This window comes from Rhinoraja longicauda, chromosome 24 (genome assembly GCF_053455715.1).
Source record: "Rhinoraja longicauda isolate Sanriku21f chromosome 24, sRhiLon1.1, whole genome shotgun sequence".
Classification (NCBI taxonomy): Eukaryota; Metazoa; Chordata; class Chondrichthyes; order Rajiformes; family Arhynchobatidae; genus Rhinoraja; species Rhinoraja longicauda.
In genome coordinates this window covers 33,548,950-33,620,696 of record NC_135976.1, presented here as the reverse complement: position 1 = coordinate 33,620,696, position 71,747 = coordinate 33,548,950, and the positions used below count along the sequence as shown (strand labels likewise).

At 47.1% G+C, this 71,747-nt stretch overlaps 3 protein-coding genes across 3 annotated transcripts in view; all 3 read left to right on the top strand.

Annotated features, from left to right (window-relative positions):
• The window catches only part of LOC144605601 (embryonic pepsinogen-like), a 12,863-nt gene extending 12,479 nt beyond the window's left edge, over positions 1–384 (top strand). Inside the window, exon 9 of the mRNA XM_078421040.1 lies at positions 64–384. Coding sequence (XP_078277166.1) covers positions 64–210 — 147 coding nt within the window. The 3' untranslated portion in view covers positions 211–384. The remainder of the gene's footprint in view (positions 1–63) is intronic.
• A 12,663-nt stretch (positions 385–13,047) lies between these two features.
• Positions 13,048–26,002, top strand: LOC144605600 (embryonic pepsinogen-like). The gene is made up of 9 exons (XM_078421039.1): positions 13,048–13,103; positions 15,649–15,811; positions 17,465–17,582; positions 19,884–20,002; positions 21,120–21,319; positions 22,164–22,283; positions 22,860–23,004; positions 24,416–24,514; positions 25,682–26,002. Exons 1-9 carry the CDS (start codon positions 13,048–13,050, stop codon positions 25,826–25,828), a joined length of 1,167 nt encoding a protein of 388 aa, XP_078277165.1. The 3' UTR covers positions 25,829–26,002.
• A 12,529-nt stretch (positions 26,003–38,531) lies between these two features.
• LOC144605241 (uncharacterized) lies at positions 38,532–68,004 on the top strand. Its single transcript, XM_078420337.1, has 17 exons — positions 38,532–38,587; positions 41,133–41,295; positions 42,949–43,066; positions 45,341–45,459; positions 46,797–47,002; positions 48,000–48,119; positions 48,692–48,836; positions 50,359–50,457; positions 51,284–51,424; positions 55,286–55,456; positions 56,511–56,628; positions 58,049–58,167; positions 59,316–59,515; positions 60,885–61,007; positions 65,170–65,314; positions 67,160–67,258; positions 67,837–68,004. The coding sequence occupies exons 1-17, from the start codon at positions 38,532–38,534 to the stop codon at positions 68,002–68,004; spliced, it is 2,310 nt and encodes a 769-aa protein (XP_078276463.1).
• The last annotated feature ends 3,743 nt before the right edge of the window (positions 68,005–71,747 follow it).

The window sequence follows — 71,747 nt, the reverse complement described above, 5'->3', positions numbered from 1 at the left end:
TTCACTCATTCATTCATTCGTTCATTGATTGACTGATTGATTGATTGGTTTATTCTCCCACAGCAAACCTACTACAACCAGGTTACCTGCATGAGCGGATTTAGTGCTTCCGGTAGCAACCTCTGGATTCTGGGCGACGTCTTCATCGGCGAGTACTACTCCATCTTTGACCGTGGAAACAACCGCGTGGGTCTGGCCAAGGCCGTCTAACTCTCCCGTCCACCAACCCATTGAAGATCCAGCCCCATTCAACTTGACTGCAGCCAGATCGCTGATCCCCAGAGCAGCACCACGGGCTCACCATGCCACCCAGTATCAAAGATCACGATGTCACTTTCCGATGTGCGATGCTGAAGATACTCTATTGACAGCTTAGAGTTCAGTGACGATCTTGTCCAAGCTTTAATTGAAGGGAGAAAAGAAAAGAAAATTGGAAGAAATGATGCCGTATAGATGGGATCTGTAAACAGCCATTAATGAATGTTGGGTTGGACTGGCAATGGGATCGTTGATATCCTGTAATTATTTCTGCTCTCTGATTCCATAGCTTTCCTTTCTCATTCCTTGCTTGGTACAGCTGTGACTTTCCATAATTCAATCCAAAACCATGCTCATTGAGCTCATTAATGGTGATCTAGGAATCACGCAGCATGTTATCCTCTCCTGTGAAATGTTCTGTTATTAAATAGTCCTTGAAAATGTTCAATAAAATGGAATAATGAAACGCATATCATCAGACTTTCAGTCCCTTTCTTCATGTCAGTTTGTACGTGTGAGGTCGGGCTCAACTCACCCAAACATTGCACTAAAGTTAGACACAGAGTGCTGGAGTGACTCAGTGGGTCAGGCAGCATCTCTGGAGAACATGGATAGGTGACGTTTCACAGAGTGCTGGAGTGACTGTGGGTCAGGCAGCATCTCTGGAGAATATGGATAGGTGACGTTTCACAGAGTGCTGGAGTAACTCAGTGGGTCAGGCAGCATCTCTGGAGAACATTGATAGACACAAAGTGCTGGAGTAACTCAGCGGGTCAGGCAGCATCTGTGGAGAACATGGATAGGTGACATTTCACAGAGTGCTGGAGTAACTCAGTGGGTCAGGCAGCATCTCTGGAGGACATGGATGGACACAAAGTGCTGGAGTAACTCAGCGGGTCAGGCAGCATCTCTGGAGAGAAGGAATAGGTGACGTTTCAGGTCGAGACCCTTCTTCAGATTCCGACCCGAAACGTCACCCACTCCTTCTCTCCAGAGATGTTCTAATTATCATCGGCTGATGCTTTTAAATATTAAGATCAAAGATTAAGTACCTCTCACTGATATAAAAACCACTAGCACATTTGTAAAAAGATAACATTTAGATGTAGTTTGAACTGGCACACAGTTGGTCAAATACAAGCCAGGCATGTGATGGAGTTTGTTCTTGTGGAAACTTGTTCAGTTTAGAGATTTAGCACGAAAACAGGCCCTTCGGCCCACCGGGTCCATGCCGACCAGAAATCCCCGCATATTAACACAAACGTACACACACTAGGGGCGATTTCTACACTCTCCAAGCCAATTAACCTACAAACCTGCACGTCTTTGGAGTGTGGGAGGAAACCGAAGATCTCGGAGAAAACACCCGCAGATCACGGGGAGAATGTACAAACTCCGTATAGACGGCGCCCGTGGTCGGGATCGAACCCTGATCTCTGGCACTGCATTCGCTGTAAGGCAGCAACTCTACCGCTGCACTACCTTTTAATTGAGATACCTCAAACATTAGTTCTAAAACCTCACAAAAGAATATGGAAGGTTTGGAAGGTGTGATATCATGAGAGGTAGAGTCATAGAGGGGAGATACTTTCCTCCCGGTGGATAGACAATAGACAATAGGAGCAGGAGTAGGCCATCCGGCCCTTCGAGCCAGCACCGCCATTCAATGTGATCATGGCTGATCATTCTCAATCAGTACCCCGTTCCTGCTTTCTCCCCATACCCCCTGACTCCGCTATCCTTAAGAGCTCTATCTAGCTCTCTCTTGAATATATTCAGAGAATTGGCCTCCACTGCCCTCTGAGGCAGAGAATTCCACAGATTCACAACTCTCTGACTAAAAAAGTTTTTCCTCATTTCTGTTCTAAATGGCCTACCCCTTATTCTTAAACTGTGGCCCCTGGTTCTGGACTCCGCCAACATTGGGAACATGTTTCCTGCCTCTAACATGTCCAACCCCTTAATAATCTTATACGTTTCGATAAGATCTCCTCTCATCCTTCTAAATTCCTGTGTATACAAACCTAGTCGCTCCAGTCTTTCAACATATGACAGTCCCGCCATTCCGGGAATTAACTTAGTAAACCTACGCTGCACGCCCTCAATAGCAAGAATATCGTTCCTCAAATTTGGAGACCAAAACTGCACACAGTACTCCAGGTGCGGTCTCACTAGGGCCCTGTACAACTGCAGAAGGACCTCTTTGCTCCTATACTCAACTCCTCTTGTTATGAAGGCCAACATTCCATTGGCTTTCTTCACTGCCTGCTGTACCTGCATGCTTCCTTTCAGTGACTGATGCACTAAGACACCCAGATCACGTTGTACGTCCCCTTTTCCTAACTTGACACCATTCAAATAATAATCTGCCTTCCTATTCTTACCACCAAAGTGGATAACCTCACACTTATCTACATTAAACTGCATCTGCCATGCATCTGCCCACTCACACAACCTGTCCAAGTCACCCTGCAACCTCATAGCATCTTCCTCACAGTTCACACTGCCACCTAGCTTTGTATCATCGGCAAATTTGCTAATGGTACTTTTAATCCCTTCATCCAAGTCATTGATGTATATTGTAAATAGCTGCGGTCCCAACACCGAGCCTTGCGGTACCCCACTAGCCACTGCCTGCCATTCTGAAAGGGACCCATTTATCCCCACTCTTTGCTTTCTGTCTGTCAACCGACTTTCTATCCATGTCAGTACCCTACCTCCAATACCATGTGCTCTAATTTTGCCCACCAATCTCCTATGTGGGACCTTGTCGAAGGCTTTCTGAAAGTCGAGGTACACCACATCCACCGGCTCTTCCCTGTCAATTTTCCTAGTTACATCCTCAAAAAATTCCAGTAGATTAGTCAAGCACGATTTCCCCTTCGTAAATCCATGCTGACTCGGAACGATCCTGTTACTGCGATCCAAATGCTCCACAATTTCGTCTTTTATAATTGACTCCAGCATCTTCCCCACCACTGATGTCAGACTAACTGGTCTATAATTTCCCGTTTTCTCTCTGCCTCCTTTCTTGAAAGGTGGGATAACATTAGCTACCCTTCAATCCACAGGAACTGACCCGGAATCTATAGAACATTGGAAAATAATCACTAATGCGTCCACAATTTCTAGAGCCACCTCCTTAAGCACCCTGGGATGCAGACCATCAGGCCCTGGAGATTTATCAGCCTTGAGTCCCATCAGTCTACCCAAAACTTTTTCCTGCCTAATGTGGATTTCCTCCAGTTCCTCTGTCACCCTAGGATCTCTGGCCACTAGAAGATCTGGGAGATTGTTTGTATCCTTCCCAGTGAAGACAGATCCAAAGTACCGGTTCAACTCGTCTGCCATTTCCTTGTTCCCCATAATAAATTCCCCTGCTTCTGTCTTCAAGGGACCCACATTTGCCTTGACTATTTTTTTCCTCTTCACATACCTAAAAAAGCTTTTACTATCCTCCTTTATATTATTGGCTAGTTTACCCTCGTACCTCATCTTTTCTCCCTGTACTGCCTTTTTAGTTATTTTCTGTTGCTCTTTAAAAGAGTCCCAATCCTCTGGCTTCCCACTCTTCTTTGCTATGTTATACTTCTTCCCTTTTATTTTTATGCTGTCTTTGACTTCCCTTGTCAGCCATGGGTGCCTCTTACTCCCCTTAGAATCTTTCCTCCTCTTTGGGATTAATTGATCCTGCAACTTCTGCATTATTCCCAGGAATACCTGCCATTGCTGTTCCACAGTCTTTCCTGCTAGGGCCTCCTTCCAGTCAAGTTTGGCCAGCTCCTGCCTCATGCCTCTCTAATCCCCTTTGCTATACTGTAATACTGACACTTCGGATTTTCCCTTCTCCCTCTCAATTTGTAGAGTAAAACTTATCATATTGTGGTCACTGCCTCCTAATGGCTCATTAATCTCGAGTCCCCTTATCAGGTCAGGTTCATGAATGCACTTTGGATGCAACAAGGACTACAAACCATCATGGCTGCCAGCAAAAGACTACAAACCCATAGTCAGCAGGGCTGCCTGCTCTGCTGATACTGATTGCTGGTGACACTGATTGCTACTGACACTGATTGCTACTGACACTGATTGCTGCTGATACTGATTGCTGCTGACACTGATTGCTGCTGACACTGATTGCTGCTGACACTGATTGCTGCTGACACTGATTGCTGCTGACACTGATTGCTGCCCAGCTGAACCAGATGAGCTGATTGCCTCAGTGAGAGAGCTAGAAGGGAAGGGAGGCAGTGTATTTAAAAGGAGAGACAACGACTGGAGCAGACAGGGAGAGACAACGACTGGAGCAGACAGGGAGAGACAACGACTGGAGCAGACAGGGAGAGACAACGACTGGAGCAGACAGGGAGAGACAACGACTGGAGCAGACAGGGAGAGACAACGACTGGAGCAGACAGGGAGAGACAACGACTGGAGCAGACAGGGAGAGAAGCAGTGTTTGAGTTATATTTTGTAAGAAGGCAGCAAGCTACAGTTTTGAATTAACTACCTGTTTTGGTTTTGTGTACCCGTCTGCAAACAATTAAGTTTACCTGTTTTTGGAAAAGATTAAATATATGGAATTTAAGTTTGAAAACAAGAACTTTTCTGTCTTCATTTCCGGCCCCCACACCTCCCAACCTTCAAGAGAAAAGCTCCCGACCTCTCAAGACATCACAATGGTGGAGAATGCCAAATAAGGAGGGGTGGGAGAGTATGAATGTCCATCAGTGATTTGACTATCCGCTTGGCACAATTGAGAACCAGTGAGAACGACATGGAGGAAATGTTGAAGAGGCTGGCTCAGAGTAACCAGCTCCAAATAGAGACGAGCCGGGCTCTTTTGGAGGAACAAAGAAAAGCCAATATGTTGAAAGAAGAGGAACTCAGGTTACAGAGGATCCAGTCTCAAGGAGCGGGGTCATCAACCACCAACCCGAGGGTCCGTGCCAGTTATTTTATTCCTAAAATGGGACCCACCGATGATCCAGAGGTCTATCTCCATGCATTCGAGACTACTGCAACCAGAGAAAAGTGGCCTAAAGACCAGTGGGTTGGTATCCTAGCCCCGTTCCTAGCCGGGGAATCACAGAAAGCTTTTCAAGACTTGGACAGTACAATAGCAAATAACTATGACATCTTGAAGCAGGAAATATTGAGCAGAATAGGACTTACAAAGTTTGGAATGGCTCAGCGTTTCCATAATTGGGGTTTTAGGAATGACCAACCCCCCCGGACTCAGATGCATGAACTTATTTGTATTACAAAGAAGTGGCTTGATCCTGATTAAAAACTCTGCAGTAGCCATTGTGGAAGCCATTGTTGTGGATTGATATTTACGTGCTCTACCCTATGAGGCAAAAAGGGTTATCAGCCACAGTGCTCCTGTTGCAGCTAGTGCCTTAGTGGATGCAGTTGAACAGTTTCAGGCTACTAATGAAATGCTCCGCATGGGGAAAAAAGAGCAACCTACCGTTCAAGGACGTCAGGCAAATCCTCGGCCACAGCCACTTGGCAGGGGCCATATGAAATCATCGAAAAGGTGGGAGAGGTAAACTACAAGGTAAAGCAACCGGGAAGGAGAAAACCAGAACAGACTTACCACGTGAACCTGTTGGAAAAATGGCACCCGGCAGAGGTTCTATTAAGTTGTTTACCCCCAAAAGAGTCAGGAGCACCACCAAGAGATGACATAAAGGTGGGCCCAGAGCTGTCACCCCAGCAACGTCAAGAGTGCATGGAGCTGGTTGACCGTACCCAAGATGTGTTCTCGGCCAAGCTGGGCACTACACATCTCGCGGTACATGAAATTCGCACTAAGCCTGGAAAGGTAGTCCATCAGCGGCCCTATAGAGTTCCAGAAGCCCATAAGGAAACAATTAGAGAGGAAGTTAAAAAGATGCTTGAACTAGGAGTTATTGAAGAATCCCATAGTACCTGGGCAAGCCCAATTGTACTGGTCCCCAAACCTGATACGTCGAGTGTCCGAGTTTGACGCTTACCCCATGCCCCTGGTAGATGAACTAATAGTCCGTCTGGGAATGGCTCGCTTCATCACAACCCTTGACCTCACAAAGGGGTACTGGCAAGTTCCGCTTTCCCTAGAATCCCGAGAGAAAACAGCCTTTGCAACAAGTGAAGGGCTTTTCCAGTACACCAAGTTACCATTTGGTCTACACGGAGCGCCTGCCACCTTCCAGCGGCTGATGGACCGGGTCCTGCGGCCCCACAAAGAATATGCTGCAGCCTATTTAGATGACATAGTGATACATAGCACAGATTGGGAAAGTCGTTTGCCCCGAGTACAGAAGGTACTGGATGCTCTTCGTGTAGCAGGTCTCACAGCCAATCCCTGCAAGTGCAGGCTAGCCTATAGTGAAACAGACTACCTTGGTTACACAATAGGGCGTGGCCTTGTTAAACCTCAAGATGCTAAACAAAGGGCCATCCAAGATTGGCCACGACCTGTACCAAAGAGACAAGTAAAATCCTTTATAGGCCTTGCAAACTACTATAGACGCTTTGTTCCGAACTTCTCTGATCTAATTGCCCCCCTAACAGATCTGACAACTAAAAGACAGTCCCGAATGGTGAAATGGTCACAGGAAGCAGAGGAGGCTTTCACCAGCCTGAAGAAGGCCTTGTGTTCCCACTCAGTTCTGGCCATCCCAGACTTCAACAAGGAGTTTGTTGTTCAGGTAGATGCCTCAGAGGTGGGTCTTGGGGCGGTACTCTCTCAGATACAGAAGGGTGAGGAGCACCCAATCCTCTACAGTAGCAGAAAGCTTTTGGCCCATGAGAAAAGATACTCTACACCGGAGAAAGAATGTCTGGCAGTTAAGTGGGCCCTTGAAACCCTTCACTATTACCTTATTGGGCGCAAATTCACTCTACTCACAGACCATGCTCCTTTGCAGTGGATGTCAAGAAATAAAGAAACGAACAGTCGAGTAACAAGATGGTTTCTCAGCCTCCGGGCTTTTAACTTCTCGGTTGTCCACAGGGCAGGTCGGAAACATGGGAATGCAGATGCCCTTTCCCGAAGAGACGTCCTGTGGGCCTCCTTCCCCAGTCCGGAGGCCTCAAGTCAGGGGAGGGGGAAATGTGATATCATGAGAGGTAGAGTCATAGAGGGGAGATACATTTCCTCCCGGTGGATGCAACAAGGACTACAAACCATCATGGCTGCCAGCAAAAGACTACAAAACCCATAGTCAGCAGGGCTGCCTACCCTGCTGACACTGATTGCTGCGGACACTGATTGCTGCTGACACTGATTGTTGCTGACACTGATTGCCGCTGACACTGATTGCCGCTGACACTGATTGCCGCTGACACTGATTGCCGCTGACACTGATTGCCGCTGACACTGATTGCCGCTGACACTGATTGCCGCTGACACTGATTGCCGCTGACACTGATTGCCGCTGACACTGATTGCCGCTGACACTGATTGCCGCTGACTGATTGCCGCTGACTGATTGCCGCTGACACTGATTGCCGCTGGCACTGATTGCCGCTGGCACTGATTGCCGCTGGCACTGATTGCCGCTGGCACTGATTGCCGCTGGCACTGATTGCCGCTGGCACTGATTGCCGCTGGCACTGATTGCCGCTGGCACTGATTGCCGCTGGCACTGATTGCCGCTGACACTGATTGCCGCTGACACTGATTGCTGCTTACACTGATTGCTGCCCAGCTGAACTAGATGAGCTGATTGCCTCAGTGAGAGAGCTAAAAGGGAAGGGAAACAGTATTTAAAAAGGAGAGACAACGACTGGAGCAGACAGACAGGGAGAGAAGCAGTGTTTGAGTTATATTTTGTAAGAAGGCAGCAAGCTACAGTTTTGATTTAACTACCTGTTTTGGTTTTGTGTACCTGTCTGCAAACAATTAAGTTTACCTGTTTTTGGAAAAGACTAAATATATGGAATTTAAGTTTGAAAACAAGAACTTTTCTGTCTGCATATCCGGCACCCACACCTCCCAACCTTCAAGAGAAAAGCTCCCGACCTCTCAAGAAATCACAAAAGATATGACCAAATTCTGGAGCAACATAGCAAGGAGACTGTGCAGGATGAAACTACAGATGCTGGTTTAAACCGAAGACAGGCACAAAAAGCTGGAGTAACTCAGCGGGTCAGGCAGCATCTCTGGAGAAAAGGAATAGGTGATTTTTCGGGTTGGAAACCTTCTTCAGACTGAAAGATAGAGAAGGGTCTCTCTTTACCTGATTGGGAGGGAGAGAGAAAACGGGGAATTCTAGACCTGTTAGCCTAACATCGGTAGTGGGGAAAATGCTAGAGTCAGTTATTAAAGATGTGATAGCATCACATTTGGAAAGTGGTGAAATCATCGGACAAAGTCAGCATGGATTTATGAAAGGCAAATCATGCCTGACGAATCTTATAGAATTTTTCGAGGATGTAACTTGTAGAGTGGATAAGGGAGAACCATTCGATGTGTTGTATCTGGACTTTCAGAAGGCCTTCGACATGGTCCCACATAGGAGATTGGGGTACAAACTTAAAGCACACGGTATTGGGGGTTCAGTATTGAGGTGGATAGAGAATTGGTTGGCGGACAGGAAGCAAAGAGTAGGAATAAACGGGTCCTTTTCGGAATGGCAGGCAGTGACTAGTGGGGTACCGCAAGGCTCAGTGCTGGGACCCCAGTTATTTACAATATATATTAATGATTTGCACAAGGGAATTGAATGCAATATCTCTAAATTTGCGGATGACACGAAGCTGGGTGGCAGTGTTAGCTGCGAGCAGGATGCTAGGAGGCTGCAGAGTGACTTGGATAGATTAGGAGAGTGGGCAAATGCATGGCAGATGCAATATAATGTGGATAAATGTGAGGTTATCCACTTTGGCGGCAAGAACAGGAAAACAGAGTATTACCTGAATGGTGGCCAATTAGGAAAAGGGGAGATGAAACGTGACCTGGGTGTCATGGTGCACCAGTCATTGAAAGCAAGCGTGCAGGTGCAGCAGGCAGTGAAGAAAGCGAATGGTATGTTGGCATTCATAGCAAGAGGATTTGAGTATAGGAGCAGGGAGGTTCTGCTGCAGTTGTACAGGGCCTTGGTGAGACCGCAACTGGAGTATTGTGTACAGTTTTGGTCTCCTAATCTGAGGAAAGACATTCTAGCCGTAGAGGGAGTACAGAGAAGGTTCACCAGATTGATCCCTGGGATGGCAGGACTTTCATATGAAGAAAGACTGGATAGACTAGGCTTATACTCGCTGGAATTTAGAAGACTGAGGGGGGATCTTATTGAAACATATAAAATTCTTAAAGGGTTGGAGAGGCTAGATGCGGGAAGATTGTTCCTGATGTTGGGGAAGTCCAGAACCAGGGGTCACAGCTTAAGGATAAGGGGGAAGTCTTTTAGGAACGAGATGAGAAAACATTTCTTCACACAGAGAGTGGTGAGTCTGTGGAATTCTCTGCCACAGAAGTTAGTTGAGGCCAGTTCATTGTCTATATTTAAGAGGGAGTTAGATGTGGCCCTTGTGGCTAAAGGGATCAGGGGGTATGGAGAGAAGGCAGGTACAGGTTACTGAGCTGGATGATCAGCCATGATCATATTGAATGGCGGTGCAGGCTCGAAGGGCCGAATGGCCTACTCCTGCACCTATTTTCTATGTTTCTATGTTTTCTATGTTTCTATGTTACCTTTCCGTCTGAAGATGAGTTCTGACCCAAAATTCCATTTCTCTAGAAGATTTCCCAGGATGTTGCCAGGACTCGAGGGCCTGAGCTACAGGGAGAGTTTGAGCAGGCTGGGACTCTATTCCTTGGAGCGCAGGAAGATGAGGGGTGATTATCTAGAGGTGTACATCTATATCTCTCATTGCCCTTTCCTCTGACTTTCAGTCTGAAGAAGGGTCTCGACCCAAAACGTCACCCATTCCTTTTCTCCAGAGATGCTGTCTGACCTGCAGAGTTACTCCAGCTTTTTGTGTCGACCTTCAGCATGGAAACAGGCCGTTTGGCCCAACTTGCCCATACCAACCAGAATGACCCCATCTATACTCGTCCCACTTGCCCACGTTTGAAACATATCCCTCTACCCCTTTTTAGTTCAGAGATACAGTGCGGGATAAAAGGACGTACCTTTAGAAAGGAGACGAGGAGGAATTTCTTTAGTCAGAGGGTGGTGAATCTGTGGAATTCATTGCCACAGACGGCTGTGGAGGCCGAGTCAATGGGTATATTTATGCCGGAGGTTGATAGATTCTTGATTAGTGCGGGTGTCAGGGGTTACGGGTAGAAGGCAGGAGAATGGGGATAAGAGGGAGAAATAGATCAGCCATGATTGAATGGCAGAGTAGACACGATGGGCCGAATGGGTTAATTTTGCTCCTATGATTTATGAACTTATGAACTTATGACCAGGCTCCTCAGTCTACCAGTGACCCCAAGCCACTGACCATCATTAGCAGCTCAACCTGACGAAAGTGGTATAATTTTGTTTGTTTTTGTGCCCGAACATTTTAAAGCCAAGTTATGTCCAGCAGCACTCTCCAATCAAGAAAAATCATTGTGATTAGAAACTTACTTCAAAAGATGTTTAAGAAAATAACTGCAGATGCTGGTACTAATCGAAGGTATTTAATCACAAAATGCTGGAGTAACTCAGCAGGTCAGGCAGCATCTCAGGAGAGAAGGAATGGGTGACCCGAAACGTCACCCATTCCTTCTCTCCTGAGATGCTGCCTGACCTGCTGAGTTACTCCAGCATTTTGTGAATAAATACCTTCAAAAGATGTTTATGTCTATAGTTGAAATTTGTAATATTTAGTTCAAAGAGAGTTGAGAGAGTTTAGCACGGGAACAGGCCCTTCAGCCCACCGAGTCCACCATCACCCGTTTACCCTAGTTCCATGCTATCCCACTCTCCCATCCACTCCGTACACACTAGGAAGGGGACATTTTACAGAGGGGCGATCAACCCACAAACCCGCACGTTTTTGGGATACGGGTGAAACCGCAGCACCCGGAGGAAACCCACAAGGTTACAGGGAGAACGTGCAAACTCCACGCAGTCAGCACCCGAGGTCGGGATTGAACCCAGCACTGTGAGGCAGCGGCTCTACCCGCTGCACCACTGTGCCGCCCTAAATTTGATTTGCCGATGTGAAATATGCTGAGAGAGGAGACTGCAGATGCTAGAATCTTGAACAAAGCACAAAGTACTGGAGTAACTCAGCGGGTCAGACAGCATCTGTGGAAGGGAATGGACAGGCAGTTCTGAAGAAGTGTCCCGACCTGAAATGTCATCTGTCCATGCCCTTCCACAGATGCTGCCTGACCCGCTGAGTTCCTCCAGCACTTTGTTTTTTAGTGTAAAACACGCTGGAGGTATCAAGGAAGGTCATTTTTGCTGCCAATTATTTTGTTTCCATTGTCATCTGAGATCAGGTGCAGGGCTATAACACAATACAAAATATGTACTTTTGTGAAGGTCATGCAAAGTTGTACACCTTATCGAATAAATGCGCACTTGGCCTGATTTTCCTTTGTTGACCGATGGAGCTGTTGCAAATGAACTTACAAATTTGATAACCATCCAGTTTGGTTAAGTATTTTCAGAGCGTTTCAATACCCTTGAGAATATTAGAAACAATAGTTCCAAATGGTTCATCCTGCACATAGTTTAGAGTTACAGCGCGTAAAACAGGCCCTTCAGCCCACTGAGTCCGCGCCGACCAGCGATCCCCGCCCACGAACACTATCCTACACACACTAGGGACAATTTACAATTAGACCAAGCCAATTAACCTACAAACCTGAATGTCTTTGAAGTGTAGGAGGAAACCGGAAATCCTGGAGAAAGCCCACGCGGGTCACGGGGAGAACGTACAAACTCTGTACAGATGGCGCCCGTAGTCGGGATCGAACCCGGGTCCCTGGAAAGAGGTACAGAAGTGTGAAAACGCCTGGGCGGCGCCATTGGTGGAGGGGAAAACGCGCCCGCTGGCTGGGTGAGGTCAAGTGGGGCATGGGGCGGTGACGTCCCACCTTGTCCCGTATTTGGGAGTGAGGAAGTTGGCAACCCTACCTACTACACTCATCCTATTCACTAAAGATAGACATAAAAAGCAGGAGTAACTCAACGGGACAGGCAGCATCTCTGGAGAGAAGGAATGGCTGACGTTTCTGGTCAAGACCCTTCTTCAGACTCCATCCGAAACGTCACCCATTCCTTCTCTCCAGAGATGCTGCCTGTCCCGCTGAGTTACTCCAGCTTTTTGTGTCTGTTTATCTTTGGTTTGAACCAGCATCTGTAGTTCCCTCTTACACATCCCATTTACTAGTTCCACGCATTAAGTCTGGAGTGTCTAAGCAGGAGATATGGACATTCACATTGGCCGAAGCATCAAAGATTACCTCCAACATTGTTCATTACCTCCAACATTACATCCAACATTATAGTTCACTTACAGTACCTGTCTATACATATGTAAAAAAAACATTTCATTGTTTTTCACCACTGTTTTCTTAACCCAATTTCTGATTGTGTTATCTTTTATAAAGCTTATCTTTCATTCCACACCACTTAACCTACTTACAAACCAACTTGTATCATTCACATTGAGGACTGTCCTTAATAAGAGAGATTATATGCGAGATAAACTAATCACGAGGACTTTACCATGAACTCTACTCATGTTGAATGATGGAATCTGTGTCCATGTGACCTGGGTTCGTCGGGTATAAATATTGTGGCTCAGAAGCCAGACCTCAGATTCTGCAAAGAGTCCAACTGATTGAACATGAAGTTGTTGATCTTCGCTCTTGTGTGCATTCAGCTCTCCGATGCCTTGTTCAGGTAGGACGATCTTATACCTCGAACGAGATATGGGACTAAATTCAGGTTTATCAGAATGATGCCTGGATTGGTGCGGCTCGGTGGCACAGCGGTAGAGCTGTTGCCTCACAGCGCCAAGACCCGGGTCCAATCTTGACCGCGGTTGTTTGTCTGAATGTTCTCCCCGTGACCTGCGTGGGATTTCTCCGAGATCCTCGGTTTCCTCCAACACTCCAAAGACGTGCAAGTTTTGCAGGTTAATTGGCTTGGGATAAATGTAAAGAATTGTCCCTAGTGTGTGTAGGGTGGTGTTAATGTGCGGGGATCGCCGGTCGGTGCAGACTCGGTGGGCCGAAGGGCCTGTTGCCGCGCTGTACCTCCAAATTAAACTAAATGAGAGGGTGTTAGCGACATGGGGGAGTTGGATAAACTTGGATTGTTTTCTCTGGAACGCTGGAGTTGCAGGGAGACCTGATAGAAGTTTATAAAATGAAGAGAGGCAGAGATAGGGCAGACAGTCAGAACCTATTTTCCAGGGAGGAGACATCAAACACTGGAAGGCATAGTTTTAAGATGAGAGGGGCAAAGTTTAAAGGAGTTCTGCGGGAAAACGTTTTCACACCGAGGGTGGTGGGTGACTGGAACATGCTGCTGGGGTGGTGGTGGATGGCAGATACGATAGTGACATTTAAGAGACCTTTGAATAAGCACAGAGGGTGGCAGCGGTAGAGTTGCTGCCTCACAGCGCCGGAGACCCGGGTTCCATCCTGACTGCGGGTGCTGTCTGTACGGAGTTTGCACGTTCTCCCCGTGACCACGTGGGTTTTCTCCGGCAGCTCCGGTTTCCTCCCGCACTCCAAAGACGTGAAGGTTTGTAGGTTAATTGCTTTGGTAAAATTGTAAATTGTGCCTAATGTGTGGGACAGTGCTAGTGTACGGGGTGATCACTGGTCAGCACGCACTCGGTGGGCCGAAGGGCCTGCTTCCATGTGGCATCTCTAAAAGTCTAAAGTAAATTTGCACGGATATGCAGGGAATGGAAGCATATGGACAATGTACCGGCAGAGAAGAGTTGGTCTTGGCATCATGTTTAGCACGGGCATTGTGGGCCGAAGGGCCTGTTCCTGTGCTGCACTGTGCAATGTTCTATGTTTAAGGAACAATAATGGTTGATGCATTTCAGTTCAGTTTAGTTGTCACGTGTACCGAGGTACAGTGAAAAGCTTTTTGTTGCGTGCTAACCAGTCAGCAGAAAGACAATACGTGATTCCAATCATGTAGCGGTCATAGCCTCGGAACTAAAGGATGTTCTTTTAGGAAGGAGATGAGGAAGAATTTCTTCAGTTAGAGAGAGGGTGGTGAATCTGTGGAATTCTTTGCCACAGAAGGCTGTGGAGGACAAGTCAGTGGATATATTTAAGGCAGGGATAGATAGATTCTTGATTAGTATGGGTGTCAGGGATTATGGGGAGAAGGCAGGAGAATGGGGTTAGGAGGGAGAGATAGATCAGCCATGATTGAATGGCGGAGTAGACTTGATGGGCCGAATGGCCTAATTCTGCTCCTGTCACTTATGAACATTTACAGTGTATGGGATAACAGTATTTTAAATAAAAAGTGTGTGCAAAATCTGCCAAGGAGCATTAAAACAACAGAACTGAGTTAATAGAACAGTTTGTTGTCGGCTTAACTTCAACAGCACAGTATCCCTGGACAATCAGTACCATCAGACATTTAAACATTTAATGCAGTGAGTTTGAATTTCTCGTGGATCAGAAAGGGTTAAAGGCAGCACAGTTTATAAACTCATGGATATCAGGGTTAAGGTGAAAGAGCGATCACAGAATTTTCAGATGCGCACACACAGTTCCCAGTCACGTTAAAAAAAAATCTATTTGCAGATGAATTAGAAATTCAGACCGCTGATTTTGTGAAATGATATAAGAAAATAACTGCAGATGCTGGTACAAATCGAAGGTATTTATTCACAAAATGCTGGAGTAACTCAGCAGGTCAGGCAGCATCTCAGGAGAGAAGGAATGGGCGACGTTTCGGGTCGAGACCCTTCTTCAGGGCTTCAGAGTTAGTTACGGTCACAAGGCAACGGGACCCTATTAACCAGGATGACAAGATATTAATTTGTTAGCAAATGTGCCCTGCATGGATCGCATGTGACCTGATGACTATCGAGCCGTTCGCAGAATACAGATACATGATAAAGGGAATAACGTTTAGATAAGGACTGAGAGGAGGGAAAACCATTTCACCCAGAGAGTCGTGAATCTGTGCAATTCTCTGCCACCGAAGGCAGTGGAGGCCAATTCACTGGATGTTTTCCAGAGAGAGTTAGATAGAGCTCTTCAGGCTAATGGAATCAAGGGATATGGGGAGAAAGCAGGAACGGGGTACTGATTGTGGATGATCAGCCATGATTGAATGGCGGTGCTGGTTCAAAGGGCGGATTGGCCTACACCTGCACCTGTTTTTCTATGTTTCCGTGTTTTCTATAAGGGTATAAAGCTCGGGTGTGGGAATAACCTTCCTAACTTGCTTCCCACATTCACAGGGTTCCCCTGATCAAGGGGCTATCTGGCCGGGAGATTCTTCGGGAGAAGGGATTACTGGAAGACTTCCTGAAGGACAATCCTTCTGATCCCTGCTCAAAGTTTGAAGGTCTCACTGGCGTATCCTCCCTGGCTTCCACTGAACCAATGGCCAACTTCCTGGATGTAAGTTATTCCTGACTTTTATAAATGGAAGTGTGTGGGGAAAGGCACACTTTACTTATGAATATGCTGGTGGTATGAATATTGATCTCTCTAACTGCAAGTAACCCCTGCACTTCCCCTCTCTCCATCCCTCCCCCACCCAAGTCACACCAGCTTCTCGTTCTCACCCAGCAAACAGCTGACAATGGCGTTTCCTTTATCACCGTTACTTTTTTGCATATCTTTCATTCATTTGTTCTACATCTCACCCCTTCACCGTCTATATCCCTCGTTTCCCTTTCCCCTGAGTCTCAGCCTGAAGAAGGGTCTCAGTCAGAAATGTCGCCCATTCCTTTCCTGTCCCGCTGAGTTACTCCAGCATTTTGTCTATCCAGTGTAAACCAGCATCTGCAGTTCCTTCCCACACTTTGCTTCTTTCCTCTCTGCAGAGTTGTGGGCCAGACCATCACGCAAACCAACCTCCCTTCCATTGACTCCATCTACACCTCACGCTGCCTCGGCAAGGCCAGCAGCATAATCAAGGACCAGTCTCACCCCGGTTACTCCCTCTTCTCCCCTCTCCCATCAGGGAAAAGGTACAGAAGTGTGAAAACGCACACCTCCAGATTCAGGGACAGTTTCTTCCCAGCTGTTATCAGGCAACTGAACCGTCCTACCACAACCAGAGAGCGGTCCTGAACTGCTATCTACCTCTTTGGTGACACTCGGACTATCCTTGATCGGACTTTGCCTTGCACTAAACGTTATTTCCTTATCATGTATCTGTACACTGTGAACAGCTCGATTGTAATAATGTATAGTCATAGAGTTATAGAGTCATAGAGTCATGCAGCATGGAAACAGGCCTATAGGCCCAACTTGCCCACGCCGACCAACAAAAGTCTGTTCACTGAAGCTAGACACAAAAGCTGGAGTAACTCAGCGGGACAGGTGCCTTTTTGTGTCGATCTTCGGTTTAAACCAGCATCTGCAGTTACTTCTTTCACAATAGTCATTTCACTGACTGGAAAGCACAAAACTCTTTTCACTGTACCTCGGAACACGTGACAATAATAAATTAAACGTTGGCCTCCGGGTGCTCCGGTTTCCTCCCACTTTCCAAATCTGTGCATGTTTGTAGGTTAATTGGCTTCTGTAAATTGTCCCTGGTGTGCAGGATAGTGCTAGTGTGCGGACTTTGGTGGTGAGAGAGTCCAGTATCCACGCTGCATGCATCCCGAAACTAAACTAAGCTAAACTAAACTAAAAGATGCTGGAGACACTCAGCAGGGCAGGGAGCATGTGTGGAAAGAGAGACGGGCTTCATATTTCAGTTTGATGTGGAAAGCTGCGGATGTTGTCAGACCTGGGTTCCATCCTGACCTCGGATGCTGTCTGTGTGGAGTTTGCACGTTTTCCCAGGTTGCTCCGGTTTCCTCCCACACCCCAAAGATGTGTGTGGGGTTTGTAGATTAATTGGCCCTCTGTGAAATTGGCCCTCCCTAGTGTGCAGGCAGTGGACACAGGGGATGTGCACTGGATCATGTAGGACTGGTGTGAAGGGGTGATCCATCGCTGGTCGGCGCGGACATGGTGGGCTGATGCACAGACTCTGTGCTGACTTTCCATGTTGTGAATCTAAAACTAAATCTCTCGTTTGTTTTTTGCTGCCAGATGTCTTATTATGGAGTTATCAGCATCGGCAGTCCTCCACAAAGCTTCACAGTCATCTTTGACACTGGCTCATCCAATCTCTGGGTTCCTTCCGTCTATTGCAAAGCAGCTGCTTGCAGTAAGTCAATGTTCCCTGCTGCCAGATGTATTTAAAGTTTTACTCGTGCCCTGTGATTCCTCACGGCGGCACGGTGGCGCAGTGGTGGAGTTGCTGCTTTACAGCGCTCACAGCGCCCAGAGACCCGGGTTCAATCCCGACTAAGGGTTCTTAGTTCTTGGTTCTTGGTGCTTGTCTGTACGGAGTTTGTACGTTCTCCCCGTGACCCGCGTGGGGTTTTCTTCAAGATAACCATTTAACCATATAACAACTACAGCAGGGAAACAGGCCCGTCCGGCCCTACCAGTCCACGCCGACCACTCTCCCTGACCTAGTCTCATCTACCTGCACTCAGACCATAACCCTCCAATCCCCTCCCATCCATATACCTATCCAATTTACTCTTAAATAATAAAATCGAGCCAGCCTCCACCACTTCCACCGGAAGCCCATTCCATACAGCCACCACCCTCTGAGTAAAGAAGTTACCCCTCATGTTACCCCTAAACTTTTGTCCCTCAATTCTGAAGCTATGTCCCCTTGTTGGAATCTTCCCCACTCTCAAAGGGAAAAGCCTACCCACGTCAACTCTGTCCGTCCCTCTCAAAATTTTAAAAACCTCTATCAAGTCCCCCCTCAACCTTCTACGCTCCAAAGAATAAAGACCCAACCTGTTCAACCTCTCTCTGTAGCTTAAGTGCTGAAACCCAGGCAACATTCTAGTAAATCTCCTCTGTACCCTCTCCATTTTGTCGACATCCTTCCTATAATTTGGCGACCAGAACTGCACACCATACTCCAGATTCGGCCTCACCAATGCCCTGTACAATTTTAACATTACATCCCAACTTCTATACTCGATGCTCTGATTTATAAAGGCAAGCATACCAAACGCCTTCTTCACCACCCTATCCACATGAGATTCCACCTTCAGGGAACAATGCACAGTTATTCCCAGATCCCTCTGTTCCACTGCATTCCTCAATTCCCTACCATTTACCCTGTACGTCCTATTTTGATTTGTCCTACCAAAATGCAGCACCTCACACTTATCAGCATTAAACTCCATCTACCATCTTTCAGCCCACCCTTCCAAAAGGCCCAAGTCTCTCTGTAGACTTTGAAAATCTACCTCACTATCAACTACTCCACCTATCTTAGTATCATCTGCATATTTACTAATCCAATTTGCCACACCATCATCCAGATCATTAATGTAAATGACAAACAACAGTGGACCCAACACAGATCCTTGGGGTACTCCACTAGACACTGGCCTCCAACCTGACATACAATTGTCAACCATTACCCTCTGGTATCTCCCATTCAGCCATTGTTGAATCCATCTTGCAACCTCACTATTAATACCCAACGATTTAACCTTCTTAATCAACCTTCCATGTGGAACCTTGTCAAATGCCTTACTGAAGTCCATATAGACAACATCCACAGCCTTGCCCTTATCAATTTCCCTGGTAACCTCTTCAAAAAATTCAAGAAGATTAGTCAAACATGACCTTCCAGGCACAAATCCATGTTGACTGTTTCTAATCAGGCCTTGTTTATCCAAATAATTATATATATTGTCCCTAAATATCTTTTCCATTAATTTTCCCACCACAGACGTCAAACTAACTGGTCTATAATTGCTAGGTTTACTTTTAGAATTGCTCGGTTTCCTCCCACACTCCAAAGGCGTACAGGTTTGTAGGTTAATTGGCTTGGTATAAATGTAAATTGTCCCTAGTGGGTGTAGGATGGTGTTAGTGTGCGGGGATCGCTGGTCGGCACGGACCTGATGGGCCGAAGGGCCTGTTTCTACGCTGTGTCTCTAAACAAAACTAATTCCTGATTAAATCCGTACGTAATTCCTTACACTCCGTCTGCCAAGGCCTGCCTGCAGGATCTCCTGGTGGCTAAACATTCTAAATCCCCTTCCCATTCCCACACTCACCTTTCTATCCTGGGTCTCCTCCACTGTCAGAGTGAGCCCCCACACAAGCTGGTGGAACAGCTTGGGCAGCTTACACCCCAGCCAAGATAGACACAAAACGCTGGAGTAACCGAGCGGGTCAGGCAGCATCTCTGGAGAAAAAGGATAAGTGATGTTTTGGGTCAGGACCCTTCTTCAGAATCTCCCGACCTGAAACGTTACCTATCCATGTCCTCCAGAGATGCTGCCTGACCTGCTGAGTTACTCCAGCACTTTGTGTCTACCGACCAAGAGGTCCTATCTACGCTCGTCCCTCCTGCCCGCGTGATGTTACGTTATGCTGAAACCTTTTTTACATTTAAACGGAAGAAACTGATGTCTCTTTTCAGTGAACCACCGCAGATTCGACCCGTCCGACTCGTACACCTACCGTTCCTACAACCAGCGAGTGTCCATCCAATACGGAACTGGCAGCATGACTGGAATACTAGGATACGACACACTGAAAGTAAGTCGATTTCAATCCTCACCATGTCACTCCGAGTTCAGTCAAGAGTGTTTAATTATGGACAATAGTCAATAGACAATAGGTGCAGGAGTAGGCCATTCGGCCCTTCGAGCCATTCAATGTGATCATGGCTGATAATTCTCAATCAGTACCCCGTTCCTGCCTTCTCCCCATACCCCCTGACTCCGCTATCCTTAAGAGCTCTATCTAGCTCTCTCTTGAATGCATTCAGAGAACTGGCCTCCACTGCCTTCTGAGGCAGAGAATTCCACAGATTCACAACTCTCTGACTGAAAAAGTTTTTCCTCATCTCCGTTCTAAATGGCCTACCCCCTATTCTTAAACTGTGGCCCCTTGTTCTGGACTCCCCCAACATTGGGAACATGTCTGGTTTGGCTCAGCCACCAAGCACGACATCCGGAGGCTGCAACGGATCGTTCGTTCAGCCGAGAAGGTTGTTGGCTGCAACCTTCCCCCCATTGACAAACTGTACACTGCAAGGGCCAGGAAGCGAGTGGGCAAGATCACCTCTGACCCCTCTCACCCTGGTCATAAATTCTTCGAAGCACTTCCCTCTGGAAGGCGACTCCGGACTGTCAAAGCAGCCACAGCCAGACATAAAAACAGTTTTTATCCACGAGCAGCAGCTCTACTCAACAACCAAAGGTCTGTCCCCTCCTTTTGCTCTGGTATTTTATTTCACTCGCACGTTTAAACTATAATGTTGTATTCTTAATGATTTAATGTTTTATGCTTTATTCGTAATTGTTTACTGTGTGTTCGTGCTGTTACTTGCGAGCAGAGCACCAAGGCACATTCCTTGTATGTGTACATACTTGGCCAATAAACTTGTTCAATTCAATTCAATTCAATGTACTGGCAATGGTTTATCTTAGATAGACACAAAAAGCTGGAGTAACTTCAGCGGGACAGGCAGCATCTTGGGAGAGAAGGAATGGGTGACGTTTCGGGTCGAGACCCTCCTCCAGACATGCTGCCTACCTTTGTCTCTTTGTGTCTACCTTCGGTGTAAACCGGCACCTGCAGTTCCTTCCTACGCAGTGATAGGTGGATACAGGATAACTCCAATTAAATTCTCTCGATCTTGACCCTTTAGGTTTCAGACATCACCATCCAAGGCCAGGAATTGGGTTTGAGCTTAACTGAACCAGGCGGATTCTTTACCCATTGCAAATTTGATGGCATCTTGGGCATGGGCTACCAGTCTCTTGCTGCTGAGGGCGCCACAACTGTGCTACACAACATGATCTCTCAGCATGTGCTCGAGGAGCCCCTCTTCTCCGTCTACTTGACCAGGTCAGTGTCTTCCCGCGTAAATACGGTCGCGTCTTCGATGACTGAGCGTACCTTTAGAACGGAGATGAGGAGGAATTTCCTTAGTCAGAGGGTGGTGAATCTGTGGAATTCGTTGCCACAGACGGCCGTGGAGGCCAAGTCATTGGGTATTTTTAAGGTGGAGATGAACAGGTTCTTGATCAGTGCGGGTGTCAGGGTCATGAGGAGAAGGCAGGAGAATGGGGTTGAGAGGGAAAGATAGATCAGCCACGATTGAATGATGGAGCAGACCTGATGGGACCAAATGGCCTAATTCTGCTCCTACCACTAATGGTCCGATGAATTTATGAACAAAGTTTCATAAGAGTGCAGTGTTGTCCTGACTTTAGAAGCCGCTTGTCCTGACATACCAATCCTCTCCTCCATCCACCGCCATCTTATAGTTTCACTTGGAGGTCTGAACATTGTATGAATGGGGTTAGGAGGGAGGGAGAGATAGATCAGCCATGATTGAATGGTGGAGTGTACTTGATGGGCCGAATGGCCCAATTCTGCCCCTATTACTTATGGCCTTTTGCCATAGAAGATAGTTCAATTGGGGGGGGGGGGGAAGAAGAAAGGTGGAACTGGAGCAAGGGGGGGGGGGGGGGAGAAGAAAGAAGAACCTAGCACGGGATACTTTGAACCTTTGTCCGCGCCCGTTATGTGGTACCTCTTTGCATACCTTGGGCATGGAAGCAAAGAACCTGTGATTTGTGATTTGTCACATATGATAATAAAGTATTCATTCATTAATTCATAAATTGATTCTTTGGGTGTCCTTAGATGATGCTGAGCTATTATTATTCCAAACATTGTTTTACAGAGAGGTTGGTGAGTCTGGAAGTGAAATTATCTTTGGTGGAGTCGACCCCAGCCACTACCAAGGCCCAATTAACTGGGTGCCTGTCACACATCAAGCTTACTGGCAAATCGAGATCCAAAGGTATGTGCTCGCAAATCTCCAACTAGCACAATGTTGAGAGCAGCTCATCGCCCATTGGCCTTCAAAGATTAACTACATTAACAGGCGGCTCGGTGGCACAGCATTAGAGTTGCTGCCTCACAGCGCCAGAGACCTGGGTTCCATCCTGACCACGGGTGCTGTCGGTACGGAGTTTGTACGTTCTTCCCGTGACCCGCGTGGGTTTTCTCCAGGTGCTCCGGTTTCCTCCCACACTCCAAAGACGTGCAGGTTTGTAGGTTCATTGGCCTCTGCAAATTGCCCCCAGTGTGTAGGATAGAACTAGTGTACGGCTGATCACTGGTCTGCATGGATTCAGTGGGCCGAAGGGCCTGTTTCCCCGTTGCATCTCTGAACTAAATCTAACGTTCTATAATTAGGTTGATGGATAGGAAAGATTTAGAGGGATATGGACCAAAAAAGGGTAAGTGGAACTAGCGTAGATGGGGCACCTTGGTCAGCATGGACCAGTTGGGTCAAGGGCCCTGTATCTCATGACTCCATAACCTGGTAGGTTTGGCCAGTTTTTGACTAAATCAATGTGTGTTTCTCCCTCAGTGTGACCATCAATGGGCAGGTTGTGGCTTGCAGTGAGGGCTGCCCCGCCATTATAGATACGGGCACCTCCCTCCTTGTTGGACCCAGCACAGCCATCAACAACATCCAACAAGGAATCGGAGCCAATCCTGGTACCTATGGCCAGGTACAGTCCATTCTCCACTCACCTGTACTCTGCATGCTCCCTTAAATGTGGCAGACAGTCAGCAACATGTTCAATCCATTCAACTCAATCAGTTTAGATGTTTAGTACAGCTTACTTTGCTTTACTTCCGATTACTTTATTATAGATTTGTTTACATTAATTTAAGTTTAGTATAGTTTAGATTAGTTTAGCATATAGTATAGTTTAGATTAGTTTAGCATAGTTTAGTATAGTTTAATTAGTTAGCATAGTCCAGTATAGATTAGTATAGTTTAGAATAGTTTAGCATAGTTTAGTATAGTTTTGTGTAGTTTAGATTAGTTTAGCATAGTTTAGTATAGTTTAGTATAGTTTAGCAGAGTTTAATTTTGTTTAGATTAGTTTAGTATTGTTTAGTTTAGATTATTTTAGATTAGTTTAATATAGATTAGTTTTGTATAGTTTAGATTAGTTTTGTATAGTTTAGATTAGTTTTTGATGTTTAGATTAAATTAGATTTGTTTAGTTTAGTATAGTATAGTTTGAGTTTAGATTAGTTTAGGTTAGTTGAGTTTAGATGAGATTAGTTTAGTTTATATAGTTTACTTGGGTTTAGATTGGTTTAGTTTCTATAAGTTTTTTGTTTCCTAGTTTTTAGTTGACTTTCCTCAGAACCTATGCAGGCATGACCAAGCACAGACTGGGCCATCGTTTCCCTGAACACCTTCGCTCAGTCCGCCTTGGCCTACGTTGCAGGCATGACCAAGCACAGACTGGGCCATCGTTTCTCTGAACACCTTCGCTCAGTCCGCCTTGGCCTACGTTGCAGGCATGACCAAGCACAGACTGGGCCATCGTTTCTCTGAACACCTTCGCTCAGTCCGCCTTGGCCTATGTGATCTCCCGATTACCAAACACTTTAGCTCCCCCTCCCATTCCCACACTGACCTTTCTGTCCCGGGCTTCCTCAAATGCAAATTGGAGGAACAGCACCTCATATTTCTCTTGGGCAGCTTACACCCCAGCTGTAAGAACATTGACTTCTCTAACTTCAAGTGCCCCTTGCTTCCCCTCTCTCTCCGTCCCTCCCACACCCAAGTCGTCGTACTAGTTTCACTGTCGTCCTGTTGAGTTTCACTGTCTGTATAACTCGTTATCACCCGGTCCACAGCCAACAATGGATCATTGTGGGCTCCGCATTTTCCTTGATCATCGTTGCTGGCTTTGATTTGTTCTTTTCACACCTTTTGTTCATTTGTTCTTTGTACCTTTTAATGCCCCCAGTTTCCCTCTCCCCTGACTCTCAGTCAGAAGAAGGGTCTCAACCCGAAAAACGCCACCTACTCTGTTCCTCTGGAGATGCTGCCTGACCCACTGACTTACCCCAGCTTTTTGTGTCTATGATCTGAACAATGTTGCCCTTGTCTTTCAGTACTCCATAAACTGCAATGATATCGGCAGCATGCCTGATGTGGTCTTCACCATCAATGGTTATGAGTTTAATCTTCCTGCCTCTGCCTACTCACTCAAGGTATGTCACTGGACTCCGTATGATATTAAGTGATTTTTCTCGGACGACTTAAATATGTTCATGAGTTCATAAGTTCTAGGCGCAGAATAGGCCCATCAAGTCCACTCTGCCATCCAATCATGGCTGATCTATCTCTCCCTCCTAACCCCATTCTCCTGCCTTCTCCCCATCACCCCTGACACCCGTACTAATCAAGAATTTGTCAGTCTCCGCCTTAAAAATATCCACTGCCTTGGCCTCCCCGGCCATCTGCTGCGATGAATTCCGCAGATTCACCACCCTCTGGCCAAAAAAATCCTCCTCATCTCCTTTCCCCATCTCCTGTTGTACCGGTCACTCCAGACTAGACTGTGGACCTGCTGCTAATTGCTTTCCATCTCAAGGTGCAAGGGGGACCCAGCGTGGGGGGACCGCCAAGAGGGGGGGGTGGTAGGGTGGGGGAGAACAAAGGAGGACCTGGTGCGGGATACTTTGTAACTTTGTCCACGCCCTTTATGTGGCGACTATTTGCATACTGTAGGGACGCAAAACAAAGAATTTCACTGTGACTTTTCACATGTGACAATAAAATATCCATTCAAACACTTATTCATTCATTCATTCACTCATTAATTCAATCATTGAATGATTCACTCATTGATTGATTGATTGATTGATTGATTGATTCATTCATTCAGTCATTCATTCATTCATTCTCCCATGCCTTCATTCATTCATTCATTCATTCATTCACCCATTCATTCATTGATTCATTCACTCATTCATTCACCCATTCATTCATTGATTCATTCACTCATTGATTCATTCGTTCATTGATTGATTGATTGATTGAATGATTGATTGATTGATTCGTACATTCATTTATTTATTCACTTATACATTCACTCTTCCATTCACTCATTCATTCATTCATTCATTCATTCATTCATTCACTCATTCATTCATTCATTCGTTCACTCATTCATTCACCCATTCATTCATTGATCCATTAACTCATTCATTCATTCGTTCATTGATTGATTGATTGATTCATTCATTCATTTATTTATTCACTCATACATTCATTCATTCACTCTTTCATTCACCCATTCATTCATTGATCCATTCACTCATTCATTCATTCGTTCATTGATTGACTGATTGATTGATTGGTTTATTCTCCCACAGCAAACCTACTACAACCAGGTTACCTGCATGAGCGGATTTAGTGCTTCCGGTAGCAACCTCTGGATTCTGGGCGACGTCTTCATCGGCGAGTACTACTCCATCTTTGACCGTGGAAACAACCGCGTGGGTCTGGCCAAGGCCGTCTAACTCTCCCGTCCACCAACCCATTGAAGATCCAGCCCCATTCAACTTGACTGCAGCCAGATCGCTGATCCCCAGAGCAGCACCACGGGCTCACCATGCCACCCAGTATCAAAGATCACGATGTCACTTTCCGATGTGCGATGCTGAAGATACTCTATTGACAGCTTAGAGTTCAGTGACGATCTTGTCCAAGCTTTAATTGAAGGGAGAAAAGAAAAGAAAATTGGAAGAAATGATGCCGTATAGATGGGATCTGTAAACAGCCATTAATGAATGTTGGGTTGGACTGGCAATGGGATCGTTGATATCCTGTAATTATTTCTGCTCTCTGATTCCATAGCTTTCCTTTCTCATTCCTTGCTTGGTACAGCTGTGACTTTCCATAATTCAATCCAAAACCATGCTCATTGAGCTCATTAATGGTGATCTAGGAATCACGCAGCATGTTATCCTCTCCGGTGAAATGTTCTGTTATTAAATAGTCCTTGAAAATGTTCAATAAAATGGAATAATGAAACGCATATCATCAGACTTTCAGTCCCTTTCTTCATGTCAGTTTGTACGTGTGAGGTCGGGCTCAACTCACCCAACCATTGCACTAAAGTTAGACACAGAGTGCTGGAGTGACTCTGTGGGTCAGGCAGCATCTCTGGAGAATATGGATAGGTGACGTTTCACAGAGTGCTGGAGTAACTCAGTGGGTCAGGCAGCATCTCTGGAGAATATGGATAGGTGACGTTTCACAGAGTGCTGGAGTAACTCAGTGGGTCAGGCAGCATCTCTGGAGAACATTGATAGACACAAAGTGCTGGAGTAACTCAGCGGGTCAGGCAGCATCTGTGGAGAACATGGATAGGTGACATTTCACAGAGTGCTGGAGTAACTCAGTGGGTCAGGCAGCATCTCTGGAGGACATGGATGGACACAAAGTGCTGGAGTAACTCAGCGGGTCAGGCAGCATCTCTGGAGAGAAGGAATAGGTGACGTTTCAGGTCGAGACCCTTCTTCAGATTCCGACCCGAAACGTCACCCACTCCTTCTCTCCAGAGATGTTCTAATTATCATCGGCTGATGCTTTTAAATATTAAGATCAAAGATTAAGTACCTCTCACTGATATAAAAACCACTAGCACATTTGTAAAAAGATAACATTTAGATGTAGTTTGAACTGGCACACAGTTGGTCAAATACAAGCCAGGCATGTGATGGAGTTTGTTCTTGTGGAAACTTGTTCAGTTTAGAGATTTAGCACGAAAACAGGCCCTTCGGCCCACCGGGTCCATGCCGACCAGAAATCCCCGCATATTAACACAAACGTACACACACTAGGGGCGATTTCTACACTCTCCAAGCCAATTAACCTACAAACCTGCACGTCTTTGGAGTGTGGGAGGAAACCGAAGATCTCGGAGAAAACACCCGCAGATCACGGGGAGAATGTACAAACTCCGTATAGACGGCGCCCGTGGTCGGGATCGAACCCTGATCTCTGGCACTGCATTCGCTGTAAGGCAGCAACTCTACCGCTGCACTACCTTTCAATTGAGATACCTCAAACATTAGTTCTAAAACCTCACAAAAGAATATGGAAGGTTTGGAAGGTGTGATATCATGAGAGGTAGAGTCATAGAGGGGAGATACTTTCCTCCCGGTGGATAGACAATAGACAATAGGAGCAGGAGTAGGCCATCCGGCCCTTCGAGCCAGCACCGCCATTCAATGTGATCATGGCTGATCATTCTCAATCAGTACCCCGTTCCTGCTTTCTCCCCATACCCCCTGACTCCACTATCCTTAAGAGCTCTATCTAGCTCTCTCTTGAATATATTCAGAGAATTGGCCTCCACTGCCCTCTGAGGCAGAGAATTCCACAGATTCACAACTCTCTGACTAAAAAAGTTTTTCCTCATTTCTGTTCTAAATGGCCTACCCCTTATTCTTAAACTGTGGCCCCTGGTTCTGGACTCCGCCAACATTGGGAACATGTTTCCTGCCTCTAACATGTCCAACCCCTTAATAATCTTAACGTTTCGATAAGATCTCCTCTCATCCTTCTAAATTCCTGTGTATACAAACCTAGTCGCTCCAGTCTTTCAACATATGACAGTCCCGCCATTCCGGGAATTAACTTAGTAAACCTACGCTGCACGCCCTCAATAGCAAGAATATCGTTCCTCAAATTTGGAGACCAAAACTGCACACAGTACTCCAGGTGCGGTCTCACTAGGGCCCTGTACAACTGCAGAAGGACCTCTTTGCTCCTATACTCAACTCCTCTTGTTATGAAGGCCAACATTCCATTGGCTTTCTTCACTGCCTGCTGTACCTGCATGCTTCCTTTCAGTGACTGATGCACTAAGACACCCAGATCACGTTGTACGTCCCCTTTTCCTAACTTGACACCATTCAAATAATAATCTGCCTTCCTATTCTTACCACCAAAGTGGATAACCTCACACTTATCTACATTAAACTGCATCTGCCATGTATCTGCCCACTCACACAACCTGTCCAAGTCACCCTGCAACCTCATAGCATCTTCCTCACAGTTCACACTGCCACCTAGCTTTGTATCATCGGCAAATTTGCTAATGGTACTTTTAATCCCTTCATCCAAGTCATTGATGTATATTGTAAATAGCTGCGGTCCCAACACCGAGCCTTGCGGTACCCCACTAGCCACTGCCTGCCATTCTGAAAGGGACCCATTTATCCCCACTCTTTGCTTTCTGTCTGTCAACCGACTTTCTATCCATGTCAGTACCCTACCTCCAATACCATGTGCTCTAATTTTGCCCACCAATCTCCTATGTGGGACCTTGTCGAAGGCTTTCTGAAAGTCGAGGTACACCACATCCACCGGCTCTTCCCTGTCAATTTTCCTAGTTACATCCTCAAAAAATTCCAGTAGATTAGTCAAGCACGATTTCCCCTTCGTAAATCCATGCTGACTCGGAACGATCCTGTTACTGCGATCCAAATGCTCCACAATTTCGTCTTTTATAATTGACTCCAGCATCTTCCCCACCACTGATGTCAGACTAACTGGTCTATAATTTCCCGTTTTCTCTCTGCCTCCTTTCTTGAAAGGTGGGATAACATTAGCTACCCTTCAATCCACAGGAACTGACCCGGAATCTATAGAACATTGGAAAATAATCACTAATGCGTCCACAATTTCTAGAGCCACCTCCTTAAGCACCCTGGGATGCAGACCATCAGGCCCTGGAGATTTATCAGCCTTGAGTCCCATCAGTCTACCCAAAACTTTTTCCTGCCTAATGTGGATTTCCTCCAGTTCCTCTGTCACCCTAGGATCTCTGGCCACTAGAAGATCTGGGAGATTGTTTGTATCCTTCCCAGTGAAGACAGATCCAAAGTACCGGTTCAACTCGTCTGCCATTTCCTTGTTCCCCATAATAAATTCCCCTGCTTCTGTCTTCAAGGGACCCACATTTGCCTTGACTATTTTTTTCCTCTTCACATACCTAAAAAAGCTTTTACTATCCTCCTTTATATTATTGGCTAGTTTACCCTCGTACCTCATCTTTTCTCCCTGTACTGCCTTTTTAGTTATTTTCTGTTGCTCTTTAAAAGAGTCCCAATCCTCTGGCTTCCCACTCTTCTTTGCTATGTTATACTTCTTCCCTTTTATTTTTATGCTGTCTTTGACTTCCCTTGTCAGCCATGGGTGCCTCTTACTCCCCTTAGAATCTTTCCTCCTCTTTGGGATTAATTGATCCTGCAACTTCTGCATTATTCCCAGGAATACCTGCCATTGCTGTTCCACAGTCTTTCCTGCTAGGGCCTCCTTCCAGTCAAGTTTGGCCAGCTCCTGCCTCATGCCTCTCTAATCCCCTTTGCTATACTGTAATACTGACACTTCGGATTTTCCCTTCTCCCTCTCAATTTGTAGAGTAAAACTTATCATATTGTGGTCACTGCCTCCTAATGGCTCATTAATCTCGAGTCCCCTTATCAGGTCAGGTTCATGAATGCACTTTGGATGCAACAAGGACTACAAACCATCATGGCTGCCAGCAAAAGACTACAAACCCATAGTCAGCAGGGCTGCCTGCTCTGCTGATACTGATTGCTGGTGACACTGATTGCTACTGACACTGATTGCTACTGACACTGATTGCTGCTGATACTGATTGCTGCTGACACTGATTGCTGCTGACACTGATTGCTGCCCAGCTGAACCAGATGAGCTGATTGCCTCAGTGAGAGAGCTAGAAGGGAAGGGAAGCAGTATATTTAAAAGGAGAGACAACGACTGGAGCAGACAGACAGGGAGAGACAACGACTGGAGCAGACAGACAGGGAGAGACAACGACTGGAGCAGACAGACAGGGAGAGACAACGACTGGAGCAGACAGACAGGGAGAGAAGCAGTGTTTGAGTTATATTTTTTGTAAGAAGGCAGCAAGCTACAGTTTTGAATTAACTACCTGTTTTGGTTTTGTGTACCCGTCTGCAAACAATTAAGTTTACCTGTTTTTGGAAAAGACTAAATATATGGAATTTAAGTTTGAAAACAAGAACTTTTCTGTCTTCATTTCCGGCACCCACACCTCCCAACATTCAAGAGAAAAGCTCCCGACCTCTCAAGACATCACAATGGTGGAGAATGCCAAATAAGGAGGGGTGGGAGAGTATGAATGTCCATCAGTGATTTGACTATCCGCTTGGCACAATTGAGAACCAGTGAGAACGACATGGAGGAAATGTTGAAGATGCTGGCTCAGAGTAACCAGCTCCAAATAGAGACGAGCCGGGCTCTTTTGGAGGAACAAAGAAAAGCCAATATGTTGAAAGAAGAGGAACTCAGGTTACAGAGGATCCAGTCTCAAGGAGCGGGGTCATCAACCACCAACCCGAGGGTCCGTGCCAGTTATTTTATTCCTAAAATGGGACCCACCGATGATCCAGAGGTCCATCTCCATGCATTCGAGACTACTGCAACCAGAGAAAAGTGGCCTAAAGACCAGTGGGTTGGTATCCTAGCCCCGTTCCTAGCCGGGGAATCACAGAAAGCTTTTCAAGACTTGGACAGTACAATAGCGAATAACTATGACATCTTGAAGCAGGAAATATTGAGCAGAATAGGACTTACAAAGTTTGGAATGGCTCAGCGTTTCCATAATTGGGGTTTTAGGAATGGCCAACCCCCCCGGACTCAGATGCATGAACTTATTTGTATTACAAAGAAGTGGCTTGATCCTGATTAAAAACTCTGCAGTAGCCATTGTGGAAGCCATTGTTGTGGATTGATATTTACGTGCTCTACCCTATGAGGCAAAAAGGGTTATCAGCCACAGTGCTCCTGTTGCAGCTAGTGCCTTAGTGGATGCAGTTGAACAGTTTCAGGCTACTAATGAAATGCTCCGCATGGGGAAAAAAGAGCAACCTACCGTTCAAGGACGTCAGGCAAATCCTCGGCTTTGCACGTGGTAACAGACTTACCACGTGAACCTGTTGGAAAAATGGCACCCGGCAGAGGTTCTATTAAGTTGTTTACCCCCAAAAGAGTCAGGAGCACCACCAAGAGATGACATAAAGGTGGGCCCAGAGCTGTCACCCCAGCAACGTCAAGAGTGCATGGAGCTGGTTGACCGTACCCAAGATGTGTTCTCGGCCAAGCTGGGCACTACACATCTCGCGGTACATGAAATTCGCACTAAGCCTGGAAAGGTAGTCCATCAGCGGCCCTATAGAGTTCCAGAAGCCCATAAGGAAACAATTAGAGAGGAAGTTAAAAAGATGCTTGAACTAGGAGTTATTGAAGAATCCCATAGTACCTGGGCAAGCCCAATTGTACTGGTCCCCAAACCTGATACGTCGAGTGTCCGAGTTCGATGCTTACCCCATGCCCCTGGTAGATGAACTAATAGTCCGTCTGGGAGTGGCTCGCTTCATCACAACCCTTGACCTCACAAAGGGGTACTGGCAAGTTCCGCTTTCCCTAGAATCCCGAGAGAAAACAGCCTTTGCAACAAGTGAAGGGCTTTTCCAGTACACCAAGTTACCATTTGGTCTACACGGAGCGCCTGCCACCTTCCAGCGGCTGATGGACCGGGTCCTGCGGCCCCACAAAGAATATGCTGCAGCCTATTTAGATGACATAGTGATACATAGCACAGATTGGGAAAGTCGTTTGCCCCGAGTACAGAAGGTACTGGATGCTCTTCGTGTAGCAGGTCTCACAGCCAATCCCTGCAAGTGCAGGCTAGCCTATAGTGAAACAGACTACCTTGGTTACACAATAGGGCGTGGCCTTGTTAAACCTCAAGATGCTAAACAAAGGGCCATCCAAGATTGGCCACGACCTGTATCAAAGAGACAAGTAAAATCCTTTATAGGCCTTGCAAACTACTATATACGCTTTGTTCCGAACTTCTCTGATCTAATTGCCCCCCTAACAGATCTGACAACTAAAAGACAGTCCCGAATGGTGAAATGGTCACAGGAAGCAGAGGAGGCTTTCACCAGCCTGAAGAAGGCCTTGTGTTCCCACTCAGTTCTGGCCATCCCAGACTTCAACAAGGAGTTTGTTGTTCAGGTAGATGCCTCAGAGGTGGGTCTTGGGGCGGTACTCTCTCAGATACAGAAGGGTGAGGAGCACCCAATCCTCTACAGTAGCAGAAAGCTTTTGGCCCATGAGAAAAGATACTCTACACCGGAGAAAGAATGTCTGGCAGTTAAGTGGGCCCTTGAAACCCTTCACTATTACCTTATTGGGCGCAAATTCACTCTACTCACAGACCATGCTCCTTTGCAGTGGATGTCAAGAAATAAAGAAACGAACAGTCGAGTAACAAGATGGTTTCTCAGCCTCCGGGCTTTTAACTTCTCGGTTGTCCACAGGGCAGGTCGGAAACATGGGAATGCAGATGCCCTTTCCCGAAGAGACGTCCTGTGGGCCTCCTTCCCCAGTCCGGAGGCCTCAAGTCAGGGGAGGGGGAAATGTGATATCATGAGAGGTAGAGTCATAGAGGGGAGATACATTTCCTCCCGGTGGATGCAACAAGGACTACAAACCATCATGGCTGCCAGCAAAAGACTACAAAACCCATAGTCAGCAGGGCTGCCTACCCTGCTGACACTGATTGCTGCGGACACTGATTGCTGCTGACACTGATTGTTGCTGACACTGATTGCCGCTGACACTGATTGCCGCTGACACTGATTGCCGCTGACACTGATTGCCGCTGACACTGATTGCCGCTGACACTGATTGCCGCTGACACTGATTGCCGCTGACACTGATTGCCGCTGACACTGATTGCCGCTGACACTGATTGCCGCTGACACTGATTGCCGCTGACACTGATTGCCGCTGACTGATTGCCGCTGACTGATTGCCGCTGGCACTGATTGCCGCTGGCACTGATTGCCGCTGGCACTGATTGCCGCTGGCACTGATTGCCGCTGGCACTGATTGCCGCTGGCACTGATTGCCGCTGGCACTGATTGCCGCTGGCACTGATTGCCGCTGGCACTGATTGCCGCTGACACTGATTGCCGCTGACACTGATTGCCGCTGACACTGATTGCTGCTGACACTGATTGCTGCTGACACTGATTGCTGCTTACACTGATTGCTGCCCAGCTGAACTAGATGAGCTGATTGCCTCAGTGAGAGAGCTAAAAGGGAAGGGAAACAGTATTTAAAAAGGAGAGACAACGACTGGAGCAGACAGACAGACAGGGAGAGCAGCAGTGTTTGAGTTATATTTTGTAAGAAGGCAGCAAGCTACAGTTTTGATTTAACTACCTGTTTTGGTTTTGTGTACCTGTCTGCAAACAATTAAGTTTACCTGTTTTTGGAAAAGACTAAATATATGGAATTTAAGTTTGAAAACAAGAACTTTTCTGTCTGCATATCCGGCACCCACACCTCCCAACCTTCAAGAGAAAAGCTCCCGACCTCTCAAGAAATCACAAAAGATATGACCAAATTCTGGAGCAACATAGCAAGGAGACTGTGCAGGATGAAACTACAGATGCTGGTTTAAACCGAAGACAGGCACAAAAAGCTGGAGTAACTCAGCGGGTCAGGCAGCATCTCTGGAGAAAAGGAATAGGTGATTTTTCGGGTTGGAAACCTTCTTCAGACTGAAAGATAGAGAAGGGTCTCTCTTTACCTGATTGGGAGGGAGAGAGAAAACGGGGAATTCTAGACCTGTTAGCCTAACATCGGTAGTGGGGAAAATGCTAGAGTCAGTTATTAAAGATGTGATAGCATCACATTTGGAAAGTGGTGAAATCATCGGACAAAGTCAGCATGGATTTATGAAAGGCAAATCATGCCTGACGAATCTTATAGAATTTTTCGAGGATGTAACTTGTAGAGTGGATAAGGGAGAACCATTCGATGTGTTGTATCTGGACTTTCAGAAGGCCTTCGACATGGTCCCACATAGGAGATTGGGGTACAAACTTAAAGCACACGGTATTGGGGGTTCAGTATTGAGGTGGATAGAGAATTGGTTGGCGGACAGGAAGCAAAGAGTAGGAATAAACGGGTCCTTTTCGGAATGGCAGGCAGTGACTAGTGGGGTACCGCAAGGCTCAGTGCTGGGACCCCAGTTATTTACAATATATATTAATGATTTGCACAAGGGAATTGAATGCAATATCTCTAAATTTGCGGATGACACGAAGCTGGGTGGCAGTGTTAGCTGCGAGCAGGATGCTAGGAGGCTGCAGAGTGACTTGGATAGATTAGGAGAGTGGGCAAATGCATGGCAGATGCAATATAATGTGGATAAATGTGAGGTTATCCACTTTGGCGGCAAGAACAGGAAAACAGAGTATTACCTGAATGGTGGCCAATTAGGAAAAGGGGAGATGAAACGTGACCTGGGTGTCATGGTGCACCAGTCATTGAAAGCAAGCGTGCAGGTGCAGCAGGCAGTGAAGAAAGCGAATGGTATGTTAGCATTCATAGCAAGAGGATTTGAGTATAGGAGCAGGGAGGTTCTGCTGCAGTTGTACAGGGCCTTGGTGAGACCGCAACTGGAGTATTGTGTACAGTTTTGGTCTCCTAATCTGAGGAAAGACATTCTAGCCGTAGAGGGAGTACAGAGAAGGTTCACCAGATTGATCCCTGGGATGGCAGGACTTTCATATGAAGAAAGACTGGATAGACTAGGCTTATACTCGCTGGAATTTAGAAGACTGAGGGGGGATCTTATTGAAACATATAAAATTCTTAAAGGGTTGGAGAGGCTAGATGCGGGAAGATTGTTCCTGATGTTGGGGAAGTCCAGAACCAGGGGTCACAGCTTAAGGATAAGGGGGAAGTCTTTTAGGAACGAGATGAGAAAACATTTCTTCACACAGAGAGTGGTGAGTCTGTGGAATTCTCTGCCACAGAAGTTAGTTGAGGCCAGTTCATTGTCTATATTTAAGAGGGAGTTAGATGTGGCCCTTGTGGCTAAAGGGATCAGGGGGTATGGAGAGAAGGCAGGTACAGGTTACTGAGCTGGATGATCAGCCATGATCATATTGAATGGCGGTGCAGGCTCGAAGGGCCGAATGGCCTACTCCTGCACCTATTTTCTATGTTTCTATGTTTTCTATGTTTCTATGTTACCTTTCCGTCTGAAGATGAGTTCTGACCCAAAATTCCATTTCTCTAGAAGATTTCCCAGGATGTTGCCAGGACTCGAGGGCCTGAGCTACAGGGAGAGTTTGAGCAGGCTGGGACTCTATTCCTTGGAGCGCAGGAAGATGAGGGGTGATTATCTAGAGGTGTACATCTATATCTCTCATTGCCCTTTCCTCTGACTTTCAGTCTGAAGAAGGGTCTCGACCCAAAACGTCACCCATTCCTTTTCTCCAGAGATGCTGTCTGACCTGCAGAGTTACTCCAGCTTTTTGTGTCGACCTTCAGCATGGAAACAGGCCGTTTGGCCCAACTTGCCCATACCAACCAGAATGACCCCATCTATACTCGTCCCACTTGCCCACGTTTGAAACATATCCCTCTACCCCTTTTTAGTTCAGAGATACAGTGCGGGATAAAAGGACGTACCTTTAGAAAGGAGACGAGGAGGAATTTCTTTAGTCAGAGGGTGGTGAATCTGTGGAATTCATTGCCACAGACGGCTGTGGAGGCCGAGTCAATGGGTATATTTATGCCGGAGGTTGATAGATTCTTGATTAGTGCGGGTGTCAGGGGTTACGGGTAGAAGGCAGGAGAATGGGGATAAGAGGGAGAAATAGATCAGCCATGATTGAATGGCAGAGTAGACACGATGGGCCGAATGGGTTAATTTTGCTCCTATGATTTATGAACTTATGAACTTATGACCAGGCTCCTCAGTCTACCAGTGACCCCAAGCCACTGACCATCATTAGCAGCTCAACCTGACGAAAGTGGTATAATTTTGTTTGTTTTTGTGCCCGAACATTTTAAAGCCAAGTTATGTCCAGCAGCACTCTCCAATCAAGAAAAATCATTGTGATTAGAAACTTACTTCAAAAGATGTTTAAGAAAATAACTGCAGATGCTGGTACTAATCGAAGGTATTTAATCACAAAATGCTGGAGTAACTCAGCAGGTCAGGCAGCATCTCAGGAGAGAAGGAATGGGTGACCCGAAACGTCACCCATTCCTTCTCTCCTGAGATGCTGCCTGACCTGCTGAGTTACTCCAGCATTTTGTGAATAAATACCTTCAAAAGATGTTTATGTCTATAGTTGAAATTTGTAATATTTAGTTCAAAGAGAGTTGAGAGAGTTTAGCACGGGAACAGGCCCTTCAGCCCACCGAGTCCACCATCACCCGTTTACCCTAGTTCCATGCTATCCCACTCTCCCATCCACTCCGTACACACTAGGAAGGGGACATTTTACAGAGGGGCGATCAACCCACAAACCCGCACGTTTTTGGGATACGGGTGAAACCGCAGCACCCGGAGGAAACCCACAAGGTTACAGGGAGAACGTGCAAACTCCACGCAGTCAGCACCCGAGGTCGGGATTGAACCCAGCACTGTGAGGCAGCGGCTCTACCCGCTGCACCACTGTGCCGCCCTAAATTTGATTTGCCGATGTGAAATATGCTGAGAGAGGAGACTGCAGATGCTAGAATCTTGAACAAAGCACAAAGTACTGGAGTAACTCAGCGGGTCAGACAGCATCTGTGGAAGGGAATGGACAGGCAGTTCTGAAGAAGTGTCCCGACCTGAAATGTCATCTGTCCATGCCCTTCCACAGATGCTGCCTGACCCGCTGAGTTCCTCCAGCACTTTGTTTTTTAGTGTAAAACACGCTGGAGGTATCAAGGAAGGTCATTTTTGCTGCCAATTATTTTGTTTCCATTGTCATCTGAGATCAGGTGCAGGGCTATAACACAATACAAAATATGTACTTTTGTGAAGGTCATGCAAAGTTGTACACCTTATCGAATAAATGCGCACTTGGCCTGATTTTCCTTTGTTGACCGATGGAGCTGTTGCAAATGAACTTACAAATTTGATAACCATCCAGTTTGGTTAAGTATTTTCAGAGCGTTTCAATACCCTTGAGAATATTAGAAACAATAGTTCCAAATGGTTCATCCTGCACATAGTTTAGAGTTACAGCGCGTAAAACAGGCCCTTCAGCCCACTGAGTCCGCGCCGACCAGCGATCCCCGCCCACGAACACTATCCTACACACACTAGGGACAATTTACAATTAGACCAAGCCAATTAACCTACAAACCTGAATGTCTTTGAAGTGTAGGAGGAAACCGGAAATCCTGGAGAAAGCCCACGCGGGTCACGGGGAGAACGTACAAACTCTGTACAGATGGCGCCCGTAGTCGGGATCGAACCCGGGTCCCTGGAAAGAGGTACAGAAGTGTGAAAACGCCTGGGCGGCGCCATTGGTGGAGGGGAAAACGCGCCCGCTGGCTGGGTGAGGTCAAGTGGGGCATGGGGCGGTGACGTCCCACCTTGTCCCGTATTTGGGAGTGAGGAAGTTGGCAACCCTACCTACTACACTCATCCTATTCACTAAAGATAGACATAAAAAGCAGGAGTAACTCAACGGGACAGGCAGCATCTCTGGAGAGAAGGAATGGCTGACGTTTCTGGTCAAGACCCTTCTTCAGACTCCATCCGAAACGTCACCCATTCCTTCTCTCCAGAGATGCTGCCTGTCCCGCTGAGTTACTCCAGCTTTTTGTGTCTGTTTATCTTTGGTTTGAACCAGCATCTGTAGTTCCCTCTTACACATCCCATTTACTAGTTCCACGCATTAAGTCTGGAGTGTCTAAGCAGGAGATATGGACATTCACATTGGCCGAAGCATCAAAGATTACCTCCAACATTGTTCATTACCTCCAACATTACATCCAACATTATAGTTCACTTACAGTACCTGTCTATACATATGTAAAAAAAACATTTCATTGTTTTTCACCAGTTTTCTTAACCCAATTTCTGATTGTGTTATCTTTTATAAAGCTTATCTTTCATTCCACACCACTTAACCTACTTACAAACCAACTTGTATCATTCACATTGAGGACTGTCCTTAATAAGAGAGATTATATGCGAGATAAACTAATCACGAGGACTTTACCATGAACTCTACTCATGTTGAATGATGGAATCTGTGTCCATGTGACCTGGGTTCGTCGGGTATAAATATTGTGGCTCAGAAGCCAGACCTCAGATTCTGCAAAGAGTCCAACTGATTGAACATGAAGTTGTTGATCTTCGCTCTTGTGTGCATTCAGCTCTCCGATGCCTTGTTCAGGTAGGACGATCTTATACCTCGAACGAGATATGGGACTAAATTCAGGTTTATCAGAATGATGCCTGGATTGGTGCGGCTCGGTGGCACAGCGGTAGAGCTGTTGCCTCACAGCGCCAAGACCCGGGTCCAATCTTGACCGCGGTTGTTTGTCTGAATGTTCTCCCCGTGACCTGCGTGGGATTTCTCCGAGATCCTCGGTTTCCTCCAACACTCCAAAGACATGCAAGTTTTGCAGGTTAATTGGCTTGGGATAAATGTAAAGAATTGTCCCTAGTGTGTGTAGGGTGGTGTTAATGTGCGGGGATCGCCGGTCGGTGCAGACTCGGTGGGCCGAAGGGCCTGTTGCCGCGCTGTACCTCCAAATTAAACTAAATGAGAGGGTGTTAGCGACATGGGGGAGTTGGATAAACTTGGATTGTTTTCTCTGGAACGCTGGAGTTGCAGGGAGACCTGATAGAAGTTTATAAAATGAAGAGAGGCAGAGATAGGGCAGACAGTCAGAACCTATTTTCCAGGGAGGAGACATCAAACACTGGAAGGCATAGTTTTAAGATGAGAGGGGCAAAGTTTAAAGGAGTTCTGCGGGAAAACGTTTTCACACCGAGGGTGGTGGGTGACTGGAACATGCTGCTGGGGTGGTGGTGGATGGCAGATACGATAGTGACATTTAAGAGACCTTTGAATAAGCACAGAGGGTGGCAGCGGTAGAGTTGCTGCCTCACAGCGCCGGAGACCCGGGTTCCATCCTGACTGCGGGTGCTGTCTGTACGGAGTTTGCACGTTCTCCCCGTGACCACGTGGGTTTTCTCCGGCAGCTCCGGTTTCCTCCCGCACTCCAAAGACGTGAAGGTTTGTAGGTTAATTGCTTTGGTAAAATTGTAAATTGTGCCTAATGTGTGGGACAGTGCTAGTGTACGGGGTGATCACTGGTCAGCACGCACTCGGTGGGCCGAAGGGCCTGCTTCCATGTGGCATCTCTAAAAGTCTAAAGTAAATTTGCACGGATATGCAGGGAATGGAAGCATATGGACAATGTACCGGCAGAGAAGAGTTGGTCTTGGCATCATGTTTAGCACGGGCATTGTGGGCCGAAGGGCCTGTTCCTGTGCTGCACTGTGCAATGTTCTATGTTTAAGGAACAATAATGGTTGATGCATTTCAGTTCAGTTTAGTTGTCACGTGTACCGAGGTACAGTGAAAAGCTTTTTGTTGCGTGCTAACCAGTCAGCAGAAAGACAATACGTGATTCCAATCATGTAGCGGTCATAGCCTCGGAACTAAAGGATGTTCTTTTAGGAAGGAGATGAGGAAGAATTTCTTCAGTTAGAGAGAGGGTGGTGAATCTGTGGAATTCTTTGCCACAGAAGGCTGTGGAGGACAAGTCAGTGGATATATTTAAGGCAGGGATAGATAGATTCTTGATTAGTATGGGTGTCAGGGATTATGGGGAGAAGGCAGGAGAATGGGGTTAGGAGGGAGAGATAGATCAGCCATGATTGAATGGCGGAGTAGACTTGATGGGCCGAATGGCCTAATTCTGCTCCTGTCACTTATGAACATTTACAGTGTATGGGATAACAGTATTTTAAATAAAAAGTGTGTGCAAAATCTGCCAAGGAGCATTAAAACAACAGAACTGAGTTAATAGAACAGTTTGTTGTCGGCTTAACTTCAACAGCACAGTATCCCTGGACAATCAGTACCATCAGACATTTAAACATTTAATGCAGTGAGTTTGAATTTCTCGTGGATCAGAAAGGGTTAAAGGCAGCACAGTTTATAAACTCATGGATATCAGGGTTAAGGTGAAAGAGCGATCACAGAATTTTCAGATGCGCACACACAGTTCCCAGTCACGTTAAAAAAAAATCTATTTGCAGATGAATTAGAAATTCAGACCGCTGATTTTGTGAAATGATATAAGAAAATAACTGCAGATGCTGGTACAAATCGAAGGTATTTATTCACAAAATGCTGGAGTAACTCAGCAGGTCAGGCAGCATCTCAGGAGAGAAGGAATGGGCGACGTTTCGGGTCGAGACCCTTCTTCAGGGCTTCAGAGTTAGTTACGGTCACAAGGCAACGGGACCCTATTAACCAGGATGACAAGATATTAATTTGTTAGCAAATGTGCCCTGCATGGATCGCATGTGACCTGATGACTATCGAGCCGTTCGCAGAATACAGATACATGATAAAGGGAATAACGTTTAGATAAGGACTGAGAGGAGGGAAAACCATTTCACCCAGAGAGTCGTGAATCTGTGCAATTCTCTGCCACCGAAGGCAGTGGAGGCCAATTCACTGGATGTTTTCCAGAGAGAGTTAGATAGAGCTCTTCAGGCTAATGGAATCAAGGGATATGGGGAGAAAGCAGGAACGGGGTACTGATTGTGGATGATCAGCCATGATTGAATGGCGGTGCTGGTTCAAAGGGCGGATTGGCCTACACCTGCACCTGTTTTTCTATGTTTCCGTGTTTTCTATAAGGGTATAAAGCTCGGGTGTGGGAATAACCTTCCTAACTTGCTTCCCACATTCACAGGGTTCCCCTGATCAAGGGGCTATCTGGCCGGGAGATTCTTCGGGAGAAGGGATTACTGGAAGACTTCCTGAAGGACAATCCTTCTGATCCCTGCTCAAAGTTTGAAGGTCTCACTGGCGTATCCTCCCTGGCTTCCACTGAACCAATGGCCAACTTCCTGGATGTAAGTTATTCCTGACTTTTATAAATGGAAGTGTGTGGGGAAAGGCACACTTTACTTATGAATATGCTGGTGGTATGAATATTGATCTCTCTAACTGCAAGTAACCCCTGCACTTCCCCTCTCTCCATCCCTCCCCCACCCAAGTCACACCAGCTTCTCGTTCTCACCCAGCAAACAGCTGACAATGGCGTTTCCTTTATCACCGTTACTTTTTTGCATATCTTTCATTCATTTGTTCCACATCTCACCCCTTCACCGTCTATATCCCTCATTTCCCTTTCCCCTGAGTCTCAGCCTGAAGAAGGGTCTCACTCAGAAATGTCGCCCATTCCTTTCCTGTCCCGCTGAGTTACTCCAGCATTTTGTCTATCCAGTGTAAACCAGCATCTGCAGTTCCTTCCCACACTTTGCTTCTTTCCTCTCTGCAGAGTTGTGGGCCAGACCATCACGCAAACCAACCTCCCTTCCATTGACTCCATCTACACCTCACGCTGCCTCGGCAAGGCCAGCAGCATAATCAAGGACCAGTCTCACCCCGGTTACTCCCTCTTCTCCCCTCTCCCATCAGGGAAAAGGTACAGAAGTGTGAAAACGCACACCTCCAGATTCAGGGACAGTTTCTTCCCAGCTGTTATCAGGCAACTGAACCGTCCTATCACAACCAGAGAGCGGTCCTGAACTGCTATCTACCTCTTTGGTGACACTCGGACTATCCTTGATCGGACTTTGCCTTGCACTAAACGTTATTTCCTTATCATGTATCTGTACACTGTGAACAGCTCGATTGTAATAATGTATAGTCATAGAGTTATAGAGTCATAGAGTCATGCAGCATGGAAACAGGCCTATAGGCCCAACTTGCCCACGCCGACCAACAAAAGTCTGTTCACTGAAGCTAGACACAAAAGCTGGAGTAACTCAGCGGGACAGGTGCCTTTTTGTGTCTATCTTCGGTTTAAACCAGCATCTGCAGTTACTTCTTTCACAATAGTCATTTCACTGACTGGGAAGCACAAAACTCTTTTCACTGTACCTCGGAACACGTGACAATAATAAATTAAACGTTGGCCTCCGGTTGCTCCGGTTTCCTCCCACTTTCCAAATCTGTGCATGTTTGTAGGTTAATTGGCTTCTGTAAATTGTCCCTGGTGTGCAGGATAGTGCTAGTGTGCGGACTTTGGTGGTGAGAGAGTCCAGTATCCACGCTGCATGCATCCCGAAACTAAACTAAGCTAAACTAAACTAAAAGATGCTGGAGACACTCAGCAGGGCAGGGAGCATGTGTGGAAAGAGAGACGGGCTTCATATTTCAGTTTGATGTGGAAAGCTGCGGATGTTGTCAGACCTGGGTTCCATCCTGACCTCGGATGCTGTCTGTGTGGAGTTTGCACGTTTTCCCAGGTTGCTCCGGTTTCCTCCCACACCCCAAAGATGTGTGTGGGGTTTGTAGATTAATTGGCCCTCTGTGAAATTGGCCCTCCCTAGTGTGCAGGCAGTGGACACAGGGGATGTGCACTGGATCATGTAGGACTGGTGTGAAGGGGTGATCCATCGCTGGTCGGCGCGGACATGGTGGGCTGATGCACAGACTCTGTGCTGACTTTCCATGTTGTGAATCTAAAACTAAATCTCTCGTTTGTTTTTTGCTGCCAGATGTCTTATTATGGAGTTATCAGCATCGGCAGTCCTCCACAAAGCTTCACAGTCATCTTTGACACTGGCTCATCCAATCTCTGGGTTCCTTCCGTCTATTGCAAAGCAGCTGCTTGCAGTAAGTCAATGTTCCCTGCTGCCAGATGTATTTGAAGTTTTACTCGTGCCCTGTGATTCCTCACGGCGGCACGGTGGCGCAGTGGTGGAGTTGCTGCTTTACAGCGCTCACAGCGCCCAGAGACCCGGGTTCAATCCCGACTAAGGGTTCTTAGTTCTTGGTTCTTGGTGCTTGTCTGTACGGAGTTTATACGTTCTCCCCGTGACCCGCGTGGGGTTTTCTCCAAGATAACCATATAACAACTACAGCAGGGAAACAGGCCCGTTCGGCCCTACCAGTCCACGCCGACCACTGTCCCTGACCTAGTCTCATCTACCTGCACTCAGACCATAACCCTCCAATCCCCTCCCATCCATATACCTATCCAATTTACTCTTAAATAATAAAATCGAGCCAGCCTCCACCACTTCCACCGGAAGCCCATTCCATACAGCCACCACCCTCTGAGTAAAGAAGTTACCCCTCATGTTACCCCTAAACTTTTGTCCCTCAATTCTGAAGCTATGTCCCCTTGTTGGAATCTTCCCCACTCTCAAAGGGAAAAGCCTACCCACGTCAACTCTGTCCGTCCCTCTCAAAATTTTAAAAACCTCTATCAAGTCCCCCCTCAACCTTCTACGCTCCAAAGAATAACGACCCAACCTGTTCAACCTCTCTCTGTAGCTTAAGTGCTGAAACCCAGGCAACATTCTAGTAAATCTCCTCTGTACCCTCTCCATTTTGTCGACATCCTTCCTATAATTTGGCGACCAGAACTGCACACCGTACTCCAGATTCGGCCTCACCAATGCCCTGTACAATTTTAACATTACATCCCAACTTCTATACTCGATGCTCTGATTATAAAGGCAAGCATACCAAACGCCTTCTTCACCACCCTATCCACATGAGATTCCACCTTCAGGGAACAATGCACAGTTATTCCCAGATACCTCTGTTCCACTGCATTCCTCAATTCCCTACCATTTACCCTGTACGTCCTACCAAAATGCAGCACCTCACACTTATCAGCATTAAACTCCATCTGCCATCTTTCAGCCCACCCTTCCAAAAGGCCCAAGTCTCTCTGTAGACTTTGAAACTCTACTTCATTGTTAACTACACCACCTATCTTAGTATCATCTGCATATTTACTAATCCAATTTGCCACACCATCATCCAGATCATTAATGTAAATGACAAACAGTGGACCCAACACAGATCCTTGGGGTACTCCACTAGACACTGGCCTCCAACCTGACATACAATTGTCAACCATTACCCTCTGGTATCTCCCATTCAGCCATTGTTGAATCCATCTTGCAACCTCACTATTAATACCCAACGATTTAACCTTCTTAATCAACCTTCCATGTGGAACCTTGTCAAATGCCTTACTGAAGTCCATATAGACAACATCCACAGCCTTGCCCTTATCAATTTCCCTGGTAACCTCTTCAAAAAATTCAAGAAGATTAGTCAAACATGACCTTCCAGGCACAAATCAATGTTGACTGTTTCTAATCAGGCCTTGTTTATCCAAATAATTATATATATTGTCCCTAAGTATCTTTTCCATTAATTTTCCCACCACAGACGTCAAACTAACTGGTCTATAATTGCTAGGTTTACTTTTAGAATTGCTCGATTTCCTCCCACACTCCAAAGGCGTACAGGTTTGTAGGTTAATTGGCTTGGTATAAATGTAAATTGTCCCTAGTGGGTGTAGGATGGTGTTAGTGTGCGGGGATCGCTGGTCGGCACGGACCTGATGGGCCGAAGGGCCTGTTTCTACGCTGTGTCTCTAAACAAAACTAATTCCTGATTAAATCCGTACGTAATTCCTTACACTCCGTCTGCCAAGGCCTGCCTGCAGGATCTCCTGGTGGCTAAACATTCTAAATCCCCTTCCCATTCCCACACTCACCTTTCTATCCTGGGTCTCCTCCACTGTCAGAGTGAGCCCCCACACAAGCTGGTGGAACAGCTTGGGCAGCTTACACCCCAGCCAAGATAGACACAAAACGCTGGAGTAACCGAGCGGGTCAGGCAGCATCTCTGGAGAAAAAGGATAAGTGATGTTTTGGGTCAGGACCCTTCTTCAGACTCTCCCGACCTAAAACGTTACCTATCCATGTCCTCCAGAGATGCTGCCTGACCTGCTGAGTTACTCCAGCACTTTGTGTCTACCGACCAAGAGGTCCTATCTACGCTCGTCCCTCCTGCCCGCGTGATGTTACGTTATGCTGAAACCTTTTTTTCATTTAAACGGAAGAAACTGATGTCTCTTTTCAGTGAACCACCGCAGATTCGACCCATCCAACTCGTACACCTACCGTTCCTACAACCAGCGAGTGTCCATCCAATACGGAACTGGCAGCATGACTGGAATACTAGGATACGACACACTGAAAGTAAGTCGACTTCAATCCTCACCATGTCACTCCGAGTTCAGTCAAGAGTGTTTAATTATGGAAAATAGTCAATAGACAATAGGTGCAGGAGTAGGCCATTCGGCCCTTCGAGCCATTCAATGTGATCATGGCTGATAATTCTCAATCAGTACCCCGTTCCTGCCTTCTCCCCATACCCCCTGACTCCGCTATCCTTAAGAGCTCTATCTAGCTCTCTCTTGAATGCATTCAGAGAACTGGCCTCCACTGCCTTCTGAGGCAGAGAATTCCACAGATTCACAACTCTCTGACTGAAAAAGTTTTTCCTCATCTCCGTTCTAAATGGCCTACCCCCTATTCTTAAACTGTGGCCCCTTGTTCTGGACTCCCCCAACATTGGGAACATGTCTGGTTTGGCTCAGCCACCAAGCACGACATCCGGAGGCTGCAACGGATCGTTCGTTCAGCCGTGAAGGTTGTTGGCTGCAACCTTCCCCCCATTGACGAACTGTACACTGCAAGGGCCAGGAAGCAAGTGGGCAAGATCACCTCTGACCCTTCTCACCCTGGTCATAAACTCTTCGAAGCACTTCCCTCTGGAAGGCGAATCCGGACTGTCAAAGCAGCCACAGCCAGACATAAAAACAGTTTTTATCCACGAGCAGCAGCTCTACTCAACAACCAAAGGTCTGTCCCCTCCTTTTGCTCTGGTATTTTATTTCACTCACACGTTTAAACTATAATGTTGTATTCTTAATGATTTAATGTTTTATGCTTTATTCGTAATTGTTTACTGTGTGTTCGTGCTGTTACTTGCGAGCGGAGCACCAAGGCACATTCCTTGTATGTGTACATACTTGGCCAATAAACTTATTCAATTCAATTCAATGTACTGGCAATGGTTTATCTTAGATAGACACAAAAAGCTGGAGTAACTTCAGCGTGTCAGGCAGCATCTCTGGAGAGAAGGAATGGGTCACGTTTCAGATCGAGACCCTTCTTCAAACCAAAGAGTGAAGTTTCGGGACGGGTCTGATGAGGGTCTCGACCCAAAACCTCGCCCGCTCCTTCCCTCCAGAGACGCTGCCTGTCCCGCTGAGCGGCGCCAGCATTTTTGTGCCCATCCTGGTGAGTGATAGGTGGACAGACAGTTGGAGTAACTCCAGCGGGACAGGCAGCATCTTGGGAGAGAAGGAATGGGTGACGTTTCGGGTCGAGACCCTCCTCCAGACATGCTGCCTACCTTTGTCTCTTTGTGTCTACCTTCGGTGTAAACCGGCACCTGCAGTTCCTTCCTACGCAGTGATAGGTGGATACAGGATAACTCCAATTAAATTCTCTCGATCTTGACCCTTTAGGTTTCAGACATCACCATCCGAGGCCAGGAATTGGGTTTGAGTTTAACTGAACCAGGCGGATTCTTTACCCAAAGCAAATTTGATGGCATCTTGGGCATGGGCTACCAGTCTCTTTCTGCTGAGGGCGCCACAACTGTGCTACACAACATGATCTCTCAGCATGTGCTCGAGATGCCCCTTTTCTCCGTCTACTTGACCAGGTCAGTGTCTTCCCGCGTAAATACGGTCGCGTCTTCGATGACTGATCGTACCTTTAGAACGGAGATGAGGAGGAATTTCCTTAGTCAGAGGGTGGTGAATCTGTGGAATTCGTTGCCACAGGCGGCCGTGGAGGCCAAGTCATTGGGTATTTTTAAGGTGGAGATGAACAGGTTCTTGATCAGTGCGGGTGTCAGGGTCATGAGGAGAAGGCAGGAGAATGGGGTTGAGAGGGAAAGATAGATCAGCCACGATTGAATGATGGAGCAGACCTGATGGGGCCAAATGGCCTAATTCTGCTCATATCACTTATGAACTAATGATGGAATGGAGCACCCTAAATGCCGTAGGTAGACAGATTCTTGATTAGTACGGGCGTCAGGGGTTGTGGAGAGAAGGCAGAAGAATGGGGTCAGGAGGGAGGGATAGATCAGCCATGATTGAATGGCGGAGTAAAATTGATAGGCCAAATGGCCTAATTCTGCTCCTACCACTAATGGTCCGATGAATTTATGAACAAAGTTTCATAAAAGTGCAGTGTTGTCCTGACATACCAATCCTCTCCTCCATCCACCGCCATCTTATAGTTTCACTTGGAGGTCTGAACATTGTATGAATGGGGTTAGGAGGGAGGGAGAGATAGATCAGCCATGATTGAATGGTGGAGTGTACTTGATGGGCCGAATGGCCTAATTCTGCCCCTATTACTTATGGCCTTTTGCCATAGAAGATAGTTCAATTGGTGGGGGGGGGGAGGGAAGAAAGGTGGAACTGGAGCAAGGGGGGGGGGGGGAGAAAGAAGAACCTAGCACGGGACACTTTGAACCTTTGTCCGCGCCCGTTATGTGGTACCTCTTTGCATACCTTGGGCATGGAAGCAAAGAACCTGTGATTTGTGATTTGTCACATATGATAATAAAGTATTCATTCATTAATTCACAAATTGATTCTTTGGGTGTCCTTAGATGATTCTGAGCTATTATTATTCCAAACATTGTTTTACAGAGAGGTTGGTGAGTCTGGAAGTGAAATTATCTTTGGTGGAGTCGACCCCAGCCATTACCAAGGCCCAATTAACTGGGTGACTGTCACACATCAAGCTTACTGGCAAATCGAGATCCAAAGGTATGTGCTCGCAAATCTCCAACTAACACAATGTTGAGAGCAGCTCATCGCCCATTGGCCTTCAAAGATTAACTACATTAACAGGCGGCTCGGTGGCACAGCGGTAGAGTTGCTGCCTCACAGCGCCAGAGACCCGGGTTCCATCCTGACCACGGGTGCTGTCGGTACGGAGTTTGTACGTTCTTCCCGTGACCCGCGTGGGTTTTCTCCGGGTGCTCCGGTTTCCTCCCACACTCCAAAGACGTGCAGGTTTGTAGGTTCATTGGCCTCTGCAAATTGCCCCCAGAGTGTAGGATAGAACTAGTGTACGGCTGATCACTGGTCTGCATGGATTCAGTGGGCCGAAGGGCCTGTTTCCACGTTGCATCTCTGAACTAAATCTAACGTTCTATAATTAGGTTCATGGATAGGAAAGATTTAGAGGGATATGGGCCAAAAAAGGGTAAGTGGGACGCGTAGATGGGGCACCTTGGTCAGCATGGACCAGTTGGGTCAAGTGTCCTGTATCTCATGACTCCATAACCTGGTAGGTTTGGCCAGTTTTTGACTGTCAATGTGTGTTTCTCCCTCAGTGTGACCATCAATGGGCAGGTTGTGGCTTGCAGTGAGGGCTGCCCCGCCATTATAGATACGGGCACCTCCCTCCTTGTTGGACCCAGCACAGCCATCAACAACATCCAACAAGGAATCGGAGCCAATCCTGGTAGCTATGGCCAGGTACAGTCCATTCTCCACTCACCTGTAAACTCTGCATGCTCCCTTAAATGTGGCAGACAGTCAGCAACATGTTCAATCCATTCAACTCAATCAGTTTAGATGTTTAGTACAGCTTACTTTGCTTTACTTCCGATTACTTTAGTATAGATTTGTTTACATTAATTTAAGTTTAGTATAGTTTAGATTAGTTTAGCATATAGTATAGTTTAGATTAGTTTAGCATAGTTTAGTATAGTTTAATTTACTTTAGTTTAGTATAGTTTAGATTAGTTTCGTATAGTTTAGTATAGTTTAGATTAGTTTAGCATAGTCCAGTATAGATTTGTATAGTTTAGAATAGTTTAGCATAGTTTAGTATAGTTTAATTTACATTAGTTTAGTTTAGTATAGTTTAGATTAGTTTAGTATTGTTTAGGTTAGATTATTTTAGATTAGTTTAATATAGATTAGTTTTGTATAGTTCAGATGACTTTTGTATAGTTTAGATAAGTTTTGTATAGTTTAGATTAGCTTAGTTTAGTTTAGTTGTTTAGATTAGATTAGTATAGTTTAGCTTAAATTAGATTTGTTTAGTTTAGTATAGTATAGTTTGAGTTTAGATTAGTTTAGGTTAGTTGAGTTTAGATTAGATTAGTTTGAGTTTAGATTAGTTTAGGTTAGTTGAGTTTAGATTAGATTAGTTTAGTTTATATAGTTTACTTGAGTTTAGATTGGTTTAGTTTCTATAAGTTTTTTGTTTCCTAGTTTTTAGTTGACTTTCCTCAGACCCTATGCAGGCATGACCAAGCACAGACTGGGCCATCGTTTCCCTGAACACCTTCGCTCAGTCCGCCTTGGCCTACGTTGCAGGCATGACCAAGCACAGACTGGGCCATCGTTTCACTGAACACCTTCGCTCAGTCCGCCTTGGCCTACGTTGCAGGCATGACCCAGCACAGACTGGGCCATCGTTTCTCTGAACACCTTCGCTCAGTCCGCCTTGGCCTATGTGATCTCCCGATTACCAAACACTTTAGCTCCCCCTCCCATTCCCACACTGACCTTTCTGTCCCGGGCTTCCTCAAATGCAAATTGGAGGAACAGCACCTCATATTTCTCTTGGGCAGCTTACACCCCAGCTGTAAGAACATTGACTTCTCTAACTTCAAGTGCCCCTTGCTTCCCCTCTCTCTCCGTCCCTCCCACACCCAAGTCGTCGTACTAGTTTCACTGTCGTCCTGTTGAGTTCCACTGTCTGTATAACTCGTTATCACCCGGCCCACAGCCAACAATGGATCATTGTGGGCTCCGCATTTTCCTTCATCATCGATGCTGGCTTTGATTTGTTCTTTTCACACCTTTTGTTCATTTGTTCTTTGTACCTTTTAATGCCCCCAGTTTCCCTCTCCCCTGACTCTCAGTCAGAAGGGACTCGACCCGAAAAACGCCACCTACTCTGTTCCTCTGGAGATGCTGCCTGACCCACTGAGTTACCCCAGCTTTTTGTGTCTATGATCTGAACAATGTTGCCCTTGTCTTTCAGTACTCCATAAACTGCAATGATATCGGCAGCATGCCTGATGTGGTCTTCACCATCAATGGTTACGAGTTTAATCTTCCTGCCTCTGCCTACTCACTCAAGGTATGTCACTGGACTCCGTATGATATTAAGTGATTTTTCTCGGACGACTTAAATATGTTCATGAGTTCATAAGTTCTAGGCGCAGAATAGGCCCATCAAGTCCACTCTGCCATCCAATCATGGCTGATCTATCTCTCCCTCCTAACCCCATTCTCCTGCCTTCTCCCCATCACCCCTGACACCCGTACTAATCAAGAATTTGTCAGTTTCCGCCTTAAAAATATCCACTGCCTTGGCCTCCCTGGCCATCTGCGGCGATGAATTCCGCAGATTCACCACCCTCTGGCCAAAAAATTCCTCCTCATCTCCTTTCCCCATCTCCTGTTGTACCGGTCACTCCAGACTAGACTGTGGACCTGCTGCTAATTGCTCTCCATCTCAAGGGGCAAGGGGGACCCAGCGTGGGGGGACCGCCAAGAGGGGGGGTGAGAACAAAGGAGGACCTGGTGCGGGATACTTTGTAACTTTGTCCGCGCCCTTTATGTGGCGACTATTTGCATACTGTAGGGACGCAAAACAAAGAATTTCACTGTGACTTTTCACATGTGACAATAAAATATCCATTCATTCATTCACTCATTAATTCAATCTTTGACTGATTCACTCATTGATTGATTGATTGATTGATTCATTCAGTCATTCATTCATTCATTCGCCCATGCCTTCATTCATTCATTCATTCATTCACCCATTCATTCATTGATTCATTCACTCATTCATTCATTCGTTCACTCATTCATTCACCCATTCATTCATTGATCCATTCACTCATTCATTCATTCGTTCATTGATTGACTGATTGATTGATTGGTTTATTCTCCCACAGCAAACCTACTACAACCAGGTTACCTGCATGAGCGGATTTAGTGCTTCCGGTAGCAACCTCTGGATTCTGGGCGACGTCTTCATCGGCGAGTACTACTCCATCTTTGACCGTGGAAACAACCGCGTGGGTCTGGCCAAGGCCGTCTAACTCTCCTGTCCACCAACCCATTGAAGATCCAGCCCCATTCAACTTGACTGCAGCCAGATCGCTGATCCCCAGAGCAGCACCACGGGCTCACCATGCCACCCAGTATCAAAGATCACGATGTCACTTTCCGATGTGTGATGCTGAAGATACTCTATTGACAGCTTAGAGTTCAGTGACGATCTTGTCCAAGCTTTAATTGAAGGGAGAAAAGAAAAGAAAATTGGAAGAAATGATGCCGTATAGATGGGATCTGTAAAAAGCCATTAATGAATGTTGGGTTGGACTGGCAATGGGATCGTTGATATCCTGTAATTATTTCTGCTCTCTGATTCCATAGCTTTCCTTTCTCATTCCTTGCTTGGTACAGCTGTGACTTTCCATAATTCAATCCAAAACCATGCTCATTGAGCTCATTAATGGTGATCTAGGAATCACGCAGCATGTTATCCTCTCCTGTGAACTGTCCTGTTATTAAATAGTCCTTGAAAATGTTCAATAAAATGGAATAATGAAACGCATATCATCAGACTTTCAGTCCCTTTCTTCATGTCAGTTTGTACGTGTGAGGTCGGGCTCAACTCACCCAAACATTGCACTAAAGTTAGACACAGAGTGCTGGAGTGACTCAGTGGGTCAGGCAGCATCTCTGGAGAACATGGATAGGTGACGTTTCACAGAGTGCTGGAGTAACTCAGCAGGTCAGGCAGCATCTGTGGAGAACATGGATAGGTGACATTTCACAAAATGCTGGAGTAACTCAGCGGGTCAGGCAGCATCTCTGGAGAACATGGATAGGTGACGTTTCACAGAGTGCTGGAGTAACTCAGCGGGTCAGGCAGCATCTCTGGAGAACATGGATAGGCGACTCTTCAAATTTGGGACCCTTATTTAATTGGAGAGAAACAGAGTTATCGTTTCAGGTTAAGACCCGGTAGCGCAGCGGTGGAGTTGCTGCCTTCCAGCACTTACAGCGGCAGAGACCCGGGTTCCATCCCGACTACAGGTGCTGTCTGTACGGAGTTTGTACCTTCTCCCCGTGACCAGCGTGGGTTTTCTCCCAGACCTTCGGTTTCCTCCCACACTCCAAAGCCGTGCAGGTTTGTAGGTTTATTGGCTTTGCTATATATGTAAAATTGTCCCTTATGTAAGATAGCGTTAATGTGCGGGGATCGCTGGTTCGGCGCAGACTCAGTGGGCCGAAGGGCCTGATTCCGTGCTGTATCTCTGAACTGCACTGAACTGAACAAAGTGCTGGAGTATCTCAGCGGGTCAGGCAGCTTCTATGGAGAACATGGATAGGTTACGTTTCGGGACAGGACCCTTCTTTAGACTGATTTAGATAATTGCCCTAGATTGGGTAGGTTAGTTTTGTGTAGGAAGGAACTGCAGATGCAGGTTTACACCAAAGACAGACACAAATTGCTGGAGTAACTCAGCGGGACAGGCAACATCTTTGGAAAGAAGGAATGGGTGACATTTCGGGTCGAGACCTTTCTTCAGAACACTATATTGTCTTGTTTAGCTCAATGAAGCTGTTGCTAAAAACAGCTTGCAATTTGAAAAGTGACATTGGTTGTGGAAAAAAGGAACCGCAGGTGCTAGTTTACCAAGAAACCCCCCCCCCCCCCCCACATGCTGAAGTAACTCACGGGGACAGGCAGCATCCCTGGAAAACAGGAAATATGTTGTTAAGCTGGAAAGAGTGCAGTGAGGATTTGCGAGGATGTTGCCAGACCTGGAGGGAGAGATTGGGCAGGCTGGGACTTTGTTACGTGGATCGCAGAAGGATCGGGGTGGCACAGTGACACAACGATAGAGTTGCTGCCATACAGAGTTTGTGAGGAGAAAGCGGGCACAACAAAAGGAGGGGTGGGCATGCAGAGGACCGAGAGGTGGGGGGGGAAGCAGGGGTACTACTTAAAATTAATCACCCCGTCTTTGCCTCCAATTTAAAACAAATACCTGATTATTTTACTGGGTGTAACTGTGACCAACCCTTAAGCAAAACATTTTTCAGATGCTACTGATAGAGTGGGTAAACATTCCCATTGTAAAAGTTACCCGAAAACCTCCAAGCTTTATCAAATCGCTGTTGACTAATTCCTGCCTCATTTGCCTTGCACCCTAGCACGGGGCTGGTCTTTCAGATTGTGTTCTGGTCTTTAATAATCTGGCGCTGCAAGTTCTCTGTATCGCAGGTCCGAGTCCGATCCCGATCCCAGCGCAATGAAGCACGTTGGGATGAAGTGGTTAATCTTTGCCCTCGTTTGGCTCGACCTTTCGGAGAGTCTGAAAAGGTAATTAAACAAAACCTCTTTTGGTTTGGTTCAGGGGTGCAGAGGTACGCGAGGTATTAGAGATATGTGGACGCACAGCCATCGGCCTACCACGTCCACAACGACCGTCGATCGCCCATTCGCACCAGTTCGTTTTTAGTTTAGTGTCGTTTAGAGACACAGCGCGGAAACAGAACCTTCGGCCCACCGAGTCCCTGCCGACCAGCGATTGCCCGTTCACGGCACACTTTAAGACTTTAGACTTTAAAGATACAGTGTGAAAACAGGCTCTTTGTCCCACCGAGTCCCTGCCGACCATCGATCGCCCGTTCACACTGGACTGCAACTGAACTATCCTATCACCAGCTAGCGAGCAGTCCTCATCTACCATCTCCTTTAGCCGGGTAACAGGCCCTTCGGCCCAACTTGCCCACTCTGGCCAACATGTCCCAGCTGCACTTGTTTCATCTGCCCACGTTTGGTCCATATCCCTCCAAGCTAATCACTCGATTACACAAGATAGACCACTCGACCCTAAAAGCCGTAGTACGTCACGGCGCCATTTTAGTAGGCAGAAACTTGCAGAAACATTTAAAAAGCGAAATAACAAAAATCTGTGAATTGATAGATGAGATATATTCTGCATTTTTATGGTATCATCACACATACTGCTCCCCCAAAACACCGATTACACTACGAGAGGCATAGCGAACGGCGGGTTTTGCATACTAAAATGGTGGCCGTTACGCTCCTTTGCGTGCTACACCTCAGTAGAGGCGATTTCGACGGAGTGGTTCATCTTGCTCCTCTAGTATCTTTGCCTGCAAGTAAGTAATCTTATCTGCCTGCACGTGACCCATATCCCTCCATTCCCTGCGAAAGGTATGTTGGCATTCATAGCGAGGGGATTTGAGTATAGGAGCAGGGAGGTTCTGCTGCAGCTGTACAGGGCATTGGTGAGACCACACCTGGAGTATGGCGTACAGTTTTGGTCTCCTAATCTGAGGAAAGACATTCTTGCCATAGAGGGAGTACAGAGAAGGTTCACCAGATTGATTCCTGGGATGGCAGGACTTTCGTATGAAGAAAGACTGGATAGACTCGGCTTGTACTCGCTGGAATTTAGAAGATTGAGGGGGGATCTTATAGAAACCTACAAAATTCTTAAGGGGTTGGACAGGCTAGATGCGGGAAGATTGTTCCCGATGTTGGGGAAGTCCAGAACAAGGGGTCACAGTTTAAAGATAAGTGGGAATTCTTTTAGGACCGAGATGAGGTTTTTATTCACACAGAGAGTGGTGAATCTGTGGAATTCTCTGCCACAGAAGGTAGTTGAGGCCAGTTCATTGGCTATATTTAAGAGGGAGTTAGATGTGGCCCTTGTGGCTAAAGGGATCAGGGGGTATGGAGAGAAGGCAGGTACGGGATACTGAGTTGGATGATCAGCCATGATCGTATTGAATGGCGGTGCAGGCTCGAAGGGCCGAATGGCCTACTCCTGCACCTATTTTCTATGTTTCTATGTTTCTATGTATCCGTGTGCCTATCTAATGGGCAATTTTTGTTTTCATGGGGGTGTCTTCACAGAATTCCTCTGAGGAGACACAAGTCCATCAGGCAAAGGATGAGAGAGACAGGGATGCTTCCGGAATTCTGGGAACACAACAAGTTGGATATGATCCAGCGTGGCCACACCCAACAATGTTCCACACTGCAGGCATCGACTGAGCCCCTTCTCAACTACATGGACGTAAGTTACCTACGGCTAGGGTCGCCAACTTCCTTGCTCCCAAATAAGGGACAAAGGGTGACGTCACCGCCCCGCGCTCCCACGTGACCTCGCCCAGCCAGCGGCCACGCGCTCCCACTCCACCAATGGCGGCAGCCATTGGTGGAGGGGGAGCACGTGGCCGCTGGCTGGGTGAGGTCACGTCGGATCGCGGGGCGGTGATGTCACCCGTTGTCCCTTATTTGGGAGCGAGGAAGTTGGCAACCCTACTAATACGGGGACAAGGGGCGGGTCCCTTACGGGACAAACTAATTTAGCGCAAAAGACGGGATGTCCCGGCAAATACGGGACAGTTGGCAACCCCTACCTACGGCAGCCTGGATCATCGTAAAAACATCGAAACATAGAAACATGGAAAGTAGGTGCAGGAGTAGGCCATTTGGCCCTTCGAGCCAGCACCGCCATTCAACATGATCATGGCTGATCATCCACAATCAGTACCCCGTTCCTGCTTTCTCCCCATATCCCTTGATTCCGTTAGCCCTAAAGAGCTGTATCTAACTCTCTCTTGAAAACATCCAGTGAATCGGCCTCCACTGCCTTCTGTGGCAGAGAATTCCACAGATTCAGACCTAAATGGCCTAACCCCTTATTCTTAAACTGTGTGTGATGCTTCCACATCCCAAAAGGCATCACAATGTTTAAGAAACATTTAAGCAGGTACATGGATAGGATAGGTTTAGAGGGGAAAAAAGTGCAGATGTTAGTTTAAATCGAAGATAGACACAAAATGCTGGAGAAACTCAACGGGCCAGACAGCATCTCGGGAGAGCAGGAATGGGTGACGTTTCTTCAGTCTGAAGAAGGGTCTCAACCCGAAACGTCAACCATTCCTTCTCTCCCGAGATGCTGCCTCACCCGCTGAGTTACTCCAGCATTTTGTGTCTATCTTTCATATTAAATGGAGCACCAGGTTTGGGAGGTTTTGTGAACTTTCTCCGCTCGTATTTTGCTGTGTTCTTGACTCCTGCCATTGACTAGCCAGATTGATTGGGCTGTCCTTCTTTCTTGCCAGACTCAGTACGCAGGGGTCATTTCTATCGGTACGCCCCCTCAGAACTTTACGGTGGTGTTTGATACCGGCTCATCCAACCTATGGGCGCCTTCCATCTATTGCCACAGTGCAGCCTGCAGTAAGTACACACCGAGGCACGACACAATCCTACCATCACGGGGTAGTGGTATCAGATACTAGCGGACGTGGCTTTAAGGTGAGAGGGGCAAAGTTTAAAAGAGACGTATCAATAGACAATAGACAATAGGTGCAGGAGGAGGCCATTCGGTCCTTCGAGCCAGCACCGCCATTCAATGTGATCATGGCTGATCATTCTCAATCAGTACCCCGTTCTTGCCTTCTCCCCATACCCCCTGACTCCGCTATCCTTAAGAGCTCTATCTAGCTCTCTCTAAAATGCATTCAGGGAATTGGCCTCCACTGCCTTCTGAGGTAGAGAATTCCACGAGTATCTTAGAGTCGTAGAGTGATACAGCGTGGAAACAGGCCCTTCAGCCCAACTTGCCCACACCGGCCAACATGTCCCATCTACACTAGTCCCACCTGCCCGCGTTTGGCCCATATCCCTCCAAACCTGTCCTATCCATGTGCCTGCCTACCTGTTTCTTAAACGTTGGGATAGTCCTAGCCTCAACTACCTCCTCTGGCAGCTCGTTCCATACACCCACCACCCTTTATGTAAAAAAAGTTACCCCTCAGATTCCTGTTAAATCTTTTCCCCTTCACCTTAAACCTATGTCCTCCGGTCCTCGATTCACCTACTCTGGGCAAGAGACTCTGTGCATCTACCTGATCTATTCCTCTCATGATTTCATACTCTGTGGGGCAAGGTTTGTTACACAGAGGGTGGCGGGTGCCTGGAACTTGCTGTCAGGGGTGGTGGTGGAGGCAAATACGATAGAGGCGTTCAAGAGGCTTTTGGATAGGCACATGGATATGCAGGGGATGGAGGGACATGGATCACGTGCAGGCAGATAACGGTTTGCCTTGGCATCATGTTTGGCACAGACATTGTCGGCTGAAGGGCCTGTTCCTGTGCTGTACTGTTCTATGCTCTATGTTCTATGACAATGGTGGCAATAATCAGAAGGTCCTGACTGTAAAAATGCTGGAGTAACTCCTATGGTGGGCGGTGCCTCACAGCTCCAGAGTCCCGGGTTCGATCCCGACTACGGGTGCTGTCTGCACGGAGTTTGTACGTTCCCCCCCGTGACCTACGTGGGTTTTCTCCGAGATCTTCGGTTTCCTCCCACACTCCAAAGCCGTACAGGTTTGTAGATTAGTTGGCTTGGCATCAATATAAGATTGTCGCTAGTGTGTGCAGGGTAGTGTTAGCGTGCGGGGATTGCTGGTCGGAGGGGACTCGGCGTGGACCTTTCTTTGAAGGGTCTCAACCCGAAACGTCACCCATGCCTTCCCTCCAGAGATACTGCCTGCCCCGCTGAGTTACTCCAGCTTTTCGTGTCTAAGGTTGAGGGTGGAGCTGATAGAAGTTCCAGGTCCCAGGTGTGAAAGTTTCTTTCTTTTGCCTTTCACAGAGCAGCACAACAAATTTATCCCAGAAACCTCCTCGACGTACAAGAGAATTGGCCGGCCTTTCTCTATCCATTACGGCACGGGCAGCCTCTCTGGAGTTCTTGGGGTGGACACAGTGGACGTAAGTAACTGTTCTGAGATGTGGCAGTCGTGTTCAGAAGTGTCTTTGCATCCGTCTCTACGATGGCACGGTGGTAGAGTTGCGGCCTCACCGCGCCAACAGACCGGGCTCTCGCCCACCACGGACCACGAGAACTAGGGTTGCCAACTATCTCGCTCCCAAATAAGGGACAAGGTGATGCGCCCCACGTGACCTCACCCAGCCAGCGGCCACATGCTCCCTCTCCACCAGTGGCGGCCAACTGGGTTGGCAGGCGGGTTGCTACGCAACCTCCATTAGGCAGCGCCCGGGTCCCCGGGCCTACACTATCTGGACCTACACTGTCCGGACCTACAGTGTCAGGGCCTCCAGCGGCCGGGCCTACAGCGGCCGGGCCTACAGCGGCCGGCGAGCAGACAGGCTGTGGGAGGGAAGGAGGGAGGGAAGGAGTGCACGGCCTGAACGGGGGAGTGGGCCGCTGGAGGCCCTGCAGCAGCCTGGGGCTTGGCGTGGACCGGGCGCCGCTCCAAGAAGCTGAGCGCGTGGACCGCATGCGGCCTACAGTGGTAGAGCAGCGGCGGAGGACACCACGGCCAGGCCGACCCTGCAACGTCGCCATGACAATGGGCCTTCATGGTTAGGCCAAGAACCCGGCACTTCCAGCAACTGGGACTTGGAAATGGAGCCAAACTGGCGACTCTGTATACTGTAGGAAAGAACTGCCGATGCTGGCTTAAATCAAAGGTTGACACAAAATGCTGGAGCAACTTAGCGGAACCAGCAGAATCATTATCCATTCCTTCTCTCCCGAGACTCTGCACACTGTCTCAGTGTACTACTGCTCTACACTTGTACTGTATCTGAGAGTTGCTTATCTAAGTGCGTCTAAGTGCTTATGTGTAGTGATACTTGTACAGCTTTGGAGTGTGGGAGTAAACCGAAGATCTCGGAGAAAACCCACACAGGTCACGGGGAGAACGTACAAACTCCGTACAGACAGCGCCCGTAGTTGGGATCGAACCCGCTGTAAGTACTGTAAGGCAGCAACTCTACCGCTGTGCCCTTGTGCCACTGAGTGGTACATGTGACAAATAACGTAAGTGCCGCACTGATACAATGGCGTGGCCCCCGGGACTGAAGCAAGCTCTGGTGTTGTCTCCCGTGTTTAGGTTGAAGGTCTCTCCGTGGTGGGCCAGGTATTTGGGGAGAGCGTGACTGAGCCGGGTTCCACCTTCGAGTATTCCCCATTCGACGGCATCCTGGGCCTGGCCTACCCCTCCATCGCCGCTGACGATGTCACCCCTGTGTTCGACAACATGATGGCACAAGACCTGGTGGCACTGCCCCTGTTCTCCGTCTTCCTCTCCAGGTACGACAGTCCAGTGCAAAATAGGCCCAGGATGAAATACCTTCATAGGCCATACGATATGATTGGGATTGGTCAGAGGTTGGCTATTTGTCCATGCTTTTAGTTTTGTTTACTTTATAATCGTCACGTCTCCAGAACCAGGGGTCACAGTTTAAGAATCCAGAACCAGGGGTCACCGTTTAAGAATCTAGAACCAGGGGTCACAGTTTCTTCCCAGCAGTCATCAGGCAACTGGAATTCAGAACGATGAGAGGAGATCTTATAGAAACACTTGGGCCACAAACCTCTCCTGCATTGGTGCAGCACCCTCTCCTCCCCCCTCTCTCTCCCCCTCCCCCTCCCCCTCCCCCTCCCCCTCCCTTCTTCCTCCCCCCCTCCCCTCCCCCTCCCTTCTTCCTCCCCCTCCCCCTCCCCATCTCCCCTTCCCCTTCCCATCCCTCACTCCATCCCCCTCAACCCCCTTATCCTCCCCCCCACTCCATCCCCCTCAACCCCCTTATCCTCCCACCACCCCTCTGCCCCCTCCCCCTCCCTTCTTCCTCACCCCCTCCCCCTCCCTTCTTCCTCCCCCTCCCCTTCCCCTCCCCCTCCCCCCCACTCCAACCCCCTCAACCCCCTTATCTGCCCTCCACCCCTCTCCCTCCCTCCCTCCCCCCCTCCCTCCCTAGGAGATAGATTTAAACTTTTAAAAGCAAATAACTTAAAAAATATAACACCGATTTCAATGAAACTTCTTCTATTAGCACCAAAGGGACGACGGTGAGTAAGATGGGCCTAAAATTGTCGCACTATCGTGTACCGTTTTAGCTGTAGTTCAGGAACAAACAAACGAGAGTTTTAGTATCTAGATATAAAAAATTCTTAAAGGATTGGACAGGCTAGATGCAGGAACAATGTTCCCCATGTTTGGGGAGTCCAGAACCAGGGGTCACATACAGTTAAAAAATATGGGGTTAGGCCATTTAGGACTGAGATGAGGAAAAACTTTTTCCACCCAGAGAGTTGTGAATCTGTGGAATTCTCTGCCACAGAAGGCAGTGGAGGCCGATTCACTGGATGTTTTCAGGAGAGAGTTAGGGGTGGGGAAAAAAACTGGAGATGCTTGTTTATAATCTAAAGTAGACACAAAATGCTGGAGTAACTCAGCGGGTCAGGACACCCGCCACCTCCCCTGACATCAGTCTGAAGAAGGGTCTCGACCCGAAACGTCACCCATTCCTTCTCTCCCCAGAGATGCTGCCTGACCCGCTGAGTTACTCCAGCATTTTGTGTCTACCTCGAACTGCATTTAACCAAACGTCTTTAGTTTTTAAAGTTTTTCAGCAGATTGTACCAATTTCTCTTTTTTGTATTTTTTTCCCCTTCCCAGGAATCCCGACGAGGAGCCGGGCAGTGAGATCGTTTTTGGCGGTTTCGATATCTCTCATTTCACCGGGGATCTCCACTGGGTTCCTGTAACCCACCAAGGATACTGGCAAATCCAGCTGGACCGGTAAATGCAGGGTTGCCAACTGTCCCGTATTAGCCGTATTTTAGACAATAGACAATAGGTGCAGTAGGCCATTCGGCCCTTCGAGCCAGCACCGCCATTCAATGTGATCATGGCTGATCATTCTCAATCAGTACCCCGTTCCTGCCTTCTCCCCATACCCACTGACTCCGCTATCCTTAAGAGCTCTATCTAGCTCTCTCTTGAATGCATTCAAAGAATTGGCCTCCACTGCCTTCTGAGGCAGAGAATTCCACAGATTCACAACTCTCTGACTGAAAAAGTTTTTCCTCATCTCAGTTCTAAACGTCCTACCCCTTATTCTTAAACTGAGGCCCCTTGTTCTGGACTCTCCCCAACATTGGGAACATGCCTCCTGCCTCGTGTCCAACCCCTTAATAATCTTATACGTTTCGATAAGATCTCCTCTCATCCTTCTAAATTCCAGTGTATACAAGCCTAGTTGCTCCAGTCTTTCAAGTGGACTAAATTTTTGGGCTAAATTGGTTTGTCCCGAACGGGACCGACCTTGTCCCGTGTTAGGCCCGGGGGGCGCTGTAGGCCCGGACAGGGGTTTGTAGGTTAATCGGCTCTCTGTAAATTGCCCCCTAGTGTGTGTTGAGTGGATGGGAAAGCGGGATTACATGGAACTAGTGTGTGAACGGGCGATCGGTGGGTGGTCTGTGCAGACTCGGTGGGCCGAAGGTCCTGTTTCCTTGCTGTATCTCTAAACTAAACTAAACTGCCTTTGATTTGTTCTTTTCATACCTTTCATTCATTTTGTGCCTTTTCATGCCACTAGCTTCCCTCTCCCCTGACTCTCAGTCTGAAGAAGGGTCTCAATCAGAAACGTCACCCATTCCTTCTCTCCCGAGATGCTGCCTGACCCACTGAGTTACTCCAGCATTTTGTGTCTATCTTCAGTGTAAACCAACATCTGCAGTTCCTTACCACGCTAAACCTATTTAAACTCTCCATATTTCTGTCAGTGCGGGAACCAGGGGATTGCAGTTTTGGTGCACACCATTAGATGGCGGTAGATCCTTCATCTAGACCAGGTGGAGTTATGGAGAATGACCATATAGTACAAGTCCCAGCCAAAACTTCCCAAGATGTATTCTTTCTATTTCTTTACATTTTTAGTTTAGTTTAGTTTAGAGATACAGCGTGGAAACAGGCCTTTTAGCCCGTCGTGTCTGTGCCGACCAGCGATCCCCTCGATCTAACACTAGGAACAATTTTTACATTTACCAAGCCAATTAACCCACAAACCTGCACGTCTTTGGAGTGTGGGAGGAAACCGAAGATCTCGGGGAAAACCCACGCAGGTCACGGGGTTGACGTGCAAATTCCATACAGACTTCATCGCATCTTTCTTTGCAATATTCTCCTTCAATTAATTATGGGCTGCACAGTGGTGCAGAAGTAGAGACGACGCCTTACAGGGCCGGAGACTCACAGATGAACTTTGCCCACTCCATCCAACGACCTCGGCAACCCACAGCATCGTGGGCAGCATGGATGAGCTGGGCCGAAGGGCCTGTTTCTGTGGTGAACGACTCTATGATCTAATCTCCCCACAGGCAATCATGTCTTTCCTGTCATGTGCTAAGCTGATGAATCCACGAAACTCAAGCTGTGGTCAAACCACGGCACTGCGTGTCTGAGACACAAGGAACTGTAGATGCTGGTTTACCAAAACAAAAGACACAAAATACGGGAGTAACTTGGTGTAGCATTTCTGGAGCACATGGATAGATGATGTTTCAGGTCAATAGACAATAGGTGCAGGAGGAGGCCATTCGGCCCTTCGAGCCAGCACCACCATTCAATGTGATCATGGCTGATCATTCTCAATCAGTACCCCATTCCTGCCTTCTCCCCATAACCCCTGACTCCGCTATCCTTAAGAGCTCTATCTAGCTCTCTCTTGAATGCATTCAGAGAATTGGCCTCCGCTGCCTTCTGAGGCAGGGAATTCCACAGATTTACAACTCTCTGACTGAAAAGGTTTTTCCTCATCTCCGTTCTAAATGGCCTGCTCCTTATTCTTAAACTGTGGCCCCTGGTTCTGGACTCCCCCAACATTGGGAACATGTTTCCTGCCTCTAACGTGTCCAACCCCTTAATAATCTTATATGTTTTGATAAGATCCCCTCTCTTCCTTCTAAATTCCAGTGTATACAAGCCTAGCCACTCCAGTCTTTCAACATACGACCCTTCTTCAGATCCTAGAGTACACAAAGTGCTGGAGTAACTCAGCGGGTCAGGCAGCATCTCTGGAGAACATGGATAGACACAAAGTGCTGGAGTAACTCAGCGGGTCAGGCAGCATCTCTGGAGAACATGGATAGACACAAAGTGCTGGAGTAACTCAGCAGAGGGAATGGGTGACGTTTCGGGCCGAGACCCTTCTTCAGACTAGAGATGTGGAAGGGTAAGATGAGGGAATCAGACAGATCAAAGCAGATGATGCTAAGGAAATGTAGAATGGTGCATCGTTAGTTGAGGGGAAGGTGCAACGAGGCACCCAAACAGTAAAATTAATCAGGAGGACAGTGAAACAAGTCGGAGAACTAGGATGGGGGAGGGGCGGAGAGAGAGGGGATGCAAGGGTTACTTGAAGTTAGAGAAATCAATGTTCATACCGCTGGGGTGTAAGCTGCCCAAGTGAAATATGAGGTGCTGTTCCTCCAATTTGCGTTGGTCATAAGGTCATAAGGAATAGGAGTAGAATTAAGTCATTCGGCCCATCAAGTCTACACCATTCAATCATGGCTGATCTATCTCTCCCTCCTAACCCCATTCTCCTGCCTTCTCCCCATAACCTCTGCCACCTGTACTAATCAAGAATCTATCTATCTCTGCCTTAAAAATATCCACTGACTTGGCCTCCACAGCTTTCTGTGGCAAAGAATTCCACTCTGATGAAATAAATCTCTCCTCATCTCCTTCCTAAAATAATGTATTTTAATTCTGAGGCCGTGACCTCTGGTCCTAGACTCTCCCACTAGTGGAAACATCCTCTCCACATCCACTCTATCCAGGCTTTTCACTATTCTGTACATTTCAATGAGTTCCCCCCCCCCCCCCTCATTCTTCTAATCTCCAGCGAGTACAGGCCCAGTGCCGACAAACGCTCATCATAGGTTAACCCACTCATTCCTGGGATCGTTCTTGTAAACCTCCTCTGGACCCTCTCCAGAGCCAGCACATCCTTCCTCAGATATGGTGCTCAAAATTGCTCACAATATTCCACATGCGGCCTTACCAGCACCTTACAGAGCATCAATATTACATCCCTGTTTTTGTCTACAAGCCATCTTGAAATAAATGCTCGCATTGAGTTTGCTTTCTTTACTACCGATTCGACTTGCAGATTAACTTTTTGCGAATCCTGCTCCAGCACTCCCGTCCCTTTGCACCACTGATTTCTGGATTCTCTCCCTATTTAGTAAATAGTCTACGCCTTTATTCCTACAACCGATAAGCATGACTCCACACTTTTCTACACTATATTCCATCTGCCACTTCTCTGCCCACTCTACCAACCTGTCCAAGTCCTTCTGCAGAGACCCTGATTTTTCTACACTACCTGCCCTGCCAACTATTTTTGTATCATCTGCAAACTTTGCGACAAAGCCTTCAATCCCCCTCGTTCATATCATTAATGTACAACGTGAACAGTACCGAGCCCTGCGGAACTCCACTAGTCACTGGCAGCAAACCTGAAAAAGCCCCCTTTATTGCCACTCTGTCTTCGATCTAGCTCTCTCTTGAATGTATTCAGAGAATTGGCCTCCACTGCCTTCTGAGGCAGAGATGAGAAAGTTTTTTTTCACACAGAGAGTGGTGAATCTGTGGAATTCTCTGCCACAGAAGGTAGTTGAGGCAAGTTCATTGGCTATATTTAAGAGGGAGTTAGATGTGGCCCTTGTGGCTAAAGGGATCAGGGGGTATGGAGAGAAGGCAGGTACGGGATACTGAGTTGGATGATCAGCCATGATCATATTGAATGGCGGTGCAGGCTCGATGGGCTGAATGACCTACTCCTGCACCTATTTTCTATGTTTCTAAACGAAACCAATAATTCAATCAGCTGTTCGGACAAGTCCTGCTCCCATTGCTGATGCTCGTGTGTGTGTGTTTGTCTAATATGTTTCAGTGTGGAGGTTGGAGGCGCCCTTGTGTCGTGTGAGAGTGGATGTAAAGCCATTGTAGACACAGGAACCTCCTTCCTGACGGGTCCCACCAGCAGTATCGCGGTGATCCAGGGCAGGATCGGCGCAGTGGCCAGCAGTGACGGCACGGTACGTCCACCGATACGGAACTGCACCAAAGTATTATTGCCGGCGTAGATTTGGGTTCATTATTGTCACGTCTACCGAGGTAAGCGAGTCGCGAATCAAAGGCAGCACGGTGGCGCAGCGGTAGAGTTGCCGCCTCACGCCGCCAGAGACCCGGGTTCGATCCCGACCACGGGCGCTGCCGGTACGGAATTTGCACGTTCTCCCCGTGACCTGCGTGGGTTTTCTCCGAGATCTCCGGTTTCATAGACGTGCAGGTTAATTGTAGGTTAATTGGCTTGGTTTAAAAATGTATAAATGTAAAATTGTCGAAGGTATTTATTCACGAAATGCTGGAGTAACTCAGCAGGTCAGGCAGCACCTCAGGAGAGAAGGAATGGATGACGTTTTGGGTCGAGACCCTTCTTCAGACTGAGTGTAAAATTGTCCCTTGTGTGTGTAGGATAGCGTTAGCGTGTGGGGATCGCTGGTCGGCATGGACCCGGTGGGCCGAGGGGCCTGTTTCCGCGCTGTATCTCTAAACTAAACTAAACCAAGAGTGTTTAATTGTCATATGTACCCAAACGGAAACATGAAATCCTTACCTACTGCAGCATATTAATACACAATAGATAACATGATAAACAACAAAAAGGAATTCAAGGGATCAAACAAAACGCAATATTAGTGCAAAAGAAAGCCTGAAGTTCCTCGTGCAACCAAGGCAGTCCGTAGTTTAGGTTATTATTGGCACGTGTACCGAGGTACAATGAAAAGCTAGAAACAAAAAGCTGCAGTAACTCAATGGGACGGGCGGCATCTCTGGAGAGAAGGAATGGGTGACGTTTCGGGTCACACTGAATTACTCCATCATTTTGTGTCTATCTTCGTTGTAAACCAGCATCTGCAGTTCCTTCCTACGCAATCAAAAGCTTTTTTGTAGCGTGTTATCCAGTCAGTGGAAAGACTACATACGATTACAATTGAGCCGTCCACAGTGTACAGACACAGGATTAAAGGGAATAACGTTTAGTGCAAGATAACGTCTGACTAAAGATAGTCCAAGGGTCTCCAATAAGGTGGATGATAGATTAGAGGTTCTGCAATGAGGACAACTCTCGGGTATGTAGTTTAGTTGGACTTGGTGGTGTTCAACAGCTTGATATAGAAACATAGATAGAAACATAGAAAATAGGTGCAGGAGGAGGCCATTTGGCCCTTCGAGCCAGCATTGTGATCATGGCTGATCGTCTCCAATCAATAACCCGTGCCTGCCTTCTCCCCATATCCCTTGATTCCACTAGCCCCTAGAGCTCTATCTAACTCTCTCTTAAATCCATCCAGTGATTTGGCCTCCACTGCCCTCTGTGGCAGAGAATTCCACAAATTCACAACTCTCTGGGTGAAAAATATTTTTTCTCACCTCAGTTTTAAATGGCCTCCCCTTTATTCTAAGACTGTGGCCCATGGTTCTGGACTCGCCCAACATTGGGAACATTTTTCCTGCATCTAGCTTGTCCAGTCCTTTTATAATTTTATATGTTTCGATGTAGTAAGGAACTGCAGATGCTAGTTTAAACCGAAGATAGACACAAAAGGCTGGAGTCTGGAGAAGGGCCTCGACCCGAAACATCGCCCATTCCTTCTCTCCAGAGATGCTGTCTGACCCGCTGAGTTACTCCAGCTTTTTGCGTCTATCTTCAAGGTTGTTGGGAAGAAGCTGTTCCAGAACCTGGAGGTCACGGTTTTCAGACAATAGTTGGTCTGGCAAAACGGATAATCCGGAAAGGCTTTGGAGCCAAGGGAGCTGGGGAATGGGTGGTGGAGCGGTGATAATAATCCCAACACAATCCCGCTGTGCGTTCACAGGTAGCCGTCGATTGCAACCGTTTGGCCGCCATGCCTGACATCACCTTCATCATCGGAGGGGTCGAGTACGTTCTCCCGCCCGAGGCCTACATACTTCAGGTAGGTTACATTCAAGATTCTAGGTTCAATATTCTAGATTCTAGATTCAAGATTCTAGATTCAAGATTCTAAATTTGAGATTCTAAATTTGAGATTCTAGATTCTAGATTCTAGATTCTAGATTCGAGATTCTAGATTAAAGGTTCTAGATTCAAGATTCTAGATTCAAGACTCAAAATTCAAGATTCAAGATTCAAGATTCAATTTATTGTCACATGTACCAATTAAGGTACAGTCAAATTTGAGTAACCATACAGCCATACCAATTAAAAAGCAACAAGACACACAGCCACATAAAATAGAACTTAACATCAACACCGACCAACTGTGTGTGGGAACTGCAGATGTGTACGAAAAAAATCAGTCTGGAGAAGGGTCTCGACCCGAAACGTCACCCATTCCTTCCCTCCAGAGATGCTGCCTGACCTGCTGAGTTACTCCAGCATCTTGCGTCCACCAGCGGAAAGACAATACCTGATTATTATATTGTAGTCATTGTAATATGAGGTGGTGTTCCACCAGTGTGCATGTGGCTTTACTCTGGTTATTACCTCATGAATCGTCTGTCTCTTGTATAGGAGGCAGCTGAATGGGGACAAATGTTCTGCTCCAGTGGATTCGGAGGCATGGACATCCCCCCACCCGCGGGACCTCTCTGGATCCTCGGAGATGTCTTCATTCGTCATTATTACGCTGTGTTCGACAGAGGCAACAACAAAGTGGGACTGGCCAAATCTGTCCCGTGATACAGGATGCCCATCCATTCACCAGGCCAAAGATAAAACTGGATATATTGAATTGAATTGAATAAATGTATTGGCCAAGTATGTACACGTACAAGGAATGTGCCTTGGTGCTCCGCTCGCAACTAACAGCACGAACATACAGTAAACAATTAAGAATAAAGCATAAAACATTAAAACATTAAGAATACAACATTGCGGTTTAAACATGTGAGTGAAATAAACCAGAACAAAAAGAGACGACAGACTTTTGGTTGTTGAGTAGAGCTACTACTCGCGGAAAAAAGCTGTTTTTATGTCTGGCTGTGGCTGCTTTGACAGTCCGGAGTCGCCTTCCAGAGGGAGTGTAAGAAAATAACTGCAGATGCTGGTACAAATTGAAGGTATTTATTCACAAAATGCTGCAGTAACTCAGCGGGTCAGGCAGCATCTCAGGAGAGAAGGAATGTGTGACGTTTCGGGTCGAGACCCTTCTTCCAGAGGGAAGTACTTCAAGGAGTTTGTGGCCAGGGTGAGAGTGGTAATAATGAGAGGTGATAAACTAGATACATCCAACATTGACTATTCTGGCAGTGAATATTGAGGCACTTGGTCGTTCCCTGACCCCCCCCCCCCCCACCCCTTCCTCTCCCACTGCACTGCCTCACTGGGTAGGGAGGAACTGCAGATGCTGGTTTAAACTGAAGATAGACAGACACAAAAAGCAGGAGTAACTCAGCGATCCCATACGGGACAAACCAATTTAGCCCAAAATATGGGATGTCCCGGCTAATACGGGACAGTTGGCAACCCTATCACGGGCAGAACGTACAAATTCCGAATCTGTGGAATTCTTTGCCACAGACGGCTGTGGAGGCCAAGTCAATGGATATTTTTAAGGCAGAGATTCCTGATCAGTGCGGGTGTCAGGGGCTGTGAGGAGAGGGCAGAAGAATGGGGTTAGGAGGGAAAGATAGATCAGCCATGATTGAGTGGCGTAGACTTGATGGGCCGAATGGCCTAATTCTGCTCCTATCACTTATGAACACATGAACCGTGTGGGGTTCCTCCGGGTGCTCCGGTTTCCTCCCACATCCCAAAGGCGTGCGGGTTTGTGGCTTTATCGGCCCCTCTGTAAATTGCCCCCTAGTGCGCAGGGAGTGGATGAGAAAGTGGGACAACATGGAACTGGTGGTGTGAACAGATGATGGCTGGTCGGCGCGGAGAGGGTTAACAGCTTCAAATTCCTGCGTGTTCTTGGCGATTCACCACCAGCAGGCAGATGTAATCGTGCAGAAGACCGGGCCAGTGTGTCTGTTTTTTTTAGCGATTTGGCATGTCAACCAAATACTTGAACAGACTCCTCCAGACGCCCTGCAGAAAGTATCCCTTCTGGCTAATTGGCAACCTGTAGAATTGTCCCTAGTGTGTGTGTGTACGACAGTGACCCGATGGTCGGCCTGGACTGGGCGGGCCGAAGGGCCTGTTTCCATGCTGCACCTCTAAAAGCACACCTCTAACTTGGTATTATAAGAAAATAACTGCAGATGCTGGTACAAATCGAAGGTATTTATTCACAAAAAGCTGGAGTAACTCAGCAGGTCAGGCGGCATCTCAGGAGAGAAGGAATGGGTGACGTTTCGGGTCGAGACCCTTCTTCAGACTGAAGAAGCCTCTAGCTTGGTGCACTGTGCAAGGGAAGCCTGTTTATTCATCAGATCAAACAATGACTCACACACCATGAACCAAGGCAACAGAACACACTCATGTGTTGAATGTGTGTCCAGTCACCATGGCAGCCACTAATTCGCTGACGACACCACTGTTGTTGCCTGAATCACGGCTGGTGATGAGTCAGCGGGCAGGAGAGAGAGAGAGTGAGAGAGAGATAAACACTTGGACGCAGCAGTAGAGTTGCTGCCTTACAGCGAATGCAGCGCCAGAGACCCGGGTTCGATCCCGACTACGGGTGCTGTCTGTACAGAGTTTGTGTGTACGTTCTCCCCGTGACCTGCGTGGGTTTTCTCTGACATCTTCGGTTTCCTCTCACACTCCAAAGACGTCCGGGTTTGTAGGTTAATTGGCTTGGTAAATGTAAAAATTGTCCCCAGTGTGTGTAGGATAGTGTTAGTGTGCGGGGATCGCTGGTCGGCGCGGAACAGGTGGGCCTGTTTCCGTGCTGTGTCTCCGAACTAAACTAAACTAAACCAAACCAAGGAATTGACCTACTGACCTACCTTAGAGAACTGAGTCCATCTACACCTCACGCTGCCTCGGCAAGGCCAGCAGCATCATCAAGGACCAGTCTCACCCTGGTCACTCCCTCTTCTTCCCTCTCCCACCGGGCAAGAGGTGCAGAAGTGTGAAAACGCACACCTCCAGATTCAGGGACAGTTTCTCCCCAGCTGTTATCAGGCAACTGAACCGTCCTCTCACCAAGAGAGTGGTCCTGACCTCCCATCTACCTAATTGGAGACCCTCAGACTATCTTTAATCGGACTTCACTGGACTTTATCTTGCACTAAACCTTATCCCCTTTACCCTATATCTGTACACTGCAGACGGCTCGATTGGAATTATGTATAGACTTTCTGCCGACTGGATAGCACGCAACAAAAATGTTTTTCACTGTACCTCGGTACACGTGACAATAAACGAAACGAAACTAGTGATAGACACAAAATGCTGGAGTAACTCAGCGGGACAGGCAGCATCTCTGGAGAGAAGGAATGGGTGACGTTTCAGATCTCGACCAGAAACGTCACCCATTTCATTCTCTCCAGAGATGCTGCCTGTCCCTCTGAGTTACTCCAGCTTTTTGTGTCTGTCTTCGGTTTAACTCAGCATCTGCCGTTCCTTCCTACCCAAACTAAACCAAAGGTTGACTTCAAAAAGGAGAAGCTGGAAGATCAGGTGCCAGTGTTGGTTGGTGGGTCTGTGGTGGAGAGGGTCAACAGCTTCAAATTGCAGCGTGTTCACAGCTGATTTACCCTGGGCCCAGCATGCAGATGTAATCGTGCCGGTCTATCTATTTTCTTAGAGATCTAAAGAGATTCGGCATGTCACCAAATACTTGAACAAGCTCAGACACTAGAATGGAGACGAGGAAAAACTTTTTCAGTCAGAGAGTTGTAAATCTGTGGAATTCTCTGCCTCAGAAGGCGGTGGAGGCCAATTCTCTGAGTCCTTTCAAGAGAGAGCTAGATAGAGCTCTTAAGGATAGCGGAGTCAGGGGGTATGGGGAGAAGGCAGGAACGGGGTATTGATTGAGAATGATCAGCCATGATCACATTGAATGGTGGTGCGTACAGGCTCGAAGGGCCGAATGGCCTACTTCTATTGTCTATTGTCTATTGTCTAGAAAGTGTCCCCACTGGGTAATTGGTTTTGGTAAGTTGTAAAATTGTCCCTCGTGTGTGTATGATCGTGTACGGGGTGATCGTTGGTCGGCGTGGACTTGGTGGGCCGAAGGGCCTGTTTCCGCGCTATATCCTAAAGTCTAAAGTTTTTAAAAGTCTAAAAATTTGTAAAGTCTAACCTGTAAAGTCCAAAGTTTAACGTCTCTGTCTGGCCCACTGAGTAACTCCAGCATTTTGTGTCTATCTTTGGTACAAACCAGCATCTGCAGTTTTTGTTTTTATGGCCCATCAAATCAACCCATCCTTGGTGACCAAGTTGCTTAACCCAGCTCATCCCACATGCCTGCATGACCCATATTTCTTCTACTCTTGTTGATACATTCTTTATTCCAGCATCTCGAACAGTCG

Excerpts from the sequence above, each read along its gene's own strand:
- LOC144605600 (XM_078421039.1), top strand. The coding sequence starts at position 13,048 with ATGAAGTTGTTGATCTTCGCTCTTGTGTGCATTCAGCTCTCCGATGCC. Across the intron at positions 13,104-15,648 it reads CTCTCCGATGCCTTGTTCAG|GGTTCCCCTGATCAAGGGGC; the intron begins GTAGGACGATCT and ends CCACATTCACAG. Across the intron at positions 23,005-24,415 it reads ATCCTGGTACCTATGGCCAG|TACTCCATAAACTGCAATGA; the intron begins GTACAGTCCATT and ends CTTGTCTTTCAG.
- LOC144605241 (XM_078420337.1), top strand. The coding sequence starts at position 38,532 with ATGAAGTTGTTGATCTTCGCTCTTGTGTGCATTCAGCTCTCCGATGCC. Across the intron at positions 48,120-48,691 it reads TGGCAAATCGAGATCCAAAG|TGTGACCATCAATGGGCAGG; the intron begins GTATGTGCTCGC and ends TTTCTCCCTCAG. Across the intron at positions 50,458-51,283 it reads CCTCTGCCTACTCACTCAAG|CAAACCTACTACAACCAGGT; the intron begins GTATGTCACTGG and ends ATTCTCCCACAG.